At 50.7% G+C, this 70,799-nt stretch overlaps 2 protein-coding genes and 1 long non-coding RNA gene across 3 annotated transcripts; 1 reads left to right on the top strand and 2 right to left on the bottom strand.

The window, feature by feature from the left end:
* Nucleotides 1-18,335: 18,335 nt before the first annotated feature.
* Nucleotides 18,336-28,578, bottom strand: CYM (preprochymosin). Its single transcript, NM_001009804.1, is given in 9 exon segments — nucleotides 18,336-18,607; nucleotides 19,326-19,424; nucleotides 20,046-20,190; nucleotides 21,517-21,630; nucleotides 22,212-22,411; nucleotides 23,622-23,740; nucleotides 24,522-24,639; nucleotides 25,419-25,569; nucleotides 28,505-28,578. Coding segments are annotated over 9 exon segments (1,146 nt in total). The 5' UTR covers nucleotides 28,567-28,578; the 3' UTR covers nucleotides 18,336-18,469.
* A 16,548-nt stretch (nucleotides 28,579-45,126) lies between these two features.
* On the bottom strand, nucleotides 45,127-50,803 carry PROK1 (prokineticin 1). Its single transcript, XM_027964841.3, has 3 exons — nucleotides 50,732-50,803; nucleotides 47,970-48,095; nucleotides 45,127-46,260 (listed from the first exon to the last, which is right to left on the bottom strand). The coding sequence occupies exons 1-3, from the start codon at nucleotides 50,801-50,803 to the stop codon at nucleotides 46,141-46,143; spliced, it is 318 nt and encodes a 105-aa protein (XP_027820642.1). The 3' UTR covers nucleotides 45,127-46,140.
* LOC114113153 (uncharacterized) lies at nucleotides 45,242-54,316 on the top strand. Its single transcript, XR_003588202.3, has 2 exons — nucleotides 45,242-45,598; nucleotides 49,805-54,316. It is a non-coding gene; the product is annotated as an uncharacterized LOC114113153 (long non-coding RNA).
* The last annotated feature ends 16,483 nt before the right edge of the window (nucleotides 54,317-70,799 follow it).

Raw genomic sequence — 70,799 nt, 5'->3', positions numbered from 1 at the left:
GAAGCCAAGATAGAGCCCTGGAGCTGCAGCCATTCTCTTCCTGGGATCCGGTAGGAAGAGTCCCGTCTAGCAGGGCAGAGGGAGCCACTCTTCCTCTCCAGTCAATCCGTTTATCCCCAGGAGTTAAGAGGACTGGTCATAGGATTCTGATGCCCGGGAAGCAGGTCTAGGCCTTCAGGCTGGAGTAAGGGAGTGGGGCTGCAGAAGCAAGCCCTCCAAGACCCCGCCCCCACCCTCCTCCGCCATGCCACTGCTGCCAGTAGGCCTGGTGTCATGGGCTCTGGGTGCCTGCACTGAGTCATCTATTTCTTCTCCAACAACCCAGGGAGCTGGACTATGGGAGTTCCATTCATCATCCATCTGCCCAGCCTCCTGTTGGCAGTGGGATCTGTGGTCCACAGTGGAGCACCCAAGATGGCTTATGGCAAACAGAATGGAGAGAGGCAGGGCAGACAGGACAGGGCTGCCCAGAGGGTCAAGAGCCAAACACAGAAGGGAAAGACATTCCCACTCTTCTCAAGGAGGGAAAGACTGGTCAGCAGCTGGGCTCAGAGAAGCCTGCTTTAAGGAGGGCAGAACAGAGCCCTGAGGCTTCATTCAGCCAATTAATATTGACTGAGCTCCTACTGTGTGGCAGACAATTTATAGCCACTGAATAAGGATACAGAAAGAACGAAAAGTGTCCCTTTAAATTTTCACAGTAAAAATATGCATAATAAGAGAAACAACAAAAACATGTTCACAGGATGCTATAATTTGCAGAAGGCTTCCAAATCTTGTGTTTTCTTTTTTACCATGTCATGCTGGCTGTCTTCGCAAAGACTGTGCAAGTCAGGACAAACATTTGCATCTATTCATCATTCTCTTTTAAAAATGCTTTATAAACCAGAAAGAGTTTCAAAAACTTAAGGATTTTTTGACTAGAAAGCTTTCTAGATTTGAAATCAAAGGACTTGGCTGAGTTCTTATTAATTATATCACTTTGACCTCAGTGAGCCTCAGTTTCCTTATGTGAAAAATAGAGATTTAAAAAATACCTACCTTGCAGTAAATGCGGCCATCCCCCAACCCCAACACACACACACAGACAGACACACAGCAGGGAATAGTTTTAGAGACCTCCCAGCTGCCTTCTTTTACCCAAACTGGCCAACCAGGTTCCTCAGGACCTCCACAGGTTGCCAAAGGGGCTGCTTGGGACCTGCCTTCTGCTTTAGACAGGTCCTTTTGTGACTTCTTACTTCTCTCATTCTTGTACTTGTACTCAAACTCTTTGAGCTTACTTCCAAATCTAAAAAAAAAAAAAAGAAAAAGAAAAATTGTGCAGAGTTGTACCTGCCTCACCGGGCTATTGGGAAGAATCAGTGACGGAATGTTATTAAAAGTAGCTTACGGCTGTAAAGCACTACACAAATGGAAGAAATTGTTACTCTTTAAAAGCTGTCATTTTAGACCAGTTAACACTGTCCAAGTGAGTATCAGTTCAGTTCAGTCACTCAGCCGTGTCCGACTCTTTGCAACCCCATGAATCACAGCACGCCAGGCCTCCCTGTCCATCACCAACTCCCAGAGTTCGCTCAAACTCATGTCCATCAAGTCGGTGATGCCATCCAGCCATCTGATCCTCTGTCGTCCCCTTCTCTTCCTGTCCCCAATCCCTCCCAGCATCAGAGTCTTTTCCAATAAGTCAACTCTTTGCATGAGGTGGCCAAAGTACTGGAGTTTCAGCTTCAGCATCAGTCCTTCCAATGAACACTCAGGACGTCTCCTTTAGGACGGACTGGTTGGATCTCCTTGCAGTCCAAGAGACTCTCAAGAGTCTTCTCCAACACCACAAAAGCATCAGTTCTTCGGAGCGCAGGTTTCTTCACAGTCCAAATCTCACATCCATACATGACCAGTGGAAAACCATAGCGTTGCCTAGATTGACCTTTGTTGACAAAGTAATGTCTCTGCTTTTCAGTATGCTATCTAGGTTGGTCATAACTTTCCTTCCAAGGAGTAAGTGGCTTTTAATTTCATGGCTGCAATTACTATCTGCAGTGATTTTGGAGCCCCTCAAAATAAAGTCTGACACTGTTTCCACTGTTTCCCCATCTATTTCCCATGAAGTGATGGGACAAACTGAGTATAGAACTAGCTTTACAACCCAAGTCAGATCATGACTTGGTCTCAAAGATAAAAATTAATTTCAAAGACAGTATTAAGGTAGAATGAATGGATACAAAGCAGGGAAACTAGTAGGAGTAAGGATAATATTATGCTTAATAAACACCTGTCCTCTTCTGGATGTTCTACACACGTGTTTCATTTCCTCCAAAGCAATCGCTATAAGATAAGTATTATTTCCGATTTGCAGATAAGGAAACTGAAACTTCAGAAAGTTAAGTAACTTCTCCTTCTGCTATACTGGAGGGAATCATCATAGGCACCCCAAAATCAGGCTGATCAGACACAGAAGGTACTCCAGTGGTCCTGTCCTACCACCTTCTTGCACCACACGGGCCACAACACTCCCTATGGTCTGGGACGTTGGAGAAGCTGAGTTTGGAGCCTCCACTCCCACCACACCAGCCCCTCTAGGCCCACACCTGTGCAGAGGCCACTCAGGGGAGCTCAGCCACTCGTCTGAGAAGGCAGGCTCTGCAAATTCCCAGGACAACCTCCTGGCACAGACCTGCAACCGCAGTGTGGTCTGGAGTCGCTGCCACCCCAGACGCTCAAGCACAGGCTATGTGTCCTGCTTCCCCAGCTTGGCCAGAAGCTTGTCTCCTGATGGCCCTTCCCAGCCCTCCCTCTGCTCTACACACGGTCCCTTCCCTGTGACTTGCTCAGCACTTCCTCATGCGGCATGAGCTGGCGCAAAAATGCCTCAGGCCAGACGCTTTAGTTGCAGGTGGCAGAAACCCAACTCAAATGGAACCAAAAGAGAAGACTTTATTGGCTCACATGACTGAGAAATGCAGGAAAGCTGATGGTAAGCCCACTGGGCCTGGGGACTCACACACCACCTTCAGAGCTCTCATTACTTCTGCCCATCTCCTTTGTCTGGACAGGCAAGCATTCTCCATGGAGAGGGAGCATAGCAGTCCCAGGACCCAGTCTTATCACCATCTAACCAAAAATGTATAAATACATATAATCACCTTTAGGGCTTCACAGTGGCTCAGATGGTAAAGAATCTGCCTGCAATGAGGGAGACCCAAGTTCAGCTCCTGGATGGGGCAGATCCCCTGGAGAAGGGAATGACAACCCACTCCAGTACTCTTGCCTGGGAAATCCTATGGACAGAAGAGCCTGGTGGGCTACAGTCCAAAGGGTCGCAAAGAGTCAGACATGAATGAGTGACTAACACACACACTCTTAATCACTTTTGTATCTAATTACTTAAAATCCTCACATGTTAGATCCAAAAGAAAGGCGTTTTCATCTATCTCTGACTGTTTAGTTACTCAGTGGTGTCCGTCTCTGCAACTTCATGGGCTACAGCTGCCAGGCTCCTCTGTCCTTGAGATATCCCAGGCAAGAATACTAGGGTAGATTTTTGTCTGTCTAGTCTACTGCTGTATTCCCAGGATCTATTACAAGCCGAGAGCAATTGTTCAATCACTGCTTCTTGAATTAATAAATTGTCCCTTCAAGCTCCCCCTCCCAACTACCCTAAGGATTCCAAACCAAGCCACTCTGTAGGCCTGGGGAGATCTTATTCTCCCCCTACTCCCAATCTCCCCCAGATCCTAGACCTACAGGCTGAAAATATTTCTTAATGAGGAGTGTGATGATAAGTGACTCTTGAAGGCGTTATAGGGGTGGGCTCTGGGGCCTGGCTGCAGTTAGAAAGGGGCCAGGGGAGGCCTGGCCTAGCGCATGCTCCAGTCACCCTTGGGGAGATCATTCTGCCCTTCCCATGGGACTGCTCAGCCTGGTGGACAGAAGAGAGGACCGCAAGGAGAGCTGGGACCCCCTTCTCTCTCTGACAGCCCCACTCTGAAGGTCTCCCTGTCTCGGACCCCTTCACAAGCTTCCCACTGGAATAAGTGAGCCTTCACAAATCTGCCCTGCTCAAGGATCCTGGATGTCCCACCTCCCATGTCCATTTGGACTGCTTCCCCTAATGCCCAGGCCCCCCACCCCGCCTACTTCTGCAGGCCCTCCTCTCCTGGAGTCCTGCAGACCCGCCTCCCCAGCAGCTGCAGGGGGCGAGGGGAAGAGAGTGCACCCCCCACAGGTGCCAAGGCACCCACCAACCCTCTCCCAGCCCCACCCTTCACCCCTTGTTCCCTTGCAGGTCCTGGGTTGGAAAGGAAAGAGATCCCTGCCAAGATGATTCTACCCAGAAGCTGATTCCAGCCCCCTAAAAAATAAAATGCATTCACCTCGTGGAATGCAGCACTCCACAGGCCCTTTGAAGTGAGAGGAAGAAAGCTGCCCTGTCTCCCCAGAGAGCACTGAGTCTAGAGACAGGAGAGCTCTTGCCCTCAAACGCAGGGATGAAAAGGAACGGGGGAGGCAGGGAGCCGAGTGATGGGGGAAAAGGAAGATCAGACACGCTTTTGTTATTGCTTCTCAGGGGAGGCGGAGGTAAGAAGCTGCCTGCAAAATGTCACCGGCTAATGAATGCTGTTTCACTCTGGTGCCGAGGTGTCAGTCAGGAGGCAGGCAGAGGGATGACAGCCGTCCTCATTAGGGACTTTGGGGGGATCTCCTGCTCTTCTGAGCTGGAGGGGCCAGGGCTGTGCCCCCTCCTTCCAACCTGACTGTATAGTTCTCTTGTTAAAGGGAAGAATAAATATAAATATAACAGGAAAAATAAACATGGCAGAATAATACAAAACTACCAAGGTTATTGTGAGAATTGAATAACATATGAAATTCCTTACCGAAGGGTAAAACATGCTACCAAGTAGGAGGAGATGGATGAAATCTAGGATCAAAACTCCCCTGCAGGTAGTAAAGAGTTCAAGGGCGGTGGCTGTGCCTTTTTAATGTTGGTACACAACAGTTGCTCAATGAATCAAGGGAGGAAAGGAGGAAGAGAGAGGGGCAATCCAAGGCAGAGCGAAGACCACAGGAGGACACACCCAGAGGTCCCCAATTCCCCCCACACTCCCCCAAATGATAATAATCGTGACCCATTTATCTGGAGACTTTGGGTTGAAGTAACTTCTTGACACAGAATTTTCTGTGCAGGCTCTGAATTCTCTGTTTTCTGAGAGTCCAAGGAGGAGAAGCAAGGACAGCGAGATCAAACCAGTCAATCCTAAAGGAAATCAACCCTGAATTTTCACTGGAAGGACAGACGCTCAAGCTGAAGCACCGATAATCTGGCCACCTGATGCAAAGAGCTGACTCATTGGAAAAGATCCCGATGCTGGGAAAGATTGAGGGCAGGAGAAGGGGACGACAGAGGATGGGATGGCTGGATGGCATCACTGACTCAATGGATATGAATTTGAGCAAACTCCAGGAGATGGTAAAGGACAGGGAAGCCTGGTGTGCTGTGGTCCATGGGGTCTCAAAGAGTCAGACATAGCAATTAAACATAACAAAGCAGAAGATAAAGAACACCCACCATGTGCCCAATTAACTTGCTTAGGCACATAGATGGCTTGCTCACTCTGTCCCCTCTTTGAGCCAGACACCAAAAAAGGTTCTGGGGTTACAGAGACTGAGAGGGGTCCCTGCCCTTGGGGAGCAGAAATGGCCTTCACAGGAGAGCCAGAAAGCCAAGCCCCACCTCCCCAGAGGATGGGTCTGAGGCCTGTGCCTCCTGATAAACCATCAACTTTCTGAGCTCTCCTGTGAGTAAATAGCCAACTCCACTCCCTGATTCCCTGGCTCCTTCAGACTGGAGGGGCCCCAGCCCCATGTAGACCCAACCCCCTAACCCATCCTGGGACAGAGCCCACAGAGGGGAGACTGTGGACACAGCTCAGTCTCCCGCCAGGCACTCTGCCCCATTGGAAGCCCCACGTTGACGCGGGAATGAATCTGAAGTCCAGGAGGACAATTCTGCCAGCGTTGACAGAAATTCTAGTCCGGGAGAAGTCTCCTGCCAGGAGAGCAAAGCGAGAGTCATGCTCCCTTCTGGGTTCTGAAGGATCAAATACCAAGATGTTTCCCTTTGAGCAGAGAGAGGGGAAAACAGGGTTTTGTATTTCCCAAGAGAGGCTCATCTGGCCTCGTCTTAGGGATAGTGGGGACCTCGCTGCAGGGGGTGCTGAAAGAGGCCAGGTCTGTGTGTCTCTCTCTGTTCTTTCGGGTGGCAGAGGGGCGCAGAGGGGCACAGAGAGGAAGGGAAGGCTTGTGGCTGGGGCCTGAAGTCTAGAAGATTGATAACGGAAGAGGTTTTTTTAACAAAAGCTTAAATAAGTGAGCGGAAAGAGCAGAGAGCTGCAATCTTCTCTTTAAAACTGGATAAAGGGGCAAAAAAGAGGGGAAAGCTAAGGCTAAGAATAGTTCCTTATAAAGGAAAGAGGTGCTCCGATATCTTGAGGTTTGTTTTAATTTTCTCAAAAACATCATCGGTAAATGAAATGCTCAAGTTCAACTGTTTTAATGACAGATGGGTGCTTTTTTAAGTTAAGTAGGCTTGGAGCACTGTGCTCGCTGGTAAGCACAAGCAGATATGGCCATGTTGGATCTGAAAAGTCAGGATATGCAAGGAGCTGGGCCTTGACACCCCTTCTATTACAAGTCCAAGTTGCTCACACTCCCAGACACTCAATCCTTTCAACCATAATTTGGAGCTATTAGGGTATCTCTTTTAGAGATGCCAAGAGAATCGGATGAGATGTCAACTACAAAGCCCCTTTCATAGAACTAGCACTAAACAATTAGTAGACTTCGAATTTCCCTGAGCACCTCCATGAGATCTCAAAAAAAAAAAAAAAGGTTCAAAACCTAATCAGGGTCCCTGTTGCAACTTGGTGGCAGCATACCTGACTCAGGGTGGCCCACTGCCTAGAACACTCCTGAGCAAGCCTCTGGCTTCTGCCTCTAGGGGACCCTTAGGACAGCACCGCGTTTTCCCAAAGCAAAGACGCCTCCTTCCAACTCCCCTGTGACACTTCACCATGTCCTCAGAATTCCCTTCTATGACAGGAATAACCACAGTAGTAATTAATGCTGCGGTGGGTGCATGCGTGCCTGCTAAGTCGCCTGACTCTTTGCGACCCCAGGGACTGTAGCCCGCCAGTTTCCTCTGTCCATGGGATTCCCCAGGCAAGAACACTGGAGTGGGTTGCCATGCCCTCCTCCAGGGGACCTTCCTGACCCAAAACTTGAAGCCGTGTCTCTTCAATCTCCTGCACTGGCAGGCAGATTCTTTGCCACTGAGCCACCTGAGGACCCAAGACCTGGTGCACCCAAATAAATTAATTAATTAAAATATGCATTTGTTGTTTCATGGTGTCTGTGAGCCAGGAACCCAGGCACCACTTCGCTGGGCCCACAGGCTCAGGTCTCTCGTGAGGCTGCCCCCAGGCATCAGCTGACGCAGCAGTCACCCTGGGGCTCAACTTGAGGGCAGGGATCTGCTTCCAAGCTCACTCACGTCCTTGTCGGCAAGACTTGGTTTCTCCAGGGCTTCTGGACTGAGGGAGACAGTCCCTCCTGCTGGCCAAAGGTCACCCTCAGTTCTTTGATGGGTGAACCTTTTCATAGGGCAGGAGACAAAAAGGCAATTTGCTTCCTCTGAGTGAGCAGGTGAGAGGCATGAGTGGGGCAAGTGAGGCGAGGTCTACAGTCTTGGCCAACCAGCCTCGACACTGATACTCCGTCACTTCCAGGTATTGGCTACAAGCAATTCATTCAGTGTAGCCCACACTCAAGAGGACTGGGGCATGGGGTTTTGCGGAACAAGTGTCCAGCTGTGATGTCCTGGCTTCAGTCCTTGGTTCTCTGAGTTTATGTAAAGAGATCATTCAGTTTAGGGGACAGGGAGGCTATGTTGAGGATGCTTGATGGTATTCTAATGAACTGGTCCTGCGACAGCCATGGAGAAAGGTCACCCTCATGAGAAAGACGGCAAAGTGTGCTCTGAAGGGAGTGGGTTTCCGGTGTCAGTCTTCCAAGGAGGAGGGTCTTAGACAGGTGGAGTGGGTGTGCACCTCTACTACACCCTCCCTTTCTTGGAGACCTCAAAGAAGGAAACTGTCTCGATATGAGCTTCAGGGCAGAAAGCAATAAGATGACATCCGAGGCAGCATAGTGGCCCCCTAAGCTGTCCACACTGTGATTCTTAAAACCTTTGAATATGTTACTTTAACATGCCAATAGGGGTTCTGCACATGTGACTAAGTTAAGGATCTTGAGGTGGGAGGGATGATCACAGATTATGTAGGACCCACAAGGGTCTTTATTAGAGGAAGTGGGAGGTCTGAGTCAGGAGATGTGCCAACAGAAGAAACTGTGAGGAGACCATGAGCCAAAGTGTGCAGACAGCCTGTAGTCTCTGGAAAAGTCAATGAGGAGGATTCTTCTAGAGCTCCCTGAAAGAATACAGCCCTCCTGACACCTTAGCTGTGGCCCACTGAGACCGGTTTTGGATTCCCAACCTCCAAAACGATGAGTTAATATGTTTGTGTTGTTTCAAGCCACTGAATGTGTACCAATTTGTTGCAACAGCAACAGATAACTAATACTGTTTGGAACCGGTTAAAAGAAATGGAGATAGAGTGGGTCAACACGTAGAGCTTAAGCCTGACTTCTAGGCACTTGTTGCTCATGTGTACTCCCCTTTGAGTCATCTACAGCCTGTGCACTGAAGCCATGCACCCCCCGCCCGGGCCAGAGGGTTAGAAGGAGCTGCTCCCTTCAGGGGACCATGAGGTGAAGTCAGCAGGGATTATCAGAGATCCCTGAAGCAGAGATGACTTACCTGTGAGGTCCACCAGCCTCTACTCTCCAATGAGTCTCTGAGCCATGCCCACCCTGGAGGGGCAGGTCTTATTTCTTGGGAGATGGAGGTCAAGGCTTATAGGGGATGCCCCACCCCCCTATGCTGACATCCTCTGCAGTACCAGGAGGCCTGACATGAAAGTCCCCTGCTACAGGGCCTTAGATGCTAGAGGGTGGCTACCAATAAACCTAAGGAGATAATCAAAGCTACCAGAAGCATCAGGGCCAAATCCTAGAGACAGGGCCTCTTCACTAGCCTGCTGTGGAGCCTCTGACGAAGCCAGCCTGCAGCCACTCCCCCTGCCCAGAAGGTGTCCCCATCAAGTCACAGCTCTCAGCTGCCCTCTGGCTTCAGCTCTCAAATCCTCCCTCGAACCCTGTTAGGACTACAAACATGACATCTCATCTGGGGTGAAAAAAATCTATAAAAACCTTTGTAGGTGTTCCGGAGCCTGGTGAAGTCCAGCTGGCCCTTGCGGAATAGCAGAGCTGCAGGAAGTTGGTCACAGGATGCCCCAGGGAGGGACAGGCTGCCGTGAGTCCAGGTAGGGCACGTGGAGAGAGCAGCTGAGCCGGCCTGTTTCCCCTTTCCTCCGTGCAAAGCCGTGGCCCATGTTAGGGGCTCTGAAGCACGGCTGAATTGGCACCATACTTCCCACACTATAAACTGGGACACTCATTGGCATAAGAAACATCCTGGCAAATGGAATCTGATTTCAGAATTACCATATTTTCTAGGACACTGCAACCAATTGAGAGAACAATGGGACAGAGTATTTAAATTCTAAAACACGGTCTCCCTCAATAAATCTAGCCACAGTAAGCTCTTGATACCTGCCATCCCTACAAAGCTCCAAAAGGTGAAGGTCATGCTTTCCTCACCACTGATGCTTTCTCACCTAGTGCTAGGTGTATGTCATAAATATTTAATGAAAGAGAGAGAGTGAAAGAAAGCATTCGCTTTGACAAGGCCCAGACAAATTCCCAGCAGATTTGTCCCAGACTTCACGCCAGGGCTGTGAGCTATTTGGGAAAGACCACACAGCCTTCCCCCGTGGCTCAGCGGTAAAGAATCTGCCTGCAATGAAGGCAACAAAGGAGACGTGGATTCAATCCCTGGGTCAGGAAGATTCCCCTGGAGAAGGAAATGGCAACCCACTCCAGTCTTCTTGCCTGGAGAGCCTCATGGACAGAGGAGCCTGGGGGCTGCAGCCCATAGGGTTGCAAAGAGTTGGACACGACTGAAGCAACCAAACACACATGAGCAGTCTCCTGTTTCACCCTCTTACACCTCTCCAGCTCAGTACCTCCAGGGGGCAAGGGCTTCTTCAGGGTCCCTCAGCCCCTGTTGGGGGAGACACACTGGAGCCCACCTGGTACTTGGACCTCTCCGGCCTGACCAGTCCCAGAACAAGCTACAGTGTTTCCAAGCAGGCTAGGTAGCTTTGATTCCCCCACGCCTACTCCCCACCCCCAGGAGCTGAATGGGAAAGGACAGATGAGAAGCTGGGTGGTATGGGGCTGACAGACACAGTGGGGAAGGGAGGACACCCCTTCAGGATGCCACTTGTTATGAACTGAACTGCTTCCCTCCAGAATCTATATGTTGAAGCCCAAACCCCGATTGTGACTATACTTGGAGGCAGGGCCTTTAAAGAGGTCATTAAGGTTAAATGAGTTCATCGGTTCAGTTCAGTTCAGTTCAGTTGCTCAGTCGTTTCCGACTCTTTGCGACCCCATGAATTGCAGCACACCAGGCCTCCCTGTCCATCACCATCTCCCAGAGTTCACTCAAACTCATGTCCATCGAGTCAGTGATGCCATCCAGCCATCTCATCCTCTGTTGTCCCCTTCTCCTCCTGCCCCCAATCCCTCCCAGCATCAGAGTCTTTTCCAATGAGTCAACTCTTCGCATGAGGTGGCCAAAGTATTGGAGTTTCAGCTTTAGCATCATTCCTTCCAAAGAACACCCAGGGCTGATCTCCTTCAGAATGGACTGGTTGGATCTCCTTGCAGTCCAAGGGACTCTCAAGAGTCTTCTCCAACACCACAGCTCAAAAGCATCAATTCTTCGGCGCTCAGCTTTCTTCACAATCCATCTCTCAGGGTGGGGCCTTAATCCAATGTGACTGGTGTCCTTATAAGAAGAGGAAGTGACATCAGGGGTGTGTAGGTGCAGAGGAAAGGCCACGAGAGGACATAGCAAGAAGGTGGCCATCTCATCTGCCAGTCAAGGACGGAGGACCCCGGAAAAACACAGCCTGCCAACACCTTGATCTTGGACTTCCAGCCTCCGGAACCAAGAGAGATAAACTTCTGTTGTATAAAGCACCCAGTTTGTGGTTTGTTACAGCAGCCCTACCAGATCAGGACACTTCTCCAGGTGAAGAAGATGCAGAGGTCTGAGTGGTCAAAGGTGAGAAAGAGGCCTGGGAGACATACGCACAAGGGCCCAGTGAACTTGGCCAGGGAGCAGGCTGTGGGGGGCAGAAAGCCCTTCCTCTCCCTTGGATATTTAAATAAATCCTTTGAGTCTAGTCCAAAACCACAGCCCACCAATGGCTAGAGTATCCACAGGGCACCTTCTGTGCCAACCTGTCAGTATGTCTCTCCTTCTTGAATCTTCTCAGATCCCAACTTCTCTCTCTAACTGGTCTGTGTCTGGGACTCCCTGGAAATGTGTGGACTCAGGGACATGCTCGGGAATTCTCTACTCTTTGCATGTTATTCAAACCCACCAGGGCCACAGGTACAGTCACTAGAGCTCTGGCCCCAGCACCCCACCCCTACAGCTGAGGGCTGCCTGCTTCATGGTCTCAGGAGCTGGTGTCATGAGACTGGCCACCAGGGTGACTCCAGGAGTCCTGGGGACACAAGCCTGAGCATCGTGATGGCCAGTTTTCCCACAGTCCGCTCTCTGCTTATGAACGACTTTCTTAATGAGAAGTGTCCTCAGGGAGCTAGAATGGGTACAGTGACTGAGATGTGGTGCTGGCGGTGGCAGATGGCGTACAAGACTCCCCAGGCCACAGTTCAAAGCTGCAGGCCTTGTGGCTGCCCCTGCCTAGGAAGCTCCTTGATGCCTCCCACAGACCCTAAAAATAAAACTTCAAGGACACAGCTATTCTGGTTTCAATGCTAGATGGAATCCTGGGAAAGGAAGGAACTCTCAGGTTTCGTGGCCCAGGCCAGATGGTGGACAAGGACTAAAGGGACAAGGCCCAGCACCTCTGATGGAGCTTTATTGTCACCCAGAGGAGGTGGCAAAGGCCCTGAGCAGTCTCAGAAAAAGAGATGCAATTCCACCAGCCAGGATAGGGAGCTGACCTTGGTCTGCATCTTACCAGCACCAGCCCAGCTCCAGAAAGCATCTCCTGAAGCAGGTCCTGGCTGCCCACCAGGCTCCCTGGAGCTCGAACTCCTTGCGGGGATTGGGGGAGAGCTGTCCTGCCAGCTAAGAAGGGCTGACACAGCTCTCAAGCCCCTGGGGCACACACTAGCACATCTTTGCCTGGCCCTCGCTAGCTCAAAATGTAATTCTAATATAACAGATGATCCAGAGAGGTCAAGGACGGAGGGGCCCAGAAAGCAAAGACTGGAAAGGGAAAAGCTAACCAGAGAGAAGTCCGGTGAATGAGGGGTTTGAGGGCAGAGGCCATGTCTCCTATGTGTCCGCGTCTCCTGCTGAAGCTGGCACTGTGCCCTGCACACAGCAGGCGCTGAGTGAATTCTATTATTTGGCTGGCCTGGGGTGTGAGTGTGCTAAGTCGCTTTAGTCATGTCCGACTCTTTGTGACCCTATGGACAGGAGCCCGCCAGACTCCTCTGTCCGTGGGAAGGAGGAAACTGGAGGTATGCAAAGCTGGCATTTGAGGTTAGGCCACTAGAGGGCACTCCAGGACAAGAGCTGAGCACCCCTCACGTTATTTAAAAAATTTAGAGACAACGCTTAAGAGTATGTTTATTCGTTCAACATACATCTTCAGAACAATTACTCTAAGTGCTATGAAGTTTGTTTATTCATTCAACGTACATCTTCAGAACAAAACACTAAGTGCTGTGAAGGATGCGAAAGGATTGAGATACGACTCTTGTTCTCAAAGTGAAGTGAGGTGTTGGTCGTTTAGTCGTGTCCAACTCTTTGCTACCCCATGGACTGTGGCCCTCAACGCTCCTCTGTCCATGGGATTCTCCAGGCAAGAACACTGGAGTGGGCTGCCATTACCTTCTCCAGAGGATCTTCCCAACCCAGGGATCGAACCCGGGTCTCCCACACTGCAGGCAGATTCTTTACTGTCTGATCCATCAAGGAAAACTATGTATCCGTATTTATCTACCAGTAACTTCTACATTTTAAGAGCTGATTAACCTTATAATGGGCTTCCCCAGTGACTCCGTGGTCAAGTCTGCCTGCCAATGCAAGAGATGTGGGTTCAATTCCTGGGTTGAAAATATCCCCTGGAGTAAGAAATGGCAACCCACTCCGATATTATTGCCTGGAGAATTCCATGGACAGAAGAGCCTGGCAAGCTACAGTCCAGACGGGTTGCAAACAATCAGACACGGCTGAGCACGCACGCAGACAATCCTCACACACTGTTCCTTCTACCTATAAAGCTTGCCCCTCCCTCATATCTGTATGCTTCTAGCCTCTTGCATGTCACCTTTACAGGGAGCCTACCCTTCCCACTTTGCTTTATAACATAACCTGTTCCCACAGCACTCAGTCATCTCACCCCACTCCACTTTCTCCAGTGGAGCTTAAATCATCCAACACGCTGCCCAGTTTACACACTTCTTGTCTCCACAGTCCATATTCCCTACAGGGATCCTTGAAGGTGGAGGCTCTGTGTGCTGTGTTCACAAAAGAACATGGTGCATAGAGCAGAGCTTCATACCCAGTAGGTACTCAAAATATATATGTTTTTTTAATAAACAAGACTGGTGACAATTCTAATTTGGAGAAGGAAATAGCAACCCACTCCAGTATTCTTTGGAGAAGGCGATGGCACCCCACTCCAGTACTCTTGCCTGGAAAATCCCATGGACAGAGAAGCCTGGTGGGCTGCAGTCCATGCGGTCGCTGAGAGTTGGACACGACTGAGCAACTTCACTTTCACTTTTCACTTTCATGCATTGGAAGGAAATGGCAACCCACTCCAGATAGTATCTTGCCTGAGAGCAATGCCCCACGGGCGGAGGAGCCTGGTAGGCTGCAGTCCATGGGGTCGCTAAGAGTCAGACACGACTGAGCGACTTCACTTTCACTTTTCACTTTCATGCATTGGAGAAGGAAATGGCAACCCACTCCAGTATTCATGCCTGGAGAATCCCAGGGACAGGGGAGCCTGGTGCGCTGCCGTCTATGGGGTCGCACAGAGTCGGACATGACTGAAGCGACTTAGCAGCAGCAGCAGCAAACTGAGTGGCCAGGGTACTCCTACTGTTTGAAGGGTAAGGTAGACATTGAGTGCATTAAGGGGGCTTCTCAGGGGACATTTAAGCTGATCTTGAGGGATGAAGAGCAGCTCACAAGTCAGAGAAAGTAGAAGGGGACAAGGCGCAGAGCGAATGGCAGGAGCAAAGGCCCAGAGGCCAGCCCTGCAGGGTGCTGGGTGTGGTCTCGGCTGAAGGACAGGCCGGATGCTTCTTCCGGCCTCAGCAGGAGCCACTGCCTTCTCTTGTCGGTCAGGGCCCCTGCTCCAACTAGGGCTACTGGGCAGTATCCCTGCTGCGTTCCTCTGCCTGCCCAAGGTCTCCCCAGCCGCTGCCTGCTCTTGGCGTGTATTTGCAGTTCCTGCTCTCTAGGGCTTCCTGATGTGGGCAACCTCCAGCACTCCCAGTGAAGAGATATCCTTCCCTTCTGCAGCTGCCAGGGAGAAACAAACTGCACAGCTCAGAAAACAATCCATCATTTTGTCATAACATTTCCATTTCAAAGACTTCCTTTCCAAGCTACTCTCTGGCCAGAGCTTCCTCTCATTAGCATGAAAAGAACTGGCAGGGAAATGAGTGAAGAGGAAGGAAGAAGAGCTGGAAATAGGGCTCGAGGCCTGAGGCCTCGGCCTGTGTGTACTCAGGGGCCAGGGTGGAGCAGGGACTGGTAGGAGGCCTGGAGGCTGTGTGTGTGTGTGTGTGTGTGTGTGTCTGTGTCTGTGTCTGTGTGTGTGTCTGTGTCTGTGTGTGTGTGAGCTCGCTTGTCTCAGCACTTATGAATCATGCCTCCAGGTCAGACACTTGCCTGCTCATATCTCAAGGCAGAAGTCTCCACATTGTGCCAGGAAGTCCCCTGGGCACTGAGGAGCTGAGGACTCAGAGAGGAAAGCTGTCAGGGACTTGAGCAGAGACCAACGTGTCATAAATAACTAAGTGGCGAGATAAATGCTGTTGTAAAGATCCCTGCGGAGCAATTAGGAAGCTGGGAGGTTGCGGTCCAGTGGAGTTGGAGGGGGTTCACCTCAGGACAGTTAAAGCTGGTCTTGAAGGGTGGGGAGCAGTTCACAGGTCAGAGACAGTGGAGGGAGAAAACAGGCAAAGGGCATGGCATGAGCAAAGGCCCAGAGGCCAGCCCTGCAGGGCACTGGGTACTGCCACACAGCGGCGAGAGGGCAGCAACCTCGCCAGAAGGTGGCACGCCTCCTGGCCTGGCTCCTGTCAGCAGACAGTGCTCGTGAGGGACACGGCATTGAGCCACCCGACCCTGGAGGGGCTCTCCCAGCATCACAGCTCCTCGCTGGCCTCCGGGTTCGCTTCTTTACAAACAAATGACAGATGTGCTCCTAGCAAGACTCCTTCATCACCTTGCAGACCCCCCAGCAAGGTAGGCCTGCTGAAGAGCCTTGCCTGGGCCCCTTGGCAGAAACTTAAAACCCTGCAGGCAGCTCGGCTTCTTCTCTCCCCTTCAGCAACCCCCTGCACATGCTCAGCCATTCCCCAGGCTCACAGCGGGAGGGAGAAGGTGCCTGAGTGTGCAGCGGATACAGATATGAAGATGGCAAGGAAACAGGAGACAAACAGCGAGTAGTGTGACTGATTCAGCAATACTGATGGGGGCATCCCACGAGTTAGGCCTCCCGAGATATCAAAGAGAGGAGTGTCTGCCTCTAGGGAGCCCACCGTCCTCGAGGGAAACGGAGAAGAAAATGAAAATGCCAACTGGACCCTAGGGGAAGGGCTAGGCCCAGCAGGCGCCACAGGAGGGCGCCAAACCCTTGTCAGGAATCCTGAAGAGGTCTAGACTGAAGGGGGATTTGGAGGGCAATTAAAAGCTGGAGAAAGGAGTAGGAGTGTGCAGAACATTGCAAGCAGAGATTTCTCTGCAGCAAGGAGAAACTCCAGGAGCAGACTGCGGGGTTGCCATTGCCCATGAGCCCCAGAGGGGTGCTGCCCGCTCAGGTCACCACCCAAGCCAGGTGGGCAGAGGTTGCAGTGGGGGCCATTTGGCCCAAGCTTCCCATTTGTGAAAGTCATCATATTTAGGACTTTCTACATTATCTCCAATTGAGGTTTGGATGTTTAAAATACAATTTGTTAAGTGCAATCCATTGAAATATACCTCAATTTTTATGAGCCTGTTCAGTTTTGTTGTTTTTTTTTAACCTAAAAGAAGCCTAACAATACTGAAAATGGCCCAGTTCTGTCTCATTCTTGGCAAACAGGCAGCACTGATTATAGATAAGAGAAGTGAGGCTTAGACTAGCCACCTAATGCATGCTAGCACTTACTCAGCACCGCACTGGCCTTTCTGATCCTGTAAGGCTCGAGCACCAAGGATGTCCTCTGCCCTTGGGGTCCCAGGATATTCTCTTGTCTCTTCTGCCCCAACCCATCCCAGGCCCCTCAGTTCCCTGGGGACTGCAACCTAAGCCCTTCTTCCTCCACATCACTCTGCACAGTGCAGCCCGGCTCCTTCCCTCCCGGAGGCCACCCCCACCCCCGGCTCATGTCCTCTGAGGCTCAGCCACAGACCCAGAAAGCCACTGCCACAGCACCTCTGCCGTCCTGGGCCCCGTTTTGTTTATCCTCGGGTATGGCTTCCCCAGTGTCTCAGAGGTGAAGAATCTGCCTGCAATGCAGGAGACGTGGATATGATCCCTGGGTCGGGAAGATCCCCTGGAGAAGGGTATAGCAACCCACTCCAATATTGTTGCCTGGAAAATCCCATGGACAGAGGAGCCTGGTGGGCTAGTCTATAGGATCGCAGAGTCAGATACAACTGCAGTGACTTAGCATAGCACAGCACACCACAGCTGGGAAAGACCCCAGGAGATGCCCCCAGAGGGTCCCGTCTGCAGCTCCTGCTGGGGGCCCCTCTCCCCACTTCCTAAAGGACAGTTTCCTTTGTGAAGTGTCACAGCCAAACCTGTAACTTCAGGCTCTCAGAGATGTGCTACGTGACACCTGCTCCTCGGGTCTCTGCAAGGGATGTGTCGTCAGCATACGCTGGGGGCAGGGACTAAGTAGTAACGAGGCTCCGATCCCCCTTCTGAGAGTTCAGCTATTATAAAGGTGTGACTTAAAGCACAATCACCATACTGGGGACAAGACTGGCTGAGATTTAGAAAAATGAAGCCTGATCAATTGCACTGTCCCCTTTGGAGAAAAGACTAGAAGGGGTGCAGAGAGAAGGGAGAGAGGTGGAGGGAATAAACATGTGCAGGCCTGGCCAAGGGGCCCAGCACTGGGACTTCCTCGGGAGGTTGGTTGGCTCGCCCATCACAGCACCTCAAAGTAGCATGATAGAGAGACACCTCTGACATGTGCCTAGATGCCCTTGTTCTGACCCCTTGATATTTGTATTTCCTCAGTGGCCTCTCCCCTGCTCAGGAGGAGCTACAGGGACCTGTGAGCCTGGGTGGTCTATTCACTGGCATCTGCGGTCCTTGCTGAGCTTAGACACATCCACTGCTGTGAGCTGGTGGACACGGGTCTGCCCCTGCAATGTAGCCACTTTTCAGGCACTGGCAAGCCAGGTTTGAAGCCTCTAAGACAAAGGATGGGACTCTGGGCTGTGGCTCTTCCTCATGGCAACCCCAGGACCCTCACACCTTCCCAGATACCCTCTGCCTGTCCCACTGTCTTCTCCAAATGGCTGTCAAGACCTAGAGCTATTGTCTCGCTGGGCAAACATTCTCTACTCAATTCCACCTCAAGCCCTTGTTCCGCAGGTACCATCTCAGCCTAGAAAGGTCTTCCTTACTGCATTCTTTCCCTAAAAACATGTAGAATGAGGAAACAGGAAGACAAAACGGATCTTGTTTTTAAAATCCTGACCTGATTTTGAAATGGCCAATTTCCTTGTGAAGGTCTCCACCTATCAACTCCCCAACCCTCCTCTACGCATGTGGCCCTGGCTCTGCTGGACACACCATGTGACTGCCACATCCCACCCCCAGAGCGGTGCAGGGGTTCAGCCCCAAAGAAAGCCAGACTTTGCAGAAAGACAACATTTATTGAGAATCATCTGTCTGGAAACCTCATCTGTGTGTGCACACGTGTGCTCACGTACACGTGTGCGTGTGTATGTGCAGGTGTGTGGGGACAGTGAGGTTCTTGGTCAGCGATGTGATCAGATGGCTTTGGCCAGCCCCACGAGGTTGTTGGCCCTGTCAAAGACGCTGTAATACTCTCGGATGAAAACATCCCCCAGGATCCATTGATGGGAATGATTTTCACCCTGGAAGCCACTGATACAGAAGCCCTCCTCCTGGGAAAGGGAAGCGGGCATGAAGCTGGCTCCAACCCCAGTTGCTGTCTTTCCCTACCCCACCCCCTCAATCACCCTCTCATCTATTATCTCCTTTCACCCTTGAAATCACCTTCGGAGGTAAGCAAACACATATCAGATTTGTCTGCTCAACAAATGAAGAAATTGATATTCAGAAATAAAGCGACTGAATCCAAGGTCATCTAGTGGGTCCCCTCCCCCCTCACTTGTCCTCCCAAACCCCCCACCCTCCTGCTTTCAGCACCTACGGCCCTGACGGCCTGCCCCCCCCCGCCCCCTCAGAGAAGGTCTGGGGACCCCAGGCCTTGACTCTTTGGAGTGCTGAGGATTAGATTAAAGCTGAAGCCAGCAAGGCAGTAGGGACAAAGTTTGGGTGCCCACAAAGCCCAGGCTACTAAGAAAAAGCCTGAACAAAGCCCAAGGCCCCAGGGCTTAGAAGTCAGCACAATGGATGGAGATTCCTATGAGTGGCCCCCGCCCTCCCTTGGGGCCTGGGGTCTGTCCTTCTGGTTTGCCCTACTTCTCCCAGGATGAAGTTGCCCCCAGGACAGCCTCATCCTATTCCGAAGGGCCAAGTGGTCTAAACATACAACCTGTTCTTTCCATCTAGGCCTTGCCACTTATCACTAACATGCTGAGTTGCCAAGAGAGAGGAGGAGAGCTGGGTGAAGCCAGGCTCCTCTCTGGAGATGCGTACCTGGCTGGTATAGGCGTAGGGGGTCAGTGGGTACATTTTGCCATTGATCTCAAAGACCACAGTGGGCATGCTGCTCAAGCTGTCGCAGTCGATGTCAAACTAAAGAACAGGGAGGGAAGTCCTCTTAGAAGGGCCACGGGTGCGGTCTGACTGCCAGAGGAAGTCAGAGGAAGTGCGATCTGACTGCCAGAGGAAGTCCCAGGCAGGACCACTTGCTCTGCACTGGAGCTGAGCAGAGGGGAGGATCTGCTACTCAGAGGACCCCAGGGAAGTTCTTGGATCTCAAGGGAGTCGCAGTGATGGGGACCACCTGTCATCCAGCCCAGGGACAGACACCAGCTGGAGACAAGGATGGAGACAAGAGGGGGTTGGCCTCGATGTCTCCCTCCAAGCCCAGCCAGAGCTCCCAAGGACACTGGGAGCACTTAGCTGACAGGGAGAAAGCGGGGAGACTCATTGGTGGAGGGCATAGCAAAGCTCAGAGAGTCAGGGATGTGTGACCCTCTCTGGGGACAGAAGGTCAGACTGCTGTCACTGTGTGAGACATAGGAGCCCCAACGCCAAGTGGCCAAAGCTAGAAGAGCCAGGTCATCGTGAAGGCCTCCCACCCCCTATAGGAGAACAGGCCCCTCACCATTTCCCTACGTCATTGCCTCCAGGTACAAAGCGGGTTCCCTCTTTGGAGGTTCTGGGGAGGTGGGGATATGGGTCTGGCCTTACCTCGCCATACTGGTTCTGTGTGGCTCCAATGGCCTGCTGGATGTTGAGGATGTCGCTGCTGGGCCCGACCAGCTTGGAGGTGCCCGTGTCCAGGATGGCCTGACAGCCACCCTCACAGGCCACAACCGCACCGCTGATGGTGACACTACAGAGGGGAGACAGGGCGGCCTTGCCATGCGTCCAGCATCCAGCCCTCCCTCCTTGGACCCCTTCTAGCCTCCCCTGCCAGGGACCTTGGCAGGAAAGAAGCCCAGCCATCCCAGGACCTTTTCTTTCAGTTCCTTTCTAGAGCCCCCATAACTTCCTGAACTCAGAGAAAAAAACCCAAAATCATTTTCTCCCAACTCAGCAGTGGCTGAATGGAGGCCGCCTGATCTTCTCTGGGACAGAAGCGTCACTGAAACAACAAAGTCACATGCACTAAGGGAGAGGGTAGGAGGAGCACCGCACGCTTTGCCCAAAGATCTGGTTTCCAGTTTTCTCCTGCCATGTCCTTGCTGCAGGCTCCCCAACCTTCCTGCACTCAGGCTTCTCATCTGCAAAATGGGTCCATTAGCACCCCTTGACTTCCTTGACTTACCCAGGGGATGGGCATGAGGTTCAAACTCGATGTTAGTAAATTACAAAATGAAGATAATCATAGAACCGCTCTACAGGATTTCAGTGAGGAGCAAATGAAGCAGTCACATTCTCGCCCAGCACAATGCCTGGCAGGTAGTAGTGCTGGATAAGCACAGGGCCCATGTTAAGCTGCTTCAGTTGTGTCTGACTCTTTACAACGCTATGGACTGTAGCCCACCATGCTCCTCTGGCTATGGGATTCTCAGGCAAGAGTACTGGAGTGAGTTGTCATTTCCTCTCCAGGGGATCTTTCTGACCCAGAGATAGAACCCACATCTCTTACGTCTCCTGCAGAGGCAGGTGGATTGTTTATCACTAGCGCCATCTGGGAAGCCCCAGATAAGGCTTCCCTGGTAGCTCTGCTGGTAAAGAATCCACCTGCAATGCAGGAGACTCCAGTTTGATTCTTCAGTCTGGAAGATCCTCTGCAGAAGGGATAGACTACCCACTCCAGTATTCTTGGGCTTCCCTGGTGGCTCAGACGGTAAAGAATCCACCTGCAATGTGGGAAACCTGGCTTCGATCCCTGGGTTGGGAAGATCCCCTGGAGCAGGGCATACAACCCACTCCAGTATTCTTGCCTGGAGGATTCCATGGACAGAGGAGCCTGGCAGGCGACCGTCCATGGGGTCGCAAAGAGCTGGGACATGACTGAGCGACTAAGCACAGCACAGCACAATCTTATTAATAAAGTGTAAGTGAATGGTCAGCAATCTCACTATCAAGGACCCTTGGCCCTGGAGCGTCTGATTCAGACTCGGACGGGACGAGCTACTGGGCTGCGCCCTGGATCCCCGCGGCCCCACACTGGAGCCGGCCTCTGGCGGGGCCACGGCTGCCCCGCGCCCACCTGTCCACGGTGAACTGCCAGTACTTCTGCAGCGTCACGGGCACCCAGTGGAGGGACCCTGTGTAGTAGGACGGGTCGATGGCCCCCAGCGTGAGCATGCTCCCCTGGCCACTCCTGAAACCGAGGAGAGGCATGTCAGTGGACCCTGACACCGTGGCTCTGAGAAGCGGTATCCCAGCCCCACACAGGGTGGAGGCGATTCAGATCCCTCCCAGCTCTTCTCCCACCCCCAACCCCCACCTCCACCCCACGGGCTTCAGATGAGCTCTCCCAGCTCTTCTCCCCGCTGCTCCAGGCTCTTCTCTAATACCTCCTGCATACTGAAAGGAGAAGCCTGAACTCCCTCAGAGCCTGCTATAAGTGTCTGAGAATCTCAATGACATCAGTAAATAATTACTGAGGCCTATCACTTTGGAAGAAAAAAAGAGGTTAAAATCCCCTATGCAGAGATAGAGTCAAGCTTCTTTTCTTAAATGCCAGAAATGAAGGTCAAACTAGGGCCCAGTGGACCCTGGCTGCATCCACGACCCATGTTGGGGCCTTTAAACAGAGGGTTAGATGTGCCTGGAAATAAGGAGAGGTGTGCTTCAATGCTGGTGTCCTTGAACTACAGTGTCCCCGAGAGGTAGCCCCTCCTCAGTCAGCGGTCCCTGCCAGGCCACGGAAGTCCAGCCCAGGCTGGGTGCAGCTCCTACCTGTCCATGTAAACCGAGAACAGGTCCTGGGCCACCAGGCGCCTGTCCATCATGTTGTCAAACACGGGCACCGAGTACTCTGAGGCGAGCGAGGGGTAGGCCATCCCCAGGATCCCGTCGAACTCGGCATAGGTGAAGACATCCCCAGGCTCCTGGGTGCTCAGGCCTACTGTCTGCTGGATGTCCACAATGTTGGAGACCTGCAAGAGAGACAGAGTGACCTCCACCAGGGGGCCCTACGGCCAGAGGACCCAGAGAGGGCTCAGGTCAAGCCCGTCTTCTCCAGCCCGCCCTCCCCTCTATGGGCAGTGTAGTATGGGCACTTAAGAGAAACGTTTCCCTTTTCAGCTCTGTGCCGTGGTTTTGAGGGAATGGGTCTGACGAGGCAGAAGGCTGATTGGCAGGGGAAGAGAGGGCACAGGCGGGGGTACAGAGAGCAGTGCTCATGGTGCAGAAATTGAGGGTGAGCTGAAAGAACAGGGTGAAACAAGGGCTGCTCAAAGGGACCTCTGCCTGCCTGCAGCCCTTCCACTGGCTGCACCTGGGGCGCCTCCCTGGGAAGTGCTATGGGCACAGTAGGATGCATAGAAAGAACATGCCCGCAGTGTGCATCTGAAAGACCTTACTGCACATCCTTGCTTTGCCATGAGCTGTGTGACCGTGGACAAGTACTTCTCTGAGCCTTCAGGCTCACAGCAAAACAGACTCCAGCCAGACGCCAGGAAGAGCAAGCTGATGAGCACCAAGGGATACTGCTTGATTTTAATTTTAGATGGTGGGTGAGGATGGAAGGAAAGATGCTAACATGTATCGGGCACTTACTATGTGCGGCCATTGAATCAAGTACTTCAGAAGGCAGAGGGCCGAGAGCAAAGGGAGGCCTTGTCCAGAGGGCACAGATGCTTTCTGACTTGAAAGGAGGCGCTGCTCTATGACTTATAAAGTGAAGTCAAATCCAGAGAGGCAGAGACGTGGGTCTGACAGCACCCACCATGACCAGCTATGTGACTTCAAGCAAGTTATCAGCTCATCTGATCCTCGGGTCCCTCGTCTGAACAATGGGGGTGAGACTAGCTTCCTCAAAGGGTTGTTGAAAGAACTAAATTTAAGATGAGATCACAGTGACTATGCCAAGGATAAGTGAAAAGGGGATGGAAACTGGACCCAGAGAAGCCTCTCGGGTGGGAGCTGACATGGAAAGGAAAAGGGGAAGGGAGGGAGGGACACGCCGCAGCTGCTGCTGGCTAAAACCCCTCTCAGAATCCTCTCCCAGGGGGCCACCCACAGGGGCAGGACACAAAGAGCCCCTTGGCACCAGTCATGGCACAGCCCAGAGCCAGGGTGTCTGGGTGGGGCAGTGGCTGGTGGGCAGGGAGAAGGGAGGACCGGCTGGCCCCAAGGTCCACTCACAGTGACGGTGTCGTAGCCCAGGATGCCCTGCATGCTGCCCGTCCCATAGCGGATAGACAGGGGCTTGCCCAGGTTCTGGAAGGTGGACGACTTTCTTGGGTCGAAGCGCTGGTGGTTTTCTGGAACACAGGCTCAGGGTTAGTGGGACTCAGAGCATCTTCTCTCCATTTGACAGTGCTAACAGGGGCTAAATCCTTACCAGCTCTCGTAAGAATATGGTCTCAATACTGACCATTCTCTCTACTGAAAATAAGCAGCCAGTTCTATCTGGATCCCACAAAGCTCAGTCAAGAAAATTATTCTTTGCTGCTCAATCCACCTCTCTGACCCCCCCAGTGCTACCTTCATAACTTCCAAACAAAACGAAAAAAAGAAAGCCATCTCTGTGGTTTCCAGAGACTAGCTTATACCAGCTTTGTAATTTCCAACAAGTCTCTTTGCTTCTCTCAACCTTGGTTTCCTCACCTGGTGAATAAGGATAAAAAGAGCACCGATCTCCCAAGATGGTTGGAGAAACAAATTATTTACATATATTTAATGTTTTCTCAGTACCTCTCACTTCATTCTCTTAGAACCGACTGGCATGTCGCGGCCCCATTTTATAGAAAGAAAAACTGAGCACCCAGGAGGGTAAGGTGTCTGCCTTGACTCCTAACTGAGCCAAAAATATGAAACAAAGTTCCCCCATGTCTAACTGGTGCTTTATGCATCAGATCTGTGATTTGCACATCTACCCAGTCTGCAGCCAGTGGGAGGGTTGAGCAAGGAGGACACAACTGGGAGTCTGGGAATGTCCAAGCCAGCTCTCCCCACAACACACAGACACATCCCACCCCAAGCCTGGCCAGCCTGACCACGACTGGCAGAGTGGAGAGGTGGGCGGGGCGGGGTGTCACTCACTGCAGGCATTGCTCTTGCAGTAGATAGAGGGTACCCAGAAGTCAGAGGAGCCGGTGTCAAACAGCACGGTGAACTCCTGGGGCGGGGTCCCGAGGTAGATCTTCCCAAAGTACTGACTCTGAAGACAGACAGCACCGGGTCAGGCTGGGAGCACCACATAGGATTGGGGAGCATTGATGCCCAGCCCGGTGCCTGTTCAGTTCTGTAGGCTCCGTGATTTCTGCCGCAAATCCTGCAACCCCTGCTGGAATTGCCCCCAGAGCAGACACTAGAGCAAAATGTAAGCCCTGCCTGGTCAGGAGCCTGGGGCACCTGCCAGGGACAGGGACACAGAGGTGGGATACCAGCCAGGTACAGACGCCAGACCCAAGGTGCCCCAGACACACCTCCTTCCAGCTCTCTCTGTGTGTCAAAACTGGGGCTCAGATGGAGGTGGGGATGACCTAGATAAGGAAACGAGGGCACCGAACAGAAAAAGGGTGGGTTGTTTACTGAGTGACAGATGAGAGAGACAGGCTCCAGAAAAGAAGAGGGCATGGGGGGCGCTCCTGTCACGTCCCGGGAAGCTGACAGTGGGCACCAGCTGCCCCCTCCCTGCCCCGGAAACCTAAGTCGTGGGTTCCTTGGACCTGGAAAGTCAGGTGTGAGGCTGGATCTGGGCGCAGACCATGTGTCCCCAAGGGATGCTGTCTGCGGGCAGGTCATCCGGGCTCAGACCCTTGAAAGTGAGAGGACTGGTTTTGCAGGGACTGCTACTTCCTGAGAGCTACTGAGGGGTGGGAGATGGCTTCACACACCCCCATAGGGCTCCCTGATTCCTGAAAGAGGGAAAGGAGGGGCGGGGTGTCCATCACGCTGTGTGGGAATCATTACTGGAAGGCTGGCAGAACCACTCACATCCAGGTAATTGGTCAAGGGCACACTGGCCACCTCCCCAAAGCCGGAGTACTCGCTGCTGACGCCATATTGCTGTTTCTGCAGGAAGTCCTCCAGAAGCCCACGCTCCTTCAGTGCCTTCCTCAGAGGCTTGCCTTTGTACAGTGGGATCCTGAGGAGAGGGGAAGAATTAGTGATGAGGTGGGCATCTCCCCAGGGCCACCCAGCCTCAGAGGAGCCCAGAGGCTCTGGGCTCCATAAGTTATTTCTCCATTTTTTGTATCATTACCTAAAGTAAACATCGAGTTCTACATTAGCTTGTGCTGGCCGTTACCAGCTGCAATGCACTCTGATATTTCCAACTCCTTTCTCTTTTTTAATGCTGGTGGAAACTCAGTCGATGTATTTTATAAGCCACTAATGGGCTTCCCTGGTGCCTGGGCTTCCATGTTGGCTCAGACATGAAGAAATCTGCCTGCAATACAGGAGACCCAGGTTTGATTCCTGGGTCAGGAAGATCCTCTGGAGAAGGAAATGGCAACTCACTTCAGTATTCTTGCCTGGAGAAGTCTGTGGACAGAGGAGCCTGACAGGCTGCGTCCATGGGGCCGCAGTCAGACACGACCGAGCAGCTAACACACACAGTGAGTTTGCACCTCTGGGGCTTGAAAGGCACTCAGCAGACTCTCATTCAGTCTCCAATTCTTGCTGTGGACCTACTATGTGCCAGGCACTGTATGGGGTACCGGGGATACATGAAAAGCCTGTCTCTACCCTCCAGGAGCATACTGTGTAGGGAAGAAAATGGTGTCCCCCACACTCTGGAGAAAGCTATGACCAAGCTCCCACACTTGGCCAACCCCTGTTCTCCGCTCTCTGGGCAGCCTAACATGGGTGGAATTTCTTCAGATTGTTTCAGCACAGAGCATGGTCCCCAGTGAATATGGTTAAAGTTTAGATGATAGATGATGGAGGCAGATCAGCAGGAAGAGAATCAAGAAGGAAGACAGCAGAAGCTGGTTGGAGACTCGGTCTCTGGCAGCTGGTGGCTGGTCAAGGCCCTCTGAGCTTCGACTTCCGTGCAAAATGGATTATCTCTCCCTTTCCAGCCACTCTCGGGCACTGCTGTGGACGAACTGAGTGACTTAACCTCTCCAGCTCTTAGTTTCCTCTCCTGCAGTGGAAGACTAGAGCGTGATCGTTCCCGGTGTCACCCAGCTCTGAGTCACGTGGTCCTCCTCCTTGGGGCTGTTTTAAGGACAACTGGAGCCCACAGGTGTGAAAGAGCTTTGAGAGTAATATAAGGGCAGCAGGTTTAAGACTCATAAAGAAAATGGATTTTCTCACGTTGTTCACGTCTCAAATGGATCCCATATGGAACGCCTCGTATATTAATGACGGTCTCTCCTCTGGTGCCTCCCGCCCCCAGCCCTCATGTGTGAATTTGGCTGGGACCTGATCTATTAATAGAAATGAAAGTTTCTCCAGACATTTCTCAGCCTTTGTCTCTGATGACAGAAAAGGACTTCAGCCCAGAAAAAAGGAAGTTGGGCTGAGCTCCTGGGAGCAAGCCCACAGCTGTCCTTTCCCATGTCCCCATGTCTTTCTGCTTGTTCCGACTCTGGTTCCCAGTCAGCTCAGGACCCACAGGCTGAGCGCCTGGTGACTCTCGCAGCAGTAGCTGCGACTCTACTGATCTGTCCTGTCTTGGCTCAGGACCCGGAAAGCCACCCTCGAGGCAAGCGAGGCTCGAAGGCAGTCTACTGCCCTGTGCTAAGAGCCAGGAATGCAGCCCTAAACGTTTGCAGCTCCAACCACCACGGAAACCTCCACCCCATTTCTGCCTCCAGATGCCACGCTGAGCCGGCCAGGTACCTGGCACTTGAAAGAACTCCACTCTTAAGACCACCACCTGCAGCCCCCACTGGTGAAAGACACCGGACCCCTTTTTAGGGACCCTGCTTCCCAGGGATGGATTCAGGTTCCCCTGGGCTCGGGCCTTGACGGAGCTCGAACCTGGGAACCAGAGGTAGTGTGGCGTCATGGCAAGAGTGCCAGTCCAGGGGACTTCTCTGGTGGTGCAATGGTTAAGAAGCCATGCTTCTGCTGCAGGGGGCACGGGTTCAATCCCTGGCTAGGGCACTAAGAGCTCAGATGCTGCACCGTGTAGCAAAAAAAAAAAAAAGTGCCAGTCCACTTAGGACCAAGTCTGGCTCCTTCATATCTAACCACAAGGCCTTGGACAGCTCAAGGACCCTCCCTGAACAGCAGTTTCCTCACCTGTGAAAGGCAAAAAATATTATCTACCTAATCCCTGAGGCTTAGTGAGAGTATAGGTAAAGCCCTAGTTAAGTGTCTGGCATCTAGTAGCAAGCACTCAATAAATACCAATTATAATTTGGGGAGGAGAACCTGGAAACTCCACCCACAAAGGGTGTGGCACAACAGAGAACTCTAACTGATGCGCACGTAACTCTTACAACGCGCCAGGCACTCTTCAGAGCACTTTATAAATACTAACTCATATACCCCTTATGAGGGCTTCCCTGGCCCATTGGCTAAAGAATCTGCCTGCCAATGCAGGAGACTCAGGTTTGATTCCTGGGTAGAGAAGTTCCCCTGGAGAAGTGAATGGCAACCCACTCCAACTTTTGCCTGGAGAATCCCATGGACAGAGGAGCCTGGTGGGCTACAGTCCATGGGATCACAAAGAGTCGAACATGACTTAGAGACTAAACAACAACAACTTACCCTTCAGGACAACCCTATGAGATGGATACTTCTGTCATCCTAAATTTACAAGTTTATGTTATGTTCATGATGAAGCTGAGGATCAGGCAGTTTGACTCCAGGAGCTGTGTGCTTAATTCCCACACAGCCCATCTGACCCCCTGTTCTTGTTCACCACGCCCTGAAGGATAGGGGAATGCTTTGGAGGAAAAGGCCCCAACATAAAAGGCAGAACTGACTGGTAACAATTATCCCGGGAACCTGCAGCATTTCCTCAAGGTCTCCCGAGGGGAACCGATGGCTGGAAGACGAGGGAGACACCTCCCCGCAGCAGATGCATGCGATGCCCATCCCCTCCCCTGAGGCCTGACACTTACCTGGTGATCTCAGCGCCCTGGGAGAGAGCAAAGACAGCAAGTAGCACCACAAGACACCTCATCTTGGATCTGGGTCCGGCCGCTGCTGCAGCCAGGGCCCACTCCCACAGCTTTTATAGAAGGTGCGGGGCTCCCTCTGGCTGGGAGCCCAAGCTGCAGAGATAGCCCCTAAATTCGGGCCACTCCACAAACACATTAAGATAGCACCCAGACTACACAACACCCACTCTGATAAGGGCCATGGGTTCCACCACACCGGGGACTTCAAAGTTGAAGGGTACGCATGCCTGATCTTCAGGCCAGGAAATGTCATGCAAGCCTCCCTGACCTGATTTCCCCTTTCAGACAGGACCTCTTGAGCTAACACAGGTGGGGCCACCGCCAAAGCCCTATCTCACGTCCCACCTTGTGGTCAGTAAAGAGGCCTGTTCTCAATAGGCCCCTTCCAGCCCTCAATGCCTCCCTTTCCTGGGCCTGACTTCACAGGAGCCCCAGCCTGCCCTGTCCAGGGGTCTCCCAGCCCAGGTTTCCAGAAGCCGCTCAGGCTACTCCCCAAGGGGCATCTGACGCCAAGGGGCATCTGCTTGTTCAGTCTGTCACCTCCATCTAAGAGAGTTGTAGGGGCTTCCTTGGTGGTCCAGTGGTTAAGTCTCCATCTTCCAATGTGAGGCGAGAGGGGCGGGGGCGCAGGTTTGATCCTTGGTCAGGGAACAAAGATCCTGCATCCTGCATGCTGTGTGGCATGGTCAAAAAAATAAAAATAAAAAAATTTTTAAACCTCCAAAAAATAAAAGAGATGCAGGCCCAAGACTGCTGCTCCCCACAAGGCTGTGGCCCTTGGTTCCATGTCAGAAGGATGTTGGGAGGGGAGGGTTAGATGCCAGACTCCATGAGCCACTGGGAGGCCTGGGGAAGGTGGGCAAAGAGGGCAGACTTGTGCCACACACCGAGGAAAAGGAGGAAGCTACGACATGATGGTTTGGGAGATGGGTCAGGCATCTGAGCCACACACAGAGGACCCGGGAGAGTCTCTCAGGGGCAGACGTGCAGGGGTTTGGGACAAGTAGAGGGTCCCAAGGTCCAGGCCAGACATGCTCTCAGGCCTGGAGCCTGGGAGAGAATCAGGCCTGAAGGGAAAACAAAAACACAAACACAAAGGTGGAGATCACATCCCAGGTATGAAGGGAGACTGGGAACTGGAAGATCAGGTTCAAGCCAGGTTAAGGCAGGGGCTTTGGGACCATGGATGTGAGGGAGACTGAGGTGCCGGCCACCCATATTCTTCAGGACAGAGGTCTACAAAGTGAGGAAGGCCTGATGAGGTGGAAGATGGGGGCATGGACCTGGAGCAGAGAGGACAGGCTGGGCAGTAGAGAGGTGGACCCTGGACACAGGGAGGTGAGGTGGTGGGGGACTCTGAGAGGGACAGATCCAGGAGTTTATGTATTTGACTTGCAAAGGCCTCAGGAGGCCAGTCGACAGGGGACCTGAATGTTTTATGACAGGCCTTAGGAAGACAAACAGGGAAAGATTGAAAGCAGGAGGAGAAGGGGGCGACAGAGGATGAGATGGTTGGATGGCATCGTCAACTCAATGGACATGAGTTTGAGCAAACTCTGGGAGATGGTGAAGGACAGGGAAGCCTGGTGTGCTGCAGTCCATGGGGTTGCAAAGAGTCAGACATGACTTAGCAACTGAACAACAAACAACAGGAGGGCAGGCATACCCCATCCTGGCCATGGCAGTGCTCCACCCCCATGTCCTTTCCCAGCAGGCCAGGACATTGCTGCTTCTGAGGCCCCAGGAAGCAGCCGTGGGCACATTCAGTATTCCGAAAACACCCTAACAGCATCATCATGGCACCCTCCCTTTCCAAAAGCCAGAGAAGTAGAGAGAAAATAACACCACCAAATGGTACAGCGCGTGCCTTGTTTCCTTCCCAGCAGAGGCTGTCCTGCCAGACCAGGGCCTGCATGTCCTCTCTCAGTGGCCCTGCATCCAACTGATGCTTCCCCACATACATGCCTAGCATGACCCTTGGTGGGCTTCCCTGGTGGCTCAGATGGTGAAGAATCCGCCTGCAATGCGGGAGACCTGGGTTCGATCCCTGGGTTGGGAAGATCACCTGGAGGGGTAATGGCAGCTCACTCCGGTATTCTTGCCTAGAGAATCCCATGGACAGAGGAGTCTATGGGGTCCCAAAGAGTCAGACATGACTGAGCAACTAAGCACAGCACAGCATTGACACATGGGGGATGCTCCATAAATGCTTGGTTGAGCAAATGAATGGACAATTGATCTTGCCACCACTTATGGCATAAATAGAGGGTTGCATCTTTATTATGGCCTCAGATGAGGAGATGGAGGCTCGGAGAGGTTAGAGTTCTTGCTCATAAGGAAAAAGAGCTTGAACATTAAAAAAGGCCTTTCACAAGACTCCTCCTGGTTTGATGTGCTACAGTTTAGCACAGGGCCTGACAAGTTATGGGGGCAAGGTGGTGTGGGTCATGAGTTTACACTGTCAAGTCTGGGGCAGCACTGCTTCAAGCTCACTGCTCACAACCTCTGGACATCCCTTGGGACAGTCATACTTACGAGCAGTGGGCCCATCTGTAGTATCTGGGGCTGGGACCTGTGGGTGTCAGCACATGAGGCAGGAGTGCAGTACTCCACCCACCCGCCACCATCTCCCCCCGCACCAGTTCCACGTTGCCAGTGGCCCAGCATGACCCAGCTGCAAACACTCCTGGACAATGAGCCTTGAAACTCAGGCTCAGCCCCCTCTCCCTCTGGAAGGTGACCCTCAAAGCCAAGAACCAAAGCACTGGTTTTTCCGTGTTTATTCACGAGATTGGGATCATTCTAACAGCATTCAATTGAGCACTATCAGGAAGGCTGCCTCAGACTGCACAGGATGTTAGGACTGCTAATCCCCGGGAAGCAGGCCAAACACTTCAAAAAGCTTTTTGAAAAGCCACGATAAGATTTCATCACTGGTTACCCAGAGCCAGGTGGGGACAGCTCCCCTTGGTCTAGATTCCTTGTGTCAGGGAATTGACCCACAGAAGTGGCTCAAACAAAATTAGGGCCCAGGGACAGCCTCTCCAGGGTACCCAGCGGTGTGACCTCCACTCAGACGTGAGCAGCAACAAGGTCAAACATGCACCCTTCCCTGAGCATCTCCTATGAGCTCACACTGTGTGGAGATGGGCGGCTTATCTCATCTCCACCTCCAGGGAGCCCACAGTCAAGTGGGGGAAAGATTGGTTCTGGTTGGTGACCCTGCTGTGATCCAAAGAACCAGACACCTCTTCTACCAGCATTGGTTTGCAGGGGAGCATGGTTTCTGGAAAGTATGTATGGGACAGTCCTGGGCTTGAACCCTGGCCATGTGGCAATGTGACCTTGAGTGAATCCCTTTACTTCTCAATGCCTCAGTTTCTTCTTCTGTAGACTAGAGACAATGACACTGAGAGGGTCATGTGAGGGTCAAAGATAAGAGAGTCTAGAGCTGCTATTCGTTACACTTCCTACAAATGGGAGACATAAACGACTGAGGTTGTGTGACCTTAAAAATTTCAGTCATTCCCCAGTCTCAGTTCTTCATCTGTGAAATATGGGATTCACAAGCTCACAGAGCTGGTCTCAATCTCTGCTGTGTTCAAAGCAGCAGTTCTTTTTTCTGCTCGAGGAATCAACTGAATTTCTGCACTGTGCCCCCAGCCCTCCGGACTGAGGGGCCAATTAACCTTAGCCGTTTCTGCAGCGCCCCGCAGGTGTGCTTTGATGCACATGACTCTCCAGCTGGTCAAGTTTGCAAGGGGTAGAGGGTGCGTGGTGGTCTTCCTTGTCCCTGCCTGGGCTCCTGTTGCCTCCATGTCTCACCTGAGCCAACCCAGTCTTCTGGAAGTTGCCTCGGTCCTATTCCCCCAGACAAACCACATGGACCCTCCACCCTGACCTTGCCTTCTCCCTTGCAGAATCTGGGTCCCCACCACTCACAATCTGCCTGAGTCCCCTGCCTCTGCTACATCCTCTGAGGGGCCCCAGGTTCTTCCAGGGCTTCAGGAGAAAGGTCCTGCTGTGCCAGTCCTTCTGCTTCCTGCCCTGCCCACGTCTTCCCTAAGACAAACAGAGGCAGAGCTGGCTTTTCCTTTCCTGAGGAAAAGAGAAAGGAGAAAATGAGAGGATTTTTTAAAACTAATAGATCAGTACCTCAAAATATTATTCAAAATATGATTCTTGGGGGTGCATCCTCTCAGCTTGACCACATGACCCTCCCAGCACCAAAACCCTATAGTTCAGCAAAGATGACCACATCACATCCACACTCAACAAGCCTCTGGCTGAAGAAGATGGGAGGAGTCCAGGGGTCTTTAATGCAAGACAGAGGAACTGCAATGGCTCACCCGAGAGAGATCTCAGAAGGCCGGAAACCTGGAAAACGCGTTGGAAAAGACTGCTGGCACCTGTGGAAGTCCCTACCCTTCTCCCCTCCTGACCGCAAAGGGATCCATCCCTGTGAGTGACATCCTGGCCAGTCCTCCAGTCTTGGTCAGCAGAAATCTGGGAGAGACCAGCTCCCAGACTCCAAACCCATACCTCTGTTCTGCATCAAGTGACCTGAGCCCTGGGAATGTCTGCCCAACACATCACAGAATTGCTGGGTCCTCTCATGTGAACACTGGGGTTGGGGACCCGGCCCCCCGCACACACAGGAGAGCACATTGTGAGTTATGGGAAAATGCAACGGAGAAGCCCATTCCAGCTTCCTGAATAGAATGGGGGAGAGAAAGAGGTAAAAGTGACCTCCCCCAACTCCAATGCCGGACTCAGGGTCCCCAGCAAACCAAGTCTCTGGATCACTGGGTCATGCATCTTAAGATCGTGTCTTGCTTTATAAACACAATTTTAAGGAATCACCAAATAGCTGGGAAAAAGGATTTGGTCAACATTAAGTAATAGTTTTGTCAAGTTTTGTAATAGTAATGTCAATTTCTGGCTTCAGTACTTGTTTTTTTACGTGTTGTTTAGTTGCGGGAATTCTTTGCATATTCTGAATGTTAACCCCTTATTAGGTATTTGGTTTGCAAATATTTTCCCCCATTCAGTGGATTGCAGTTTCACTCTGTTGACGTGCCCTTTGATATACAAATGTTTTTTGTTTGTTTCGCTGTAATCTAATTTGTTTCTTTGCTTGTACTTTTGGCATCAAATGCAAGAAATCGTTGCCAAATCCAATGTCATGAAGCTTTTGAAGTTGAAGTTTGGGATTGAGTTCTCCTCCCCAACTATTTAGTGATTCTTTAAAACTATATTTATAATGCAGACATTCATGATCTCAAGATGCATGACAGAGAGATTCTGTTTTGTTGTCCTGCCGTGGCTCATGTTCTCCATGGCCAACTTCTTTGTCCCCTTTTAGCCCTGGTTTGTCCCATCATGTTGTGGAAGCATCTTGTGAAAGTGGAGGAACAGTCGGGAGGGGCCTGATTTCTACCAGAGAATCTTCTCATCCCTTTCTTCTTCTCTTCCCCCCACTTTTCCTCCTCTTTTCAACTCCCTGCTTGAAAAGCAACCCCACATGGGATTTAGGAGCAACCTGCCAGCCCCTCTTCCCAAAACTCCAGCTCAGTAGCTTTCCCCGGAGTGGGGCTCTGGGTATTGAGTAGCATGCTCCATTGCTGTTTGGTTTCTAACTTCTTCTGAATGTGCTGAATGTCAAATTTATGACTATGGAATTTATTTGAAGAGGTCTTTGGATTGCCTCAGTCTTTAAAATCTTTTTATTTAGAAATAATTTCGAAATAAATTGTATGGAGATAGTACAAAGAATTCCTGATACCCTCAACTCAGATATGGAAAATGTTGAAATCTGACCACACCTGCTTTATTTTCTCTTATATGGTGTACTTAGAGAGGTCAGATTCATAAAGACTGAAAGCAGAATGGTGGTTGTCAGTGCCTGGGGGGAGGAAGGAAATGGGGAGTAATTGTTTAATGGGTATAGATTTTTCAGTTTGGCAAGATGAAAATAGGTCTGGAGATGGAGATAATGACGGCTGCACAGAATGCAAATGTACTTAATGCCACTGGACTGGACACTTAAAACGATCAGCATGCTAGATTTATGGTATGTGCTTCTTGGTATTAATCACTAAGTCGTGTTCGACTTTTGTGTGACCTCATGGACTATAGTCTGCCACGCACCTCTGTTCATGGGATTTCCCAGGAAGGAATACTGCAGTGGGTTGCCATTTCCTCCTCTAGGGCATCTCCCCCACCCAGGGACTGAACACGAGTCTCCTGCATTGGAAGGGGGATTCTTTACCACTGAGCCACCAGGAAGCCCCTTAGTGGACAGTAGGCTTTAAAAAAGCATAGCCCTTATTATTAATGTTTTTCTCCTCTCTTCTAATCACCACCAAAAACATACAGAGTGGCTATCTTTACCCATATTTTACAAACGAGAAAAATGAAGCTTAACAAAGCTGTCACTTACCCAGCTCCCAAATCAGAATATGATACTGCCAGGATTTCAATCCAGGACCAGTTTGACTCCAAAACCCGTGATCTTTCCATTCCACCCTGCTCGGGTCTCATTTAATGGATGAGAATCCTGAGGATTAGTGACACTGAGCACTAGGAGAAAGCTCAGATGCCCACAGGGGCCAGGCAGGTAATGGAGAAATCACCTGCCAGAGATTCTACCGAGAATCTTCGCTTTAACTAAATTACCGGTGAAGCAAGTAATATGATATGCGCCTATATGGTACTGGAGATTGTGTTTCCAATTCTGATTTTTAAAGTAGATATCAAAAAATAGAAATACACAGTTAATTTAATTGCCTTCCAAAAATTGTAAGCGTAATGCAGCCAGCACTGTGTAAATCAAGCAGATTATTTTCAGATCAGATGTAAACTCCAGTCACCCGGTGGCCACCCTAAGGAAGGTGCGGCGGAGACCCCGACACAGGTGTGGTGAGTTCAGATGTGTCTAAACAACCCTCTACAGCTGCATACCACACCCTCCAGTTAGGGCCACTGTGGGAACCCAATTCCAGGATGCCAGGATTCATCGTTTTCCAAGAGGTATAAGAAATGTAAGGGCTTCCCACATTCTCAAATGCTAGAGAATTTGCCTGCAATGCAGGAGACCCGAGTTCCATCCCTGGGTCTGACAGCCTCCCTGAAGAAGGAAATAGCAACCCACTCCAGTATTCTTGCCTGAAAAACCTCATGGACAGAGGAGCCTGGCGGGTTTCAGCCCACGGGGTCGCAAAGAATCGGACGTGACTGGCGGACTAACACTTCCACTCTAACACTTTCATAGGAAATGTGGGTTTGGGGGAAATATACCAAATTTTAAACACAGGTCACTTTATTTTTACACTGTGCAGACAAAATAAGACAGATCTGCAGGCAAGCCCACATCGTCGGTCTCCAGTGAGTCTCCTCACTCTCGGGCACAGCCCAGACTCAAAAGAAATCCTGACTTCTAGGAATGGCACCCCACTCCAGTACTCTTGCCTGGAAAATCCCGTGGACGGAGGAGCCTGGTAGGCTGCAATCCATGGAGTCGCTAAGAGTCAGGCATGACTGAGTGACTTCACTTTCGCTTTTCACTGTCATGCATTGGAGAAGGAAATGGCAGCCCACTCCAGTGTTCTTGCCTGGAGAATCCCAGGGACGGGGGAGCCTGGTGGGCTGCCCAGATGGGGTCGCACAGAGTCGGACATGACTGAAGCGACTTAGCAGCAGCAGCTGCAGGCTGTAATGAAACCAGCCTGTGCTTTTTCCAGCCCAGAACTGGAGCGGGAGGCACAGAGGAGAAAGGATAGGCTGAGTGAGGGCAGTGCAGGATGCCCAAGCCTGACAGAACCCGCCTGAAGAGGCAGGTCTACAGACAATCTGACTTCATGGCTCATTTTTTCTTCCCTCAGTCAGATCTTTGCCTGAAGCTACACCAGAAGACCTGGCAGCCCGTTGTCAAGGGGAGGACTGCATGACAGCCGGCCACGCTAATTAAAGGGGATTTTTTTTCCTCCCAGATGAATGCGTGTTAAAAATATCAAATATTAATCACTGGCAACATTAATTTGTAATAATGCTTGTCTCCCTTTCAGCTTCTAAACCGACATCTGGCATGACTGCTTTGAAACTGACACCCGCTCCATCGAGGGATTTATAAATAGCCTGGGTTAAAATCTTCACCTTGAACCAAACAGGCTGACTCCATGCGGTGGTTTATGGAATGAAGGGGGCTGCCTCTGGCACTAAAGTCCTGGGTGGGTCTATTTGGGATAGTGTTTAAAACGTTAAAAAAAAATTATAAATTAAAAAGACACCAACAGTGTACTGGGAGGGAGGGTTCTAGAGTGGCTCTGATGGCTTCCTCCCTGGAGGAGGTCAGCCTGCCTCCCACCTAGCCCATTTCATGCTAGGTGAGGCTGGACGGGGCACAGGCTGTTTCATCCTGCCCTAAGTTCACCGTCCAGTTTCTATACTTGCTCTTGGTGACTGATTAGTGCAGACACCATCCTTTATTGAAGGGGCACAAAACCCACTTTCTATGGGCAGAAGAACAAGTCCTCTATCAGCCTGCAGAGCACCGTCAGTGCACAAGCTCACTGGGCCTGGGGTTCGCACCACCTCATTCCAGCCTCACAACAACCCTGCGAGGGGAATCCCAGTGGGAACGCCATTTCACTGAGGAGGAAGGTTAAAGAAGCTGCTTCCCTGAGGTTCCCCAGGCAGCTGGTGGTGGGCAGAGTCAAGATCATCCCAAGAAGAGGAGGTCCTTGGAGTCTCCTTGCTTAACACCTTTCCAACATTTTTCCTGTGGCTAAAACCCCAGCTTCCCAAGGGTCCCCTTTCCAGGAATTGGGATCCAGCATTTCTGCGATGGAACACAGGACTCTGGGTACCTAATGAACAACCCCCACCATGCTCGACCACCAGGGAGGGTTGGGGCCACATTGCTGTGGGGTCTACCTCACAACAAACTGGCGAGATGGCCAGAGTCGCTGTCCACATGTAGCGGAGGTGCAAACAGACTCTGAGAGCTGCCTCACCCCTAGCGGAGCTGAGCTGAGAATCTCAGCCTCTGGCCCCAGTGTCACCAGGAGGGGCAGGACCATCAGACAGAAGGGCAGAGGGAGGACGGAGTATGCCGTGGAGGGGAGAAGGCAGGTGGGGGCAGAGGGCAGCATCTGGGAAGGAAGCTGGGAGATGCTAGGGGAAGCACAGGACCCCATTTCTGATTGTCCCAAGCTCCCCAAGGGCTCAGGGCATCTCTGGGGCAAACAGCGAAGCCCTTCCTGGCCCACAGACTTAGCCATCCCCGTGGGTCTCCCCGGCCCAGGGCTCCTGGAAGAGTGCAGGCTGTCCGGGGATGTGGTGGCCATAGGTAGCCTTGCCCAGGATCAGAAGTGCCCACAGGCCCTGATGGAAGGAAGGAACAAACACCTGGAGAGTAGACCACTGACAACACTCCTTAGTTACTTCACAGCTGCCCTTGCCAGTGAGGACCCTGGGGCCGGAGACTCTACAGGGAGCCCAGCTGGCGCTCAGCACCCCGCTGGGGCCAAATCCTCCTGAGAGCGTAATTCTACCTAACCCCCAAAACAGTCGTCCCTTTGCCTCTCCCAGGGCCTCACTGAGCCCCTTCTCAGTGTCCCTTCCTGGAAGCTAGTGAGGTCAGGTAGGCAGTCCCCACAGTGAGCTCTCAGAGGTGTGTCCCCTCCCCACAACTGGGAGTGAGCTGTGGGCTGCCTCGGCCCATGGGGCTCCTTGCAAAGTTCTCCATCCCCAGCAGGCTCCTGGGGCAGGACAACCCTGAGCCGAGGGGCCTGAGCCCCATTTTCTGCTGCCCCGTCTCCCAAACACCCCCTGCTGACACGGAGCATCCCATTCGGAGGCTTAGGCCCAGGTCTCCACAGCTGGGCCCCAGATGGGGGCCTGGGAACATATGTAGGACACGTGTTTGCCTCTTGGCTGGGGCCTCGGGGCAGCCAGAGCCGCCTCCTCACCTACAGGGCTTCCCAGCCTCCAGGTGGGGCCCCAGCTGTCCGCCCTCAAGTGAGCGGAAATTACAGGCCCACGGGGGGCCTCCCCTCTCTCCTCATGGTGGCCCCCTCCTTGTGTTCCTCTTCCTCCTTGGTTTCACTTCAGCGACTGAGGTTTCTCCAGGGACAGTTGCACAAACCTTGAAACCTAATTTTGGATGGACACAGACCCCATCACATTCTCCCTGCCTTCCCTCCTGTCCTGCTCGTCCTTGTTTTAATATTAAGCCCACGCTCTAGTTCGACTGGAGCTTTTTCTAATGGAAACTAGTCTCTTGGTCCCTTGGGGGAAAAGTAGAACTTTCATCATATGTTTATTTCCTCCAAAGGTTGGGGAGACAGATGGGTGGGGCAGTGTTTCTTGGGAAAGGAGGCACCGGGACCACCAGCATCAGTCACAGCTGGAGGGGGCTTGTTGGAGGCCCCACTGAATCTGAGTCTCTGGAGGTAACCCAGGAAACAGCGTTTGAACATCACCCTTTGTGCTTCTATGTACACTAAGGTTTGGGAACTGCAAGTCTACAGAGTAAACGACATTTTCTAGTCCTGGGGTCACCAGCCCTGAGATGCTTATCTCAGGGGACACACATGCATTGGCAGGTTTAATTTGAACACAATCTGAGAAGAGCCAGAATAAAATTCAGAGCCCACACTCCTTATGCTTTTCCGAGAAAAAAAAAAATTATATAACGCAGTATTAAGATCATAGCCCATATTGAGCAAACATTCCATTTCACTTGGAAACAGTGACTCATATATTTAAGCAGGGTATTAAGAAGCTCTTAGATAAGATTTGTGTAGCTATGTTCCCAAATGGAGTGTTATTAAGCTTTTCCCACATAAACCTGTGCTTTTAAACTACATCATAATAATGGCACACAGGCCGGACAAACTGAGATTTTTTCCTACTGCGTTCAAATTCTGGGAAAGTGAAACGCATCCAAGAGCAGGTGTTTGTTTCTTCCTGGCAGTTTTACGAGTCTCTCACAGGGGAGATGCCTCAGGTAACTGGCTTAGTGAGCCAGGCAGACAGATCCCAGTGCTAACTGGGATGTCTTCATAAATAAACAAAAAATGTATAAAACATTCCCATGGAGCTTCCACTGGCCAAGGCCGCCCTAAGCTCTTCTTGTGCACTAACGTCTAATTCTCACACCAACCCGAAGGGGCAGGTACTATTGTTATTGAACCAAACTTGGGACCCTTTGCCCAAGTGCAGTAGAGCCAAGACAACAGGTTGTGGTGAAGCAAAGTACAGTGTTTATTGCAGGGCTCCAAACAAGAAGTCCTGGCAGCTGAGACTCAAGATCCGAACTCCCCAACTTTCCAAGGGCAGGCTTTTAAAGACAAGGTAAGCAGGAGTTCCCTGATGGTCCAATGGTCCAATTCCCTGATGGTCCATGCTTCCACTGCAGCGGGCATGGGTTCAATCCTTTGTTGAGGAACTAAGATCCTGCATGCCACAAGGTACAGCCAGAAAAATAAAATAAAGACAGGGTGACGGAGAGGGTTCCAGGGTGTGTAATCAGCTCATAGACATTCCTCTTTTGGTTAGTAGTGAGGTCATGGGGAGTCAGCATCATCAACCTTCTGGTTTCAACCCGTCTGGGGTCTCTGTGCTTCTGGGCAATATACAGTCACTTAACTTCCACCTGGTGGGGGTTTCAGTATCTGCAAAACAACTCAAAGGATATGGCTCAAGATATTATGTAGAGCAGAGAAGGCAATGGCACCCCACTCCAGTACTCTCGCCTGGTAAATCCCATGGACGGAGGAGCCTGGTAGGCTGCAGTCCATGGGGTCACTGAGGGTCGGACACGACTGAGCGACTTCACTTTCACTTTTCACTTTCTTGCATTGGAGAAGGAAATGGCAACCCACTCCAGTGTTCTTGCCTGGAGAATCCCAGGGATGGGGGAGCCTCGTGGGCTGCCATCTCTGGGGTCGCACAGAGTCGGACAGTCGTGACCCCACAGATGGCAGCCCACCAGGCTCCTCCGTCCATGGGATTTTCCAGGCGAGAGTACTAGAGTGGGGTGCCATTGCCTTCTCCACAGAGCCCCTGACGGGGAACTAGATGTCCTTGTTTGTTTAATGGCTAAACTATTATTATTTGTCTCATTTGACTGTTTTCCTTTCTGCATTTTCTCACTTCTCAAATTAAATTTATTCTTTGGAACTCTAGCAAGGCCTAGGAGGTGAAAGTTTTTCTACAAATAAGAGGCAGTCAGAGAACATGCAGAGGTCTGTCCAGGCAAAGCCCCATAGGATTCTGCTCAGTTACACTATTATTATTATTGCTGCCCATTTTACAGATAGGGAAACTGAGGTAGAGAGGCTTAGTAACTTGTCCACGGTTCCTATCTAATAAATAGCCTGACCAGGGTCCAAACCCACAGCCTGTGCTGTTACCGCTGTGTCACCCCGGTAGCAAGGTAACTTTGCTGCTAATTCTGTGAGAGTTGCCAAATGAGCCAAATGCAAAATGACAAGAAAATGTCAAGCTGCCATTTGACAGATTTGTTTACTTGGTCTTCAGGGCTTAGTTTCATGATGAAATCTCACAGGTTTCTCTATGCCTTGTCTCTGTCAGAGCTATGCCCACGGCTTCTTACTCATCAGCCTGTCTGTCTGCTTAGATCCAGTTAATCCTCCTCACTAATCTTCAGTCCCCAAATTAAGGCCCCTCTGTCCTCACTAGGCCAGGGGCTTTTCCTGCCCCTGAAGACATGAGCCCATTCTGGGGGCTCTGATCCCTTTTAAAAACCACACCCGTATTTTTCCTCCACATCACACTCATATTTAAATAAATCTAATATACCTATGATCCATGAGCAGTAGAGCCTTCCAAGTAGGGGTCTAACACAAGAAAGAATATTCTAGATGGAGGGCTCCAGATTGTGACCCTCCTGCCGTCCTAGGCCCAGTGGTCCCCTTGAGGCCCACGCACTGTTCTCTCAGGCTTATGGCTGGCTCCAGGCTCCCACAGGAGCCTTTCTTTATAAACTTTGAGTGGAAAACATCAGTGGAAGTTTATGGAGGTCGAGAGGGGTGTCAGAGGACTGAGGGGGAAGCCAACAAGGAGAGGATCCTGTTTCACCATCATTCTTGCCCAGAGTCAGCTGTCCCAAGCCTCTGTCCTCTGGCTGTGCAGCTGCTCCAGCCACGACCTTCACCATTCAACCCTGGGAACACAAACAGGACTCAGACACTGCCCTTCCTTCTCCTGCGGAGGAGGCTGGCCGAAACATGAGAGCTTTCTAAGGACAGGAGTTAACTCAGGGCCTGAGGTGTGTCCCAGTCACTGTGTCGAGGGATGAAGGTGGAGGTGGGGGACGCATGTGGGTTAATCTGCATGATGCTTTGAAGTCACAGGACATGAGAGGAAAGCAAAGCATTCCCCATAGAGGGAACTGCCTGGGCAAAGTTACACGTGGCGTCTTCCACAAACCAAGACAGTCCTGAGGTTGGGAGGGCTGGGGGAGACAGTAGGAGAGCAGAGAGGGTGGCCAGGCCAGACCACAAGGAGCTTTTCGCTTCTGGACAAGACAAGCTTTCTCCTTTGTTGCAGAGAAGCCTTCTGGGGGATTTTTGATGAGGAAAGAACCGGGCAAATGTGCTGCCTAGAAGGATGAGTGGTGGGCATGCAGGGCTGGATTCTAAGGAGAAACTGGAGGCAGAGATAATAGGTAGAAACAGTTGCCGTGGACCACACCGAGCAGGGTGAGGGCTCAGACAGGCCCGGACTGGAGGGAAGAGGGGCAGAACCGAGAGACTTTTAGGAAGTAAAAGAGAGAGCTTGGTGATCATTTGACAAGAAAGTCAGAGACAAGGGACAGTAACAGAGAGATAGACAGTTCTAGACTGCCCTCGAGCTTCAGACTTCATAGTAGGGGGTGGTGGGAGCACGGAACCATCAAGACCAGCAGAGAAAAGGAAGATTTGGGAAGAGGGGGGGAGGGCGGGCGGGGGGGGGGCAGCACCCAGTCCTTTTCCTCTGACCCCCATCCAGCACCACTCTTCTAATCCTGGAGAATCCGTGAGAGGAGACGTCCCACAGGAAGATGACAGAGGCTTCCAGGAAAGAAACTTGTAGGGTGGAACTGGAAGCCAAAGAGCAATTAAACATGTGTCCTGGCATGCCTCTTCACCCAGGTGGAAGCATAATCCCTCTGAATCTCTGACTGAGCATAACACCTGGGATGTCTGGGGAGCGGTCCCCATCTGCTCTGAGAGCTCCCTTCTTTCTGATGCGGCCATCTATTCCTCCTCAGCTCTTCTGTGCCACCCCCATGTCAGCCACTAGATGGCACCAGACTCCACCAGCTGAGAAGGAAACCTAGCGTGTTTGTGCAGGCCTTTGCCTCTCTTTGCAACCCCATGAACTGTAGCCTGCCTGGCTCCTCTCTATCCATAGAATTTTCCAGGCAAGCACATCGGAGTAGGTTGCCATTTCCTTCTTCAGCGAATCTTCCTGACTCAGGATGGAACCCACACCTCTTTCGTCATCTGCTTTGCCAGGCAGGTTCTTTACCATTGTACCACCTGGGATTTGGGCCAATAGGGGGCGGTCAGACTGTCACTAAAGAACCCACATCTTGAAGGGCTGTCCATTTCACCTAAGTCTAATTTAATTTAATTCTTCTAGAAGCATTCTTATTGTGGGTGTATTATTCTTACTAGTTGGTTCTTTTATAACTATGAAGACAGTGAAAGTGTTAGTCACTCAGTCGTGTCCGACTCTTTGTGACCCCATAGACTGTAGCCCAGCCAGGCTCCTCTGTCTATGGGATTCTCCAGGCAAGAGTACTGGAGTGGGGTTGCCATTTCCTGCTCCAGGGGACCTTCCCAACCCAGGGATTGAACCCAGGTCTCCTTCATTTCAGGCAGATTCTTTACTGTCTGAGCCACCTATATATATATATATATATATATATATATATATATATATATATATAAGATATAGTCTTCATACTTATGAATATTCATGAAGAATATATCCCTAAATGTAAAGAATTCTCACAAATATACTTTCCTTGGGCTTCCCTGGTGGCTCAATGGTAAAGAATCAACCTGCCAAGACAGGAGACGTGGGTTCTATCCCTGGGTTGGAAAGATCTCCTGGAGAAGGAAATGGCATCCCACTCCAGTACTCGTGCCTGAAAAATCCTGTGGACAGAGGAGCCTGGTGGGCTACAGTCCATGGGGTCACAAAAGAATCAGTTACAACTGAGCAAACAAACAACATACTTTTCCTTAGCTTCCCTAGCCTCCCCTGTGATCTCTTCAATCTAAAGGGAAAAAAAGCAGCAGGGAACTGGGGCAAAGACCAATTATCAGTTCCTCAAAATTCTGATATAAAAAGTGAGAATCAGTCGTGTTAGATTAAAAGGATGGTTTGGCCCATCGACAGGTCTACAGATCAGCTGGCTCCCATGGGAATGAAAAGGCAGCTGCAGGCTGCATGTCAGCAGCCACAGGGTCCCTTGTGCCTGCAGCCACCCCGCGTCTCTGCTCCATCACACTGCTTCCTTCAGCGATGCCCCACCCAGGTCAGCTCTGCTTACAGAGGGCGACTGGCTGGGAAAGCACCGCACACAGCGTGACCTGGCAGCAGCAGGCGGTTCCTGGAGATCCAAAGGACAGGATGGACAAATTGGATTCCTGGACATGGAAAGGAACTCTACATTTAGTACCTGAGCCTGAAAGTCAGGAGCCAGGAGACTCAAGGGCTGCAAGAAGTGGGCAGATGAGCAGAGCAAGCACCAGTGTCTATCAATTGAGCCAAAATCAAAGAGCAAGCCCTGTGTGGGGCCCAGGCCCAGCCTGGGTGGGCTCTGCAGTAAAACCTGTCCTGAGCATGCCCTGAGCAAGGTTATGACAGGGTTAAGGGCAAAGAAAGGAGGGCAGGACCCCAGGACTCAGAAACCAGTCTCCTTGGAGGCTTCTGAGAGGCAGAGGATACAATATACTTTTCATCTTATATTTTGCACTTCCCTAGACTAAGAATTCGGAGAAGAAAATGGCAACCCACTCCAGTATCCTTGCCTGGAGAATCCCAGGGACGGGAGCCTGGTGGGCCGCCGTCTATGGGGTCTCACAGAGTCGGACACGACTGACATGACTTAGCAGCAGCGGCAGACTAAGAATTGAGGTGAGGAAGGGCCACAGGGCTAGCACTTAAGGAATACTCCAGTCCCTGGTTCAGACGCAGAATCAGGGCCTCACCAGCCCGTCCCTGAAGCAGACTTTCTCACCATACGTGGTGACCTGATGGCGTCGGCTATTTGACACTCGACAAAAGGGACAAAAGGGCTCAGCTCACAAGGCCTCCTGCCTCCAACCCAGAAACCCATTTCAGCCATACCCTCCTCATCACCTAGAGCCCACTGAGCTGCCTCGAACCCTTCATGCAAACGGACCCTGTATCCACTTTCTCCAAAAAAATTGCCCCAGAGGGGAGGAGGGATTCCAGTCACATCCCTCTCCGACCCAGACGCAGCCCGGCCCTGCCCCCTCCCCACATCCCCCGGCACGGCAGGAACACACAGCCGCTTGACCCTTGTTCATGCTTTTATTCTGCAACCAGCAGTCAGTGCGCACAGCCACAGGCATCACCACGCCTGCGCGAGCCTTGGGCAGGGTCCAGATGGGAGGTGCTGACGGGGACTGGGGTTGTACACCAGATGGAGGCCAGTGGTGTGACACCCAGACAAACTGTTCTGAACTTCAGCCAACTGTCAGCCTCTAGAGAAGATGCCGTATTTATAATAGATGTGGGGCACACACAGCCTGGCCATTGTCCTGGGTCGCGGTCTCCTCCTGTGCCCAAAATCAGTGGCCCGCCGGCTAGCCCCCATCTCTCCTCCAGCTGAGCAGAAGCCAGAAGCTTCCTCGAGGTCACACAGAGACCTGCTCTTGACCCTTGGAAGGGGGCTGTTGGAGGGAACTCACTCACGGCCTCATGAACCACCACTGTCTGCATTTCACAGGGAGGCAGCAGGATCCGGGGCTTCACTGTGAACTGGTAACATGATGGGAGGGGCATGGGAGGCCTGCAGTTCTGACCCAGCGGGCTGACCGCAGGCTGAACCCACAGCAGCCGTGTGGAGGCCAACTGACCTCTTGGGGCCCCATACTTTGCACGAGCTCACTGATGCAGGCAGAAGTGCACCTGCCGGAGGGGAGCGGCAGGGCCCAGGGAGGACGGTTCACCTGTGGTGGAGGAAGGGCCGGGCAGGGAGAGACACAAGGAAGGAGTACGTCCCTGTTACTCACTGCCCCGAGGCGGCCTGAGCAGTGCACCCGGGCTTCCTCCAGGACCACAGCCACCTGCCAGGACCCCACAGCCGGCCGGGCAGACCGTAAAACCCTGCGACGTGTGTCTGCGTCAGTGCACGTATATGGGCAGGGGAGCAAGGGCGTAGGTCAGCAGTGCAGGGAGTGGGACAGCAGAGGGGATGCGAGGCTGGGCCTTTCAGCAGAAATAAAAGTCCAAGGGAGACCACCGCAGGCTGTGCTCAGAAAGAGGCCCGGGACCCCTGGTGGGTGTCCTGAGACCAGACACTCCTAAAAGTTGATGTTCTTCAAGTTGGTGGAGCAACGGTACCTGCCGTCCAGGCCACGGGAACATAGCAGGTTGGGCAGGCAGGGGCAGGCATGGTGCTGCCGTTTTCTGAAGAAGGGGACCTGGGGAGAGAGAGGAGAGGAGATGTCACCTTCACCAAAGGGAGGCGGGCCCCCGGGGGGAGCCTCTGGCCGGCCCATCCCTGGCTGAAATGTCTCATCACCTGCACCCCAGCACCACAATAATGGCTTTTATAGAGGAGGAAACTGAGGCACAGAGAGGTTAAGTATCATGCCAAGGTCACACAGCCAGTTTGTGGAGGAGCCAGGGTTTGACCTCAGGCAGTCTAGCTCTGACACTGTGATCAGCCACTATGCAATATGGCCCACCCGCCTATCCCCCAAACTCCACGAGCCCCCACACCACCCACCGGGGTCCCCCCGCTGACCCAGCACACCCACTCTCACAAATTCACACCCACACCGGTGATTGAATATCAGTTGTAGCTCAGCCATTACACTCTCCACCCTGTGTGGGTGTCAGGGAGGTGGTTGCACAGGACAGGGTCCCTGCCGGGTGACTCACACCCACAGGAAGGCTGAGCCACTGAGGGTTCCTCAAGGAGGGTGAGTAGGAGGGGTTAGGAGTATAGATAAGTCGCACAGTCTGGGCTCAAATTAGGTCTGCCAATTCCCAGCTGTGTGACAACTGGCAAGTTATTTAGCCTCTCGGTGCTTCAATTTATTATCCGTAAAAGGAGTTAATAATAGTGGCTACCACATATGGTTGTAAATAGGTTTTCATGATAAAGAGGTTTAAATGTGCAAAAACATCACTTAGGATGAAGGTTGGCACATGGTAAGCACTCGGTGTATTGCCTCTGCTGCCTGCTTTGGGAATACCCCAAGGCTACAGGGACTCTGTTCTGTCTCCCTCCCCAGCTCAGCCTCCTCACGCCTAGGAGGGCTGCCAGGGAGGATCATGGTTGGAGGATGCTCCTGGGTGCAGGCGTGCTCCCCAGAGGGGCTTGCAGGGCATCTTGGCCACAGAAAGCCCAGGGAAGGGGGCGCAAGCCCACAGGTGCTGCCGCAGCCACCTGACAGAAAAAAAGGCCGTGGGCTCATTCTGTGGTCTCTGGGCTGGGGGCTCCTCAGGAAGCAGAGTGGGTGCTGGATGCCTAGGGCACAGAGGAGTGAGTCTCCTTAAAGTATGTGCCCTGGGGGCCTGGCCAACCTCACCCTGCACGCCCCCTCATACTCAGGCTCTGGGTGGGAGCCCACTTTACAGTCTTACTGCATTGTGTTCTTGAGGGGAGAATGTGTGTGTGCGTGCTCAGTCACTCAGTCGTGTCCAGCACTTTGCCACCCCATGGCTTGTAGCCTGCCATTCTCCTTTGTCCACGGGATTCTCCAGGCAAGAATACTGGAGTGGGTTGCCATTCCCTTCTCCAGAAGATCTTCCCAACCCAGGGATCGAACCTGTATCTCCTTCATCTCCTGCATTGCAGACGGATTCTTTACCACTGAGCTACCTAGGGAGTCCAGAGGGAAGAACCCTGTGCAGTAAAGGGCGTTCAGGAGACTCTCAGAATCTGAATTTATCAGGTCAGAAACTTTAGGGGTGTCAGTCTACTCCCCTCTCTGTATGCATGAGGTAACTGAGACCCAGGGCCTTCAGCAAATGAGGAACAGCCTCCAGGTCTAACAGGCTGTGTGATTAAGACCCCACTGTACCCCAACCACCCCCAAAGTAAGGAGGTGGCAAGAAATCCCTAGATTGGAGTCGGAACACTGGTCCAGCGCCTCGTGCCTTGAGCCAATGTGAGCAGTACCTTGTGGCTGCCGGGGTGGCACTCCTCTCCTGCCCGCCCCAGCGGGGTGCACACCCGCAGCCCACGCAGCCACAGGCTGACCGCACAGCAGGTGCCCTCCCTGCACTGGATATCCCGCTCGCAGGCCTGCAGGGGGAAGACAAAGGGCCATTAGTGCCCGTGAGCACCACCCCAGAGAAACCAGACGGGAAAGTACATCCAAAACCCCTTCAGAGGGGTGCTGGGAGCGGTACCCAGGCCCCAGCCCCCGGGACACCCGGGGCCACCCCTGCCCCTGCCGAGGCAGGAAACTCAGGGCTCAGCAGGGCAGCAGACTTGGATCTAAGAGCCCTCTGAGCTCCTCTGCGGCCGCTCGGCAGGGAGGCTCTCCTCTGACAAGGCTGGAGCTTAGGAGACAGAGCTTTTCTAGCACCAGGGGGTGCTCAGTGGATGCTAATGAGATTGAGTTAGCTCGAATTCTTCGAGGGGGAGGGTCCCAATGGCCTGCACCCCAGGGTGGTCCGTCTCAAGTTTCTGTGGACAGGGACCCTCCAGCCCTCATCCAGCAGTACTCGGGGCTGGTGCCTCTCCTCCCCACCACGGTCCCCTCAGTCCTCCCTGGAAACCCAGTCTCATCTGAGGGGCCAGCACCCCCCGATAGGTATTTCCCCCCAGGGCGTCTCTGCTGGCCTGCCTGGCCCCTATGTGACAATTGGCAAGTTATTTAGCCTCTCTGTGCCTCAGTTTACTACCAGTAGAATGGGTTAATATTAGTAACTCCTCTAGCATGGACTCCTCTGGATTGGGCTCCCAGAGCAGGGGCTGTGTGGCCCTGCCTGGTTTCTGAAAGGTACCATCTATGTGTGTTTTCGTCGCTCAGTTGTGTCTGACTCTTTGCGACCCCATGGACTGTAGACTGCCAGGCTCTTCTGTCCATGGAATTCTCCAGGCAAGAGTACTGGAGTCGGTTAGCTTTCCCATCTCCAGGGGATCTTTCCAACCCAGGGACTGAACCCGGGTCTCCCGAATTGCAGGCAGATTCTTTACCATCTGAGCCACCAGGGAAGACCCACACAAACCTGCTTTAAGCAAAAGCCTACATTAAGGAAAACAGAACTAAACTTCTCCAGACTCAGGAGAAGCCACCTTGTTGAAGCACCCCACCTTCCCATTTCAGAGATCTGTGGCTTCTCTCAGCTGAAGCTGGGAGCTGGGTTTGGGTTGGCCCTTTTCCATTGGGCTTCCCTTGTTGCTCAGCTGGTAAAGAATCCGCCTGCAATGGGGGAGACCTGGGTTCAGTCCCTGAGCTGGGAAGATTCCCCCTGGAGAAGAGAAAGGCTACCTACTCCAGTATACTGGCCTGGAGAATTCCATGGGCCATATAGTCCATGGAGTCGCAAAGAGTCGGACACGACTGAGCAGCTTTCACTTCACTTCTTCTCTACTGGGCCATGGAGTGCCCTCTGGCTGCCTTGTGGGGCACTGCAGTAAAGCGGGGCATGCTGGGGCTGCTCGACACTCCGAGGAGGTGCAGGGGGCAGTCATCTGGTCTCCAACCTAGTCAGCCGGTCCCTGAAAGCTCAGGGTCAGCGCTGAGTGGACTCCACCTGACTCTTCTGCCACAGAGGTGTGGCATCACTGGTCAGCCTGCTGCCTGGTGGGGTAACCAGGGCTTCTACCCTCTGCTCTCACCCTCCCAACCTTCAAGCTGCACGAGAGGAGGGCAGCCTTCTGTAGTTCACATTCATTAGGTGCAATTCTGTCCTGACAGTTGTATTTATGGTTTGGGTCCCAAAAGCATTGGCTGGCCTTTGATGTTTGTTCTGCTTTGAAACTCGGTCTTTTTCCTCTAAAAGGGAGAAGAAAGAGACTTCGCTTTCTGTGAACACTACAGTTAATCCAGTTCCAGGAATGGTTTGGCCTTCTCTACATTTCCATTTTCTGTGTAAAAAGCTGGAGGAAGTTGAAACAAAAGTGAATGTCTCTTTTTTATTGTTCTAGTGGCTTTTTATCTAGAAACCTTCCAGGTCAGTCATTACTTTCTGTTTTTATAAGAATGGTCGCATCACCATCACACAACCTGTGCCCATGAGAGGGTGGGTCCAGGGGAAGTCAAACTTCTGAGGGAGAACCACTATTGGGATGTCTTGAATACTACAATGTGCCTGCACCCACAGTGGGGCTGGATTTCTGCTTGTTATCCAACACTTGTTTCTGGGTCACTTAGCCAATTGTTGGCGTCACCTTTATTCCTATCAACTGGGCACAGAGTTAAAACATATAAACTGCACGGGGAAAGAAAGAGTTTCAAAATCGACTTTCTTAAGAGTAGAGAAAGCAGAGATTAAACATACCCAACAGAAGCTAAATAAGGTCACAGCCTTTAATTAATTCAACTTGCTATGAAAATTACACTTGACATGTGAACCAAACCATGCATGAAAACTAAAATTTACACCAAAGATAAATTAGTGCTAATCCACTTTATGAAAGATTCTTTATTACTCAAAAATCTTCTTTTGACCAAAGGTCCAAACTTCAGAATTTGCAATGCTCTCCTCATTTATTGAAAGCAGAATTTGATTTACACAGTTTCTCTGAAGCAGATCCCCTTTATCGAGGTCTAACTAACGTGAAAACCCTGTGAGATGCCTCTCAGAAGTGTGGTCTGGAACTGGCTCCCATGCCCTTGGTTTGCCTCCTGTGTGGTTCCTGGGTCCTGTCCCATGCAGACCCTGACATCATCCCAAAACCCAGGGCAGAGAGAATGTTGGACGACTTACCCCGGTGATCACGGCACAGTCGGACGCGGTCACCAAGAGGAGTATCACTGAGACTCGCGCGGCACCTCTCATGGTCACTTGGGGTGGAGGCAACCACTGCCAGCTCCGTTGCCTCCGCTCAGCCTCAAACCTGCCAGCTCGGAAGGCCAGGCTCTCCTCTGAGATTTATAGCGTCCGATCCAGGCTGCCTGTGGATGCTTTGTCTCCACTCTTGCCCATGACACTGTTATTCAGATGATCTCAGAGATGGAGATGAGACCTGAATCCCAAATGACATTGAATCACCATCGAAACCAATAAAGATGAACCATCGGCGGCAGTGACAGTCGCTCTGACTCTCAGGACGCAACGATCCAGTCAGCTCCATGCATCGTACCCCACAGTCCTGTCGCCTCTGGGGCGTCCTTCTATTCTGCTTGGGGCCAGGGGAAGGCTTTGGTAATAAATCAAGGGATTAGCAACATCACCACTCACTCCTCCCTGCACCAAACCCAGGATCACCAGCTCCTTCACACTCAAGCCAATAAGAATGATCTGGGCTCTTCCTGTTGGCTCAGCACTGCTGTCGGAGTGAGGGGCTGAGACAACATAGTGAGAAGGCAGTGTCCTTGGTCCCCTAGAACAGGGGTCCCCAACCTCCAGGATCTAATGCTTGATGGTCTGAGATGGGGCTGATGTAATAATGATAGAAATAAAGTGCACAGTAAGTGTAATGCACTTGAAATCATCCCCAAACTATCCCCCCAACCTGGTCCGGGTCCATGGAAAAACTATCTTCCATGAAACTGGTCTCTGGTGCCAAAAAGGTTGGGGACTGCTGCCCTAGAAGGTAAAATTCCAATAGGGAGACGTAAGACAGTGAGAAAACAAAGCCAGGCTTGTGGGGTTGATGTTCCTGAGAAGTTCATAAGGAACTGCCCTCTAAGAGGCTCTGGACAAACACCAAGTGTCACTTGGCTCAGGAACCAGAGGGCAGAGGATGAGCCAGTTGACAGGTCCCTGGGGAAAAGCGTGCTTGAGCTGGGTTTCAGCTAAAGGTACCAGGAGCCATGTGCCTTCCTGTTCTATGGGTTGAGCTTGACCTTATCCAGGGGCTAACAAACATGGTGGGCTTGGACACCAGTCTTGGGGAAGGTGAATCTGGGCACAGCCCCTCCTACCAACTGATGGACCTTTTATCAGACAATCCCCACAGTGATAAAAGTCCCTTCTCTCTACAGTGATAAAAGCCACTATTGCCCAAGAAATGTCCTCAGTTCAGTTCAGTCGCTCAGTTGTGTCCAACTCTTTGCAACCCCACAAACCGCAGCACACCAGGCTTCCCTGTCCATCATCAGCTCCTGGAGTCCACCCAAACCCATATCCGTTGAGTCGGTGATGCCATCCAATCATCTCATCCTCTGTTGTCCCCTTCTCCTTCTGCCCTCAATCTTCCCCAGCATCAGGATCTTTTCAAATGAGTCAGCTCTACATCCTGCAATATGTTAATAGGTGTTGCTACTGTTATTGCTAAGTTGTTTCAGTCATGTCTGACTCTGTGCGACCCCATAGATGGCAGCCCACCAGGCTCCCCTGTCCCTGGGATTCTCCAGGCGAGAACACTGGAGTGGGTTGCCATTTCCTTCCAGTGCATGACAGAGAAAAGTGAAAGAGAAGTCGCTCAGTTGTGTCCGACTCTTAGCGACCCCATGGACTGCAGCCTACCAGGCTCTTCCATTCATGGGATTTTCCAGGCAAGAGTACTGGAGTGGGGTGCCGTTGCCTTCTACATGCATACAAATACATACATATGAGATTTCCACAGTGGAAGCTTTGGGAAACTGATTACACAGTTCCACCAGCTTTTTTTTTTTTTTTTTTTTTTACCACAGGACTTTTCAGGGCCTTTTATATACTAGTAAGCACTTGAAACATCAAGCAAGGAAGTGCGATTTGTAATTATTTCCTGAACAGATGAATCCATCCAGCACTTTTTTCTGAGAGTGTCTCCAGGGAATGTGACTCGCAGGTAGACACGTTTACCAGCGTCTATGAGTGAGAGAGCGGGGAAGAGAAGAGCAGCTCAGCTTCACAACCATGAGCAGAGTGAGAATCGCAATCTAGCCTCAGTCTTCTCATCTGTAGCATGAGGGTGAGAATAGCACTTACACCATGGGCTTTTGTGAGTATTTGTCCATGTATTCATGTATTCATTGACTATATAGTTAGTCACAACTACTGCATTGGAGGGCTCAGACGGTAAAGAGCCTGCCTGGAATGTGGAGACCCAAGTTTGATCCCTGGAGAAGAAAATGGCAACCCGCTTCAGTATTCTTGCCTGTAAAATCCTACGGATGGTGGAGCCTCGGGGGCAAAGTCCATGGGGTCGCAAAGAGTAAGACACGACTGAATGACTTCACTTTCACTTTCTTTTCACTATATTGAAGACACTATTTTTGGTGCTGGAAATAGACCAGTGAGCAAAGCAAGATCCTTGCCCTCATGTGGGGGAGACAGATAATAGACAAATAAGCAAATAGATTTATAATGAAATGGCTAGGGGTGCTGAGTGCTATTAAAAAGGAAGACAGGGGGACTCCTCTGGTGGTCCAGTGGCTAAGACTCTATTCTCTCAATGCTGGGGCCCTGGGTTTGATCCCTGGTTGGGGAACTAGATCCCACAACTAAGACCATTTGCAGCCAAATACATAAATAAAAATAAATATTTAAAATAAAAAGGAAGACAGAGAGGACAGCAGAGCATGACAAGGTATGGTGCTTTAGATGGGGTGAGGGTCTCTCTGAGAAGACACTTAAGGACCCTGATGAAGTGGAAGAATGCACTGGGCAGAGCCTGGGGGGAGGAAGCGGTGCAGAGGCCCTGTGGTAGGGCCTTCTTGGCCAGTTCCAGGAGCAATGAGGAGGGCGGAGAAAAGGGGAAGGAGGAGGGAAGGATGCTGTTGGAGCAGGAGCGGGGGCCACACCCTACCAACCTCGCAGGGCATGGTGGAGGCTGACAGCAAGGGTGATGTGCACCCTTGGAGTGTTTGGAGCAGAGGAGGAGCAGGATGTGATTTACACTTTGAAGGATCTCTCTGGTGGTTTGTGGAGAATTAAGTGAGATGCTGCTGCTGAAGTGCTCAGCATGATGCCTAGCACACAGCAGCATTTGCAACTATTGCCATTTTCTATCATTAAAAAGATGGGTCTATGGGGAGAAGGGATAGTTAGGGAGTTTGGGATGGACATGTACACACTGCTATATTTAAAATGGATAACCAACAGGGACCTACTGTACACCACAGGGAATTCTGTTCAGTGTTATATGGCAGCCTGGACAGGAAGGGAGTTTATACGAGAATGGATAGATGCGTATGTATGGCTGGATCCCTGCACTGTTCACCTGAAACTACCACAGCATTTTTAATCGGCTACACTACAATGCAAAAGTTAAAAAAAAAATTAGATGGGCCTGAATGGGGGACAAGAGGGAAGGACTGGGAGTTTGGGATTATCAGAGGCAAACTTTTATATATAAAATGGATACACAACAAGGTCAGACTGTATAGCATGGGGAACTTGTATTCAATATCCTGTAATAAACCATAATGGAAAAGAATATTGTATAATTGAATCACTTTGCTGGACAGCAGAAATTAACACAACATTTTAATCAACTATACTTCAATTAAATTTTTAAAACTGATGAGCCTGTCTGCCTTCATGTAAAATTCCCCTTCCAGGTGAGAATCAAAATAATATGGTTATGGCCCATCTGTACACTGTGGCACTGAGCCAGACACACCACAGGAGAACCAAGAGACCACCACCTGTCGGTAACTTACAGAGGGAGAGGGCGGCATTGTGCGGGTGCTGGGAGGGGCACAGAGGCAGGCCGGCCTGTGTGCTTCAGGGGCCCTGCACAGACCGCCAGTCTCACACAGGTCACTTCGCAAGAGACAATGTTAGCTAACAGCGATCTCAGGCTAGCACTCACCTTCTGCCCTCATCCCCCACTCTCACCCCCTCCCTCACTCTCCACAACACTCAAAACTAATTATCGCACACAATTGCGTGAAGAATGGTAGTGAGCAATGCTGTGCGTGAAGAATGGTAGTGAGCAATGCTGCTGCAAACGGGACCTATAACAGCAATTGAAAGCACTTTATTCCTCTTGGATACTGGTGCTTGAGGACAAGCCAGTTAGAGGGAGGCAAGGGATCGACAACAACCTGGTGGAAACACCAAAGGAGACTCTAGGGAGCTTTGGGGTTCTTGACTCAATAACTCCCGTCAGCAGAGGTTCACGCAGAGCCTCCCGCATGTCAGGGTCAGGGTTCACGGCGGCTGCCGGGTCAGCTTTCTTCCGGAACTGAGGGCTCTCCTGTTCAGGTGCACAGGGGGATGTCAGCAGTATCCTAGCAGCACCCAGCACAATACCAACTTCTCCGTCTCTCTGCTTTAGTGCTGTGGTGCAGACGTCATCATTCTACGGGACTGTTTATACAGCCAGCGTGTGTGTCTGTGCGGTGAGCACAGCCATCCCCTCAGGCATAGGTATACCCTGGGACAGAGCCACAGGCTCAGGAAGCCTGACTTGACTCTGTCCCCGAGGTCATTCACCCTCATACGTGGGGTAACTTGGACTCCTAGGGGGTCTGAGCTCTACCTTCAGCTCTACCATGAGGCCATTGCGCTGCAAACTAGAAGGGAGTGCATGTCCACAGGCCACACAGCTCCTGCCTGTGACATGGGTGATCACTTTATTAGTGGTTCATTAGTGGCTAATGATTAAACGAGAGCTGCCTCTGATCCACTTAAGAGAGATGTGAAGAAAGAAAGGAGCAACCAGGGGCTTCCCCTGCCGTCCAGTAGTTAAGACTCTGTTCTTCACAGCAGGAGGCATGGGTTCCATCCATGGCCAGGAAACTAAGATCTCACATGCAGTGCAGTGCAGCCAAAATAGAAAGAAAGAAGCAATAAAACAATGGAAACCCACACATCCAAACCAGCAGTTCTTAACCTAGGATCACGCAGCTCCCCAAATGGTTCACGAACAGAATTCAGAAGATCCATGAACCTGGGCAGAGAAAACAATTGCATCCTGTTATCAGTCACTGCTAAGTGAATCGTAACATTCTTCTTCTCTAACCATAGGCCACAAACACAGAAGTATTCATCATACCTGGGTCCTTGTCACCAAGAGAAATTAGAGATCTTTTAATACCATATTGCTACCCCACATTCAAGGTAAGAGAAACCCAAGTAAGACAGTAGCTGTTGCGAGAGGGCATCAGAGGGCAGACACACTGAAACCATACTCACAGAAAATTAGCCAATCTGATCACATGGACCACAGCCTTGTCTAACTCAATGAAACTAAGCCATGCTGTGTGGGGCCACCCAAGATGGATGGGTCATGGTGGAGAGGTCTGACAGGGTGTGGTCCACTGGAGAAGGGAATGGCAAACCACTTCAGTATTCTTGCCTTGAGAACCCCATGAACAGTATGAAAAGTCAAAATGATAGGATACTGAAAGATGAACTCCCCAGATTGGTAGGTGCCCAATATACTACTGGAGATCAGTGGAGAAATAACTCCAGAAAGAATGAAGGGATGGAGCCAAAGCAAAAACAATACCTAGTTTTGGATGTGACTGGTGATAGAAGCAAGGTCTGATGCTGTAAAGAGCAATATTGCATAGGAACCTGGAATGTTAATTCCATGAATCAAGGCAAATTGGAAGCGGTCAGACAAGAGATGGCAAGGGTGAACGTTGACATTCTAGGAATCAGTGAACTAAAATGGACTGGAATGGGTGAATTTAACTCAGATGACCATTATATCTACTACTGTGGGCAGGAATCCCTCAGAAGAAATAGAGTAGCCATCATGGTCGACAAAAGAGTCCAAAATGCAGTACTTGGATGCAATCTCAAAAACGCAATCTCTGTTCATTTCCAAGGCAAACCATTCAATATTACAGTAATCCAAGTCTATGCCCCAACCAGTAACGCTGAAGAAGCTGAAGTTGAACGGTTCTATGAAGACCTACAAGACCTTTTAGAACTAACACCCAAAAAGATGTCCTTTTCATTACAGGGGACTGGAATGTAAAAGTAGGAAGTCAAGAAACACCTGGAGTAACAGGCAAATTTGGCCTTGGAGTATGGAATGAAGCAGGGCAAAGGCTAATAGAGTTTTGCCAAGAGAACGCACTAGTCATAGCAAACAACCTCTTCCAACAACACAAGAGAAGACTCTACACATGGACATCACCAGATGGTCAACACTGAAATCCGATTGATTATATTCTCTGCAGCCAAAGATGGAGAAGCTCTATACAGTCAGCAAAAACAAGACTGGGAGCTGACTGTGGCTTCGATCATGAACTCCTTATTGCCAAATTCAGAATTAAATTGAAGAAAGTAGGGAAAACCACTAGACCATTCAGGTATGACCTAAATCAAATCTCTTGTGAATATACAGTGGAAGTGAGAAATAGATTTAAGGGACTAGATCTGATAGATAGAGTGCCTGATGAACTATGGATGGAGGTTCATGACATTGTGCAGGAGACAGGGATCAAGACCATCCCCATGGAAAAGAAATGCAAAAAAGCAAAATGGCTGTCTGAGGAGGCCTTACAAATAGCTGTGAAAAGAAGAGAAGTGAAAAGCAAAGGAGGAAAGGAAAGATATAAGCATCTGAATGCAGAGTTCCAAAGAATAGCAAGGAGAGATAAGAAAGCCTTCCTCAGCGATCAATGCAAAGAAATAAAGGAAAACAACACAATGGGAAAGACTAGAGATCTCTTCAAGAAAATTAGAGATACCAAGGGAACATTTCATGCAAAGATGGGCTCGATAAAGGACAGAAATGGTATGGACCTAACAGAAGCAGAAGATATTAAGAAGAGGTGGCAAGGATACACAGAAGAACTGTACAAAAAAGATCTTCATGACCCGGATAATCACAATGGTGTGATCACTCACCTAGAGCCAGACATCCTGGAATGTGAAGTCAAGTGGGCCTTAGGAAGCATCACTATGAACAAAGCTAGTGGAGGTGATGGAATTCCAGTTGAGCTATTTCAAAGCCCGAAAGATGATGCTGTGAAAGTGCTGCACTCATTATATCAGCAAATTTGGAAAACTCAGCAATGGCCACAGGACTGGAAAAGGTCAGTTTTCATTCCAATCCCAAAGAAAGGCAATGCCAAAGAATGCTCAAACTACCACACAATTGCACTCATCTCACATGCTAGTAAAGTAATGCTCAAAATTCTCCAAGCCAGCCTTCAGCAGTACGTGAACTGTGAACTTCCAGATGTTCAAGCTGGTTTTAGAAGAGGCAGAGGAACCAGAGATCAAATTGCCAACATCTGCTGGATCATGGAAAAGCAAGAGAGTTCCAGAAAACATCTCTTTCTGCTTTATTGACTATGCCAAAGCCTTTGACTGTGTGGATCACAATAAACTGTGGAAAATTCTGAAAGGGATGGGAATACCAGACCACCCGACCTGCCTCTTGAGAAATCTGTATGCAGGTCAGGAAGCAACAGTTAGAACTGGACATGGAACAACAGACTGGTTCCAAATAGGAAAAGGAGTACGTCAAGGTTGTATATTGTCACCCTGCTTATTTAACTTCTATGCAGAGTACATCATGAGAAACGCAGGGCTGGAAGAAGCACAAGCTGGAATCAAGATTGCCAGGAGAAATATCAATAACCTCAGATATGCAAATGACACCACCCTTATGGCAGAAAGTGAGGAAGAACTAAAAGCCTCTTGATGAGAGTGAAAGAGGAGAGTGAAAAAGTTGGCTTAAGGCTCAACATTCAGAAAACGAAGATCATGGCATCCAGTCCCATCACTTCATAGGAAATAGATGAGGAAACAGTGGAAATAGTGTCAGACTTTATTTTTGGGGGCTCCAAAATCACTGCAGATGGTGAGTGCAGCCATGAAATTAAAAGACGCTTACTCCTTGGAAGGAAAGTTATGACCAACCTAGATAGCATATTGAAAAGCAGAGACATTACTTTGCCAACAAAGATCCGTCTAGTCAAGGTTATGGTTTTTCCAGTGGTCATTTCTGGATGTAAGAGTTTCTTTTCTGTAAAGAAAGCTGAGCACTGAAGAACTGATGCTTTTGAACTGTGGTTTTGGAGAAGACTCTTGAGAGTCCCTTGGACTGCAAGGAGATCCAACCAGTCCATTCTGAAGGAGATCAGTCCTAGGTGTTCTTTGGAAGGACTGATGCTGGAGCTGAAACTCCAATACTTTGGCCACCTCATGCGAAGAGTTGACTCATTGGAAAACACCCTGATGCTGGGAGGGACTGGGGGCAGGAGGAGAAGGGGACAACAGAGGATGAGATGGCTGGATGGCATCACCGACTTGATGGACATGAGTTTGGGTAAACTCCAGGAGTTGGTGATGGACAGGAAGGCCTGGCATGCTGCGATTCATGGGGTCACAAGGAGTCGGACACGACTGAGTGACTGAAGTGACTGTTGCAAATAGCTCAAAATATTTTTGTTCATCCTACATTGAAACTACAGTAGTTATTAGTCCAGGCCATGTTATTTGATCGATGGGCATGAGTTTGAGCAAACTCCAGGAGACAGGGAGGTCTGGCGTGCTGCAGTCCATGGGGTTGCAAAGAGTCAGACACGACAGAGACTGAGCAGCAGCAATGCTATTTGATACATTAATAAGAAGGACATATATCACCACATCATAAATTTGTTTTTAATATAATCATTTGTAACATTTAATTTCAGTATAATTATTTGCAATCTTATGTATTTATTTTTATACATTTTAAAGCATTACTCCAAATGAGAGTCACAGACTTCCAAGACATCCATGGTACAAAAATAGCTAAAAACTCCTGAGGAAGGGTGAGGAGACTTAGGTGGGGTATAGGGTCATAAGTTCAGGCTAGCCAAACTTAGCTAGAACATTAGGCTGGACACATCTGGGGGGAAATTGTCAAAAAGAAGCAGATCTGTAACAATCTAGAGGGGTGGTGTGTGGTGGGGGTGGGAGGGAGGTTCAAGAGGGAGGGGACATACCTATACCTATGGCTGATTCACATTGTTGTGTGGCAAAAACCAACACAACACTGTAAAGGAACTATCCTCCAATTTAAAAAAAAGGGAAAAGTCAGAAAAAGAAAAGAAAGAAGCAGACGCAGCTAAAGCAGCCAGCCAGAGCATGCAGAGAGCTGTGTCTGGGGTCAGATCAGCAGCAGGACCTACACTGTTGGTGGCTGTTCCCACATGAAAGGGTCACACAGTGATCTGGCTTTTGCTCCGGGTCTCAGGACACTCCATCCTGGGCCCCTGAGACTCCCTAACCCACAGAGAGCTTGTACTTTATCTACCTCATCTTCAGAACTCAATTGGATTTTAAAAATCCAAGGACCAGGTTCCAATCAGTCCTTGCATCTTAAGTCCCCACCAAGTTACTTCCATCCCAACTATCTAAGTGGGTTGACAATGACTGATCACCAGACCTCTTTCTTCTACAACTGGAAGATGCAGTTAAAGAGAAGACAAAACTACAATGTATCAGAGACTATCAAGTACCTAAGAAGAAATACTCCACAACCTGGACTGATCACCCAGTCACCCCGACACCATCCACACCACAAGCTCACTGCTCGAAGCAGCTGCCCTTGAGCTTGCCCTTGAATGTGGCCCCACTCCCTCCTTCAGCTTCCACCTGTTCCTCTTCCTCCTTGCACTGTAGGTTTCTAGAAAGTCAGGCTCCATTTCTCTCCTCCTGTCCCCTGCTCAACCCTCTCCAGCCTCTCTTTGGTTCCCACCTCACCAGTGAAACCACTTCCTCTAAGCCTCCCTTATCCTCTAAATGCCAAATACATAGTAGAAAGTTACAAAATGTCATAAATCAACCATACTTCAATAACATTTTTTAAATTAAAAAATAAACAACAACAACAAAAAAAGCCAAATACAAAACTCCATTTTCAATCCTCGTCTCACTTGCACATTTGCAGCCTTTGACACAGGCACCTACTCTTTCCTTAAACCCCTCTCTCTTGCTTTTCACATTGTTTTCTCCGAGACCCCCACCATTTTCAGTCTCCTCTAGAGGTGCCCTAGGGCTGCACACTCACTAGCCTCTTGGTCCCTCCACAGGTTTCGTGGTCACCTAAGTGTTGATGACCCCAGACCTGTCCCCACCTGAGCCACCCTCGTCCCTGCCTATCTAGCCAATATCCTGTTGGATGTCACAGATTGATACCCGGGCACCTCACCTTCACATGCCCCTGTCCTCCAGCATCCTTTATCATCCCTCTTACATCTGTACCCGCTCATACAGCTCAGGGATATTAGTTGCAAATAACAGAATCCGTCTGACCAGCTTAAGCAAAAGGGAATTTAATAAAGGTTAGTGAGTAGTTCACTGAGTGGCTTGGGGTCTTGAGAAATGGCTTGAAGCTGCGTGTCTAAGAACAATGCCCAGAACCACACCACAGAGTCGACTAACAAGGAAGGCATCTCCCTCAGGGCAGCTCTGCTGACATCCATACCCCACACAGGCCCTCTTTCTTCCTGCAGCTTAATTCCTACAGAATGGAATCAGCGTGGCTTGGTTACAGAGCATGAATCCAATGCCTGCCCTTCTGCAAGGACCCTGGGAAGGACCCGACTCATAACTGAACACAGAGAAGATGTTCAGAGCTCTTGGGTAGCTACAAAGCATGGGCACCCACCACCCCATCCTTCCTGCTGTGTCCCCTACTCCGTTAGTGGCCACAACTGCAGCTGAGCCTAGGAGTTTCCTAGATTCCTGAATTTCCCTGCGCTCATCCGTCATGTAAGCCTGTCACTCAGCCCTTCCCTGGACCTCAGACTCTCCCCTGCTTTCCCCCTTGATGACCAGGGTCTATTATCATCTTCCCGACTGGCCCCCCTCCTTTCAGGCTTACCCATCTTCCACACAACCCAGAGATCTTCTCATTTTTGGAGATTCAGAGTTCTCTAAGGATTCCTCGCCAACCTCAGGATCAAGCCCAGACTCCTAGGGCTGGCAGCCAAGGGCATGAATGACCCAGCTCTGCTCTCCTTCCAGCTTCATCTCCATCACCCCCACCCTCACACGCTTCCCTCTCCAGCAACACGAAGCCATTCACAGTTCCTCCCCAGGCCAACCTGCTTCATTCCTCCCTACCTCCCACATTCTGGCCCCCTTTCTTCTCGTCTGGGTGGACAAGACCTACGTTTCCATTCCCTTCCAGACACCTATTGAGGCATGAACTTGAACAAGTTAGCAAACCTCTCTGGAGCTCAGTTTTCTCTTCTGAAAGATGAGAATGATACCCTCTTCCCAGGTGCATTGTGAAAAGCACGTGACATGACCGGGCAGGGTGCTTAGACGCTACTGCAGGCTGAATGGTGGCCCCCAAAAGACATGACCCCTCCCATTCCAAACTGTGAATTATTTGGGGAAAAGGTCTTTGCAAATGTAGTTAAGGATCTTGACACAAGATCACCCTGGGTTAACCAATGGGTCTTAAATCTACTGGCAAGGGTCCTTTTCAGGGAGAGAAAAGGAGAAGGCCATCTGAAGATGGTGACAGAGATTGGAGCTATGTTAGCACAAGCCGACGAACGCTAGGAGCTACTAGCAGCTGGAAGTGGCAAGGAGAGGTTCTCCCTTGGAACCTCTGAGGGAGCGCAGCCTTGCCGACACCTTGAGTTTAGACTTGTGGCCTCCGAACTGTGAGAGAGCACATTTTTGTTGTTTTGAGCCACCAAGTCATGGCAACTTGTTAGGCAGCTGTAGGAAACTAGCACAGACGCCCACACAAAGGATGTTCATCTCCTCCTCCTTCCTCATCCCTTCTAGCAAGGGTTCCTTCAGAGATACTACTGGACTGGGGACCCCCACAGCTAGGTTCTGGCCAGCCAATGGCACATCAAAACACCCCATCTCCTCTACAAGCAATCACCACAGAGATGGCCTCTCTGAAGGACAAGTTTGAATGCAGGCATTGCTCCACTCTCATCTCTGGATGGGAACAGGCTTCCAGATGGAAGCCTGGACCCAGATGGTCCAGAGTGAGTGAACCCAGGGGACCAGAGAAAAGCAGCTGGTCCACCAGCCTCATAGCTCAGGGGCCAGGCAGGATGACTAGCTCTCATTTATCTTGGTTTCTTAAAGATGCCCCAGGGACTTACAGCTTATGTTTATTTGTTTATTTCTAACCTCTTCTAGGAAAAAGGAACATTTTTTTCCCTCCTTTAGAAATCTGAGGGTCCAGTGACATGTGGTTATTTTGACTAAACTCCTCCATCACAATTCCTAATGGTCTACATAGGAGCTTAAATTCCCAGGTATGGACTTCCCTGGTGGTCCAATGGTTAAGAATCCACCTTGCATGGAACTCAATCCCTGGTCTGGGAACTAAGATCCCGCATGCCACAGGACAACTAAGCCTGCAGACTGCAACTACTGAGCCAGCAAGCCACAGCTGGAGAGAAACCTGTGTGCCACAGCAAAGATCTTGCATGCCACAACTAAGACCCAATGCAGCCACATAAACAAATATTCAAAAAACAAAAAAACAAAGTCCTAGACATTGTAAGAACACTGACATCACTGTCCAGAGATGCACTAGGCCAGGGCTGGCTGAGAGTGTCCAGGAGAAGCCAACCATAGAAGAGAGAGGCCTTTTTTCTACACTCGCCAGCATCCACAGCAGGTACCATTTGGCATTTTCAGCCTCAAGTCTGAGTCCCAAAACAACCTAGTCTCTCCCTACCTCTTCATTCCACAGAGAACGAGCTCAGCCCTGAAGGTTGCAGAATCTCCTGAAGCCACACCGGGCTAGACAGCGGCAGAGCCCAAACTCTCCACCCAGCTATGGCAGAGGAAGAAGAGAAGCAAGCAGAGCATGGAGAAGCCCGGTTTCAAATCCTGTCTCTGTGGCTTACGTCAGCAGTGATTCCCTTCCCCCGCCCCTCTTGCTTTCAAGAGGACTGAAGGGCGAGGGAGCGCTAACATGCTTGCCAACCGCGACATCTTTCCCGTAAGTGGGCCAACCGCGGTATCTTTCCTGCCAACCGTGGTATCTTTCCCATAAGTGGGATATCTGTCCTTGGCCCAGAAAGAGCCCCCACCATGTAGGTCTAACATGGAAAACCATAGTAATGCAACTATCTTCTCAGGTCTTCACGGTGGGGCTCTTGTTAAAGAAAACTCACGTTGATTTGGCAGACCCTGGAAAGCAGGCAGCCGGGCGGGTCCATCCTAAGCAGCGTTTGTTTGTACCTCCTCAGTGCTTGGCCAGTGTCAGACACAGGATGGGGTGCACTAGGAACTGCCAGGCTGGCAGATCGGCTAGTAAGGACTGAAGAAGGGGCACAGTAGATATCAGTAAACTCCCCGGTCTCCCCCCAGCCCACACATTATTCCATCCCATCCTCCTCCCCTTTTCCCTCTGGGGCTCTCCCACTCACCCCCAAAGCCAGGCTTTTTATTCCAGTCCAGTCCAGCTCCTTCCTTTCTCCATGCAGGTTTGTATTTGAGGGGCTCTGGGACACAAGAGGGACAGGACAGCCTGGGGTCTTGAGCCCAGAGACACGCTCCACAGTCCAGACCAAACTTTTCCCATAAGGCCCAGCCCAGGAAAAAAGGAGAAAGAGCCTTGGGGAAGGGGGGCTTCTCTCTCTGGCTGTGTTCCCAAACAGTGGGAATGCAAGTGTTAAGTTTGGGGGTTAGATGATTGGCAGGACAATTTCCTATCCCACCTGTCTCGCAGCCGGCGGGTCCCAGCCAGAAGCACAGCTTCCTGATCACCTGTCTCCCCTCCCACCATCCTGTCACCCATCAGCTTCTAGACCCTCTAGCCCTAGACAGCAGTCCCAGAACCACACTGGCTCCCTACTTCATCAGTTGCAGCCAGAGTGGGTGGGCAGGCTGTTTTCGGGCAGGTCTTGAAACGGCAACGAAATGTGAGGAAGAGGTTTCAGATTCTTAGCCTGGAAAAGCAGGCAGGATGGCCACCTTCCACTGCAGTAATCCACTACCGAGCTGTCTACAGCATCATCTGATTGAATTCTTACAACAGTCCTGAGGAGATATAATTGCCCATTTCACAGCTGAGAAAGTGGAAGCTCAGTAATTACCCAAGTCAAACAGATTGTAAGTCACAAGGCTGGAATCTGACCCCAAATCTGACTTTAAATGCCTGCTCGCCAACACCATGCTACCCCGCCTCTTACCTAGGGGAAAGGATGATAGAAGGAGGGTGGCTGAAACTTCTTCTGCATCACTTCAGAGGATGAAAGTGGGAGGAAAGTATGGAAGTTACCGGGAGGACGAGGAAGACGATTCCAGCAGGAAAAGAGCCCTTCAGGCTCCTCTATCCATGGGATTCTCCAGGCAAGAATAGTGGAGTGGGTTGCCATGCCCTCATCCAGGGGATCTTCCCAACCCAGGGATCAAACCCAGTTCTCCCACACTGCAAGCAGATTCTTCACCAGCTGAGCCACCAACGAACACCCCTCTACAAAATAAGGATTTGCAGATGCTGTGCCTTAGGGACTGTGCTGGGGAAGAGGAAGCCTCCCATGACTAGTGAGGTCCAACCAAGGGTCCCCCACCCTGTCCAAGAGAGCAGCTATTCTCAGCTGTCATATTCTGGGGCTCCACATGAGTTCACTTAATCAAAGGACTTGTGCTTTAACTTGTTAAAAGACCACTGGGTGACTGGGTCTTGAATGTTCCCTCCAAGCCCTAGAGGCAGTTTTAGAAAGGAGAGCTCAGTCCCCCAGGACGCCTGCTAAAGTGGAGCCCCTCATCTGAGTGTCATTACTGAGGCCTCCTATACCAGGACACACTCAGAGCCCTCTGCCTGTCTAGTCATGAAGTCACATCAAAAAGAAGCATGGGGTTAGTATGTACTCTTGCCTGGATATTTCCCATAAATTTCTGGACATTCCTAGTATCTGGGATGGGTTTCTTCTTCCCATAACAGGATCCCCCAGGCACCAGAAATTCCTCTGGTTCATTAGCTGGTTGGTTCTCCTATAAATGGCAAAGCCACTCCTCTATGGAAGCTTAACTGTGTCTTTGAAGTGGCAGCAGCCATGAACAGCCCTGGTGCTGCCTCGCTAAGGGCAGGGCATGGAGGTCTGGGAGACAGCGGGGTGACTCCGGCCTGCCTGCACTCTAATTACTCCCAGTTAAGCAGGAAGATGGCCCAGAGCTGGCAGACAAGCAGGGCAACTGCTAAAAGCCAGAGGCCTAGAAACAAGGAAACCTGTGGTGGGCTAGACCCCCTTTCCTGGGCAGTTGGGGAGAGTTCCTCCACTTTCTGCAGGTCATAGCAGGGTTCTCAGGAGAGGGAAATTCAGGGGTAAATACTCCCAGCCAGTTCCCATCTGGTCCAGTCCACACAAGTACCTTCCTAGGCATAGATGGAGCCTGAGCCAAAGAAAACTCAGGGTCAGGAGGAGGGTACGTAGAGAGTCCCTGAGGGATCTCCCTAACTCTGCCTCTGAGTTCTCAGTGGGGTGTGGGGGTCTCCCCTGGTCCTTGGTTTTCCATCCATGGAATGAGGGGGATGCCCCTACGAAAATCACAGACTGCTAGGACAGAAATAGCTCAGAAGTCTTCCTTCAGCTCAACAAGAGGCAGGGGACTTACTGGACTGGGCTGTGGCAGTTTGCAGTGAGGGCTGGGACCTCTGCCTCTTGCCCAGTGTGCCTCTGCCTCCCGGCATGGACCCTCCTGAACCCAACTCTGCCGCTGGCTTTCTCCTGGCCAGACTTCTACTTTTCCTCTGCCTGTTCACCCAGCACTCCTCGGTCACTACCAAAAACCAGTGTCGTGGCCCCTCTTGTTAACTCAAGGCTCCTACCTACCCTCTCAGTACCTAGCTTCTCAGGCAAGTAGGTGACGCCCAACCCAAAGGACAGCACAATTACAAACAGACCTTCTTAAGAAGTCACTTCCATGTCAAAAATGAATAGTGCTTTTATTTCACAATGTATACAAAATATAAAATCATTACTTTGTATACTTGAAACTAATGTATCAATTATACATTGAGAAAGAATGAAAGAAAGAACAATGGACAGTGCTCTAGAGCAGTTTTTCAAACTGTTTTTTACCATGATCCACCTTAAGAAATAAATTATAGCCCAGCACCCCCAGATATGGATGTATGTTTATATAAAACTGAAAGAAAGGGTCTGTGCAATAATATTCATTCTTATCACGTGCAATGTGTCCAGATAGTTCCTATTCTAGCCTAGTCAGTTTCATCCTTTAATGCTAATTGCAATTTTCTAGTTAGGGATCAGCAAACTTTTTCTGTAAAGGGCCAGATAGTAAGTATTTTAAGCTTTGAAGACCGTATAACCTCTGTTGCAGCTACTCAAGGTTTCCATTGTGGTGGGAAAGCTGCCATAGACAACAGGAAAGAAATGGGCCCTGCTGTGCTCTGATAAAACTTCATTTACAGAAATAGGTAGTGGGCTGAATTTGGCCCATGGGCTATAAATTTAAATCCTGATTTCATGATCACCAATGAGTTAAAGAGAGTTCCAGAAAAACATCTTTTTCTGCTTTATTGACTATGCCAAAGCCTTTGACTGTGTGGATCACAATAAACTGTGGAAAATTCTGAAAGAGATGGGAATACCAGACCACCTGACTTGCCTCTTGAGAAACCTATATGCAGGTCAGGAAGCAACAGTTAGAAGTGGACATGGAACAACAGACTGGTTCCAGATAGGAAAAAGAGTACATCAAGGCTGTATATTGTCACCCTGCTTATTTAACTTCTGTGCAGAGTACATCATGAGAAACACTGGGCTGGAAGAAGCACAAGCTGGAATCAAGATTGCTGGGAGAAATATCAATAACCTCAGATATGCAAATGACACCACCCTTATGGCAGAAAGTAAAGGGGAACTAAAAAGCCTCTTGATGAAAGTGAAAGAGGAGAGTGAAAAAGTTGGCTTAAAGCTCAACATTCAGAAAACTAAGATCATGGCATCTGGTCCCATCACTTCATGGCAAATAGATGGGGAAACAGTGTCAGACTTTATTTTTGGGGTGCTCCAAAATCACTGCAGATGGTGACTGCAGCCATGAAATTAAAAGATGCTTACTCCTTAAAAGAAAAGTTATGACCAACCTAGATAGCATATTGAAAAGCAGAGACATTATTTTGCCAACAAAGGTCCGTCTAGTCAAGGTTATGGTTTTTCCAGTGGTCATGAATGGATGTGAGAGTTGGACTGTGAAGAAAGCTGAGCGCTGAAGAATTGATGCTTTTGAACTGTGGTGTTGGAGAAGACTCTTGAGAATCCCTTGGACTGCAAGGAGATCCAACCAGTCCATTCTGAAGGAGATCAGCCCTGGGATTTCTTTGGAAGGAATGATGCTGAAGCTGAAACTCCAGTACTTTGGCCACCTCATGTGAAAAGAAGACTCATTGGAAAAGACTCTGATGCTGGGAGGGATTGGGGGCAGGAGGAGAAGGAGACGATGGAGGATGAGATGGCTGGATGGCATCATGGACTCGATGGACGTGAGTCTGAGTGAACTCTGGGAGTTGGTGATGGACAGGGAGGCCTGGCGTGCTGCGATTCATGGGGTCGCAGAGTCGGACATGACTGAGCGACTGAACTGAACCGAACTGAATGGGTTAAACCATGGTTTGAAAAACACTGCTCCAGGAGATCATTCCCCACATCCTTCCCCCTAACAGAAACCAGATTGTTTTCAGTGCGCACCTCCTCTCCATGTAGCACAACCCCCAGGGAACTTACAAGCTGTGACTCAGGAGAGTGGCCATACTCCCTGTACTAGCACTACGCCTCCATCGGTCACAGCAGCCCATCACGCCACGCACCTTTTAACCGCTGTAGCTCCAGCGTGGACACAGGACGTAAGCTGGCCAATCAGCCTCAAGAGAGGCATGTGAAGCCCATGCCTGGGAGAGTGGTTTCTTTCTCCCGAGTGGTACCCAGTGGCGCTGTGCCTGTTTCCCCTGGCATCACTGGGGTTGGAGGATTGGGCCTGGCAGGGTAACCAGTCTTAAGAAGAGCCCAGTCTGAGGAAGACAGAGCAGAAAGAGGAAAACAATCTGGATTCTTGATCTGACCACATGATAAACCACTTTGAGTCAGGTCTTTCCAGTTCTTGTGGCCAAAAGCACCCAACACCAGGGCTGCCCATTAGGGCTCTTGGGCCCTTGTCCACAGATGGAAACTTGCTCCGTTCCAAACCATTTCCAGTTTCTAGGGAAAGACCCATGCTCACTCTAAGTAACTGGGGCCTCCAAACCCCTCACCCACAGACCAGTGCCCCTCAATCAGGGGTACCCACCCCACAGAAGCAGTGGCCTTCAGGGCATGTTAGACTTGGGCCGTCCCTCAGTCACATGTGCTGACAAGAGTAGGTTGGCACTCTCTGAAATCAGGACGAACTCACTTCAGTTTTTATCTGAAAAGTCTTCTGCTGAGAGAAGTCAGGCTTAGCAGGAAATTTACTTCTATCAAATGGGCGATGGTTGGGAAATTAAGCAAGGAGGCCACTAAACTGGGGTGTCTTTGATGCCTTAGCAGCTACAGACGCACCCCCATGCCTAAGTCAGAGTCAATGCACTCAACTCTGAGAAAAAGACACTTAAGGAGATCTACTCAAAAACAGACAACTCAGCTTTCCCAAATAAGACAACCACTTCAGCTACAGCCAAGCAAATCATCTCACTTGGCTTCAGCATCTTCTCTACAAAGACTTTTCCTCAGCTCCTGTCAGTGATGTGCTCCTAGTCACCTTTGGTTTGGTACTGACTTATTCAAATTGATACATGCTCAAATACACTCAAAAAAGATGCCTCAGTCTCTTTTTAACATGGAATAGAAACCCAATTTATAAATGGGAAATATTGGGTATCCAAGGCAATGGCACCTCACTCCAGTACTCTTGCCTGGAAAATCCCATGGATGGAGGAGCCTGGTGGGCTGCAGTTCATGGGGTCGCTGAGGGTCGGGCACGACTGAGCGACTTTACTTTCACTTTTCACTTTCCTGCATTGGAGAAGGAAATGGCAGCCCACTCCAGTGTTCTTGCCTGGAGAATCCCAGGGACGGGGGAGCCTGGTGGTCTGCCGTCTATGGGGTCACATAGAGTTGGACACGACTGAAGCAACTTAGCAGCAGCAGCAGCAGCAGCAGGGTTTCTCAGGTGGCTCAGTGGTAAAGAACCTGCCTGCCGATGCAGGAGACACAGGAGACTCAGGTGTGATCCCTGGGCCGGGAAGATCCCCTGGAGGAGGAAATGGCACCCCACTCCAGTATTCTTGCCTGGACAAGCCCATGGACAGAGGAGCTTTGTGGGCTACAGTTCATGGGGTTACAAAGCAAGTCAGCATGCACACACTGGGCATTCAAGCTGACTTTCCCCTTTGACCCAGGAAAGAGGTTCTCAATTAGGCTACTAAGAGCAAGAATGAAATAAAGTGTCTAATGCCACTGAATTGTATGTTCAAAAATGATCAAAATGGAAAATTTTATGTTGTGTATATTTTACCACCAAAAGGAAAAAGGAGGGAAATAACATAAATGAAAGACACTGAGGGCAGCAGGGCAGGGCGACAGCATGTTGAAATCCTACACAACCTCCTTGGAAAGGTGGTCACAAAACACTGCCCTGCGGGGCTGTTGATGTGGCTTCATTTCCAGGAAGGCCTGGGTGGGAACCGGCTTTGGGGACAGTAGGCTAATGGGCTGGGAAAACGGAGAGCGGCCTGGAGCTGAGTCAGTAGCAGCAGCAACAACCAGACGCTTTCAGTAGCATTTTTCTCCCACACCCAGCCTTCTACCCTGCCCTCCCAACAACTCTGTTATGAACGGGGAGGCTAAGAGGAGCACTCTTTTATTTAGTTAGTTTTGTTGAAGTACAGCTGATCTCCTACATTGTGTTCAATTCAGGTGCACAGCAAGGTTATTCCGAATATAACATTCTTTTTTCATATTCCTTTCCATTGTCGTTTACTGCAAGCTATTGAATATAGTTCCCTGTGCTA

This window comes from Ovis aries, chromosome 1 (assembly GCF_016772045.2).
Source record: "Ovis aries strain OAR_USU_Benz2616 breed Rambouillet chromosome 1, ARS-UI_Ramb_v3.0, whole genome shotgun sequence".
NCBI classification, from domain to species: Eukaryota; Metazoa; Chordata; class Mammalia; order Artiodactyla; family Bovidae; genus Ovis; species Ovis aries.
Note: the sequence above shows the minus strand (reverse complement) of the source record. Positions and strands in the feature narration are given on the sequence as shown.

Coding starts and splice junctions, on each gene's coding strand:
- PROK1 (XM_027964841.3), bottom strand. CDS start 50,803: ATGAGAGGTGCCGCGCGAGTCTCAGTGATACTCCTCTTGGTGACCGCG. Junction 48,096..50,731: donor ACTGTGCCGTGATCACCGGG/GTAAGTCGTCCA, acceptor TTCCCCCTGCAG/GCCTGCGAGCGGGATATCCA. Junction 46,261..47,969: donor GCCACCCCGGCAGCCACAAG/GTACTGCTCACA, acceptor CTCTCTCCCCAG/GTCCCCTTCTTCAGAAAACG.